General features: G+C 54.0%; 1 protein-coding gene across 12 annotated transcripts; it reads left to right on the top strand.

The window, feature by feature from the left end:
• The first annotated feature begins 9,227 nt into the window (after positions 1 to 9,227).
• On the top strand, positions 9,228 to 48,272 carry Tle3 (TLE family member 3, transcriptional corepressor). 12 transcript variants are annotated; one of them, XM_070042990.1, is made up of 20 exons: positions 9,228 to 10,275; positions 10,797 to 10,897; positions 11,098 to 11,161; positions 11,753 to 11,797; positions 27,161 to 27,223; positions 27,311 to 27,415; positions 34,141 to 34,345; positions 35,224 to 35,240; positions 38,646 to 38,765; positions 39,822 to 39,872; positions 40,262 to 40,414; positions 40,984 to 41,125; positions 41,476 to 41,672; positions 42,275 to 42,351; positions 43,151 to 43,400; positions 43,547 to 43,794; positions 44,091 to 44,238; positions 44,720 to 44,870; positions 45,530 to 45,606; positions 46,405 to 48,272. In XM_070042990.1, exons 1-20 carry the CDS (start codon positions 10,252 to 10,254, stop codon positions 46,510 to 46,512), a joined length of 2,346 nt encoding a protein of 781 aa, XP_069899091.1. In that variant the 5' UTR covers positions 9,228 to 10,251; the 3' UTR covers positions 46,513 to 48,272. The 12 variants fall into 12 exon arrangements, with proteins under 12 accessions (XP_069899091.1, XP_069899095.1, XP_069899094.1 ...); XM_070042994.1 differs by having other exon boundaries at positions 41,476 to 41,657; XM_070042993.1 differs by having other exon boundaries at positions 40,984 to 41,116.
• Positions 48,273 to 69,464: the final 21,192 nt, after the last annotated feature.

Consider the following 69,464-nt stretch of genomic DNA (forward strand, 5'->3'; position numbering starts at 1 on the left):
AGGTGGGGGTGGGTGGGGAGGGGCACGGAGGAGGGGAGGATCTGGAGATCAGGCAGGAGCTGCTCTAGCAGCAGCTGGAGACCAGTGAGCCAAGTCACTTGATCTGGAAGAATGGATGGGATTTCACCAGCACAAGTAGAGGAGAAGGGGGCATTCAGGTGCAGGCAAGCAGGTGTGTGAGGGGGGCTGGGCCGTGGCTACCTGAAGCTACTGAAAGGTTGGAGGGGATGTAAGGAAAGTGGGACCCCCAATTTGTTCTGGGGGGGGTGGTAACCTGGCCCAGGAGGCAGGAACAGCCAGGCTCAGCCACACAGAACCCTCTTAGGACAGTGGCAAGTGAGAGGAGGAGAGGCAAGATGGATGAGGGAGGCAGGCTGGGGGGGGGCGGCGGAGGCAGGCCAGGCTGGGCCAGCTGGCTGCCACCTCCCTCTCCTCCCCTCCCCCGTCCCCCAGGGGCCCCCTCTGCCCTGATGCCCCCAGCCCCTGGGAGCCCAGAGACCTGTTTGTTTTCCATGTAGAGAAGGGGCCATCCCCTTTGTGGGATTTCTGCTGGATAGGACGAGATGTCTACTTGTGCTTGCCGCCTGGATTTCCAGCTATTGACACAGACTCTGACAATGAAAGCAAAGGCCAGGAGAGGCCGAGTCTAGGAGGCTGATTAAAACGTTGGGGGGTGGGGAAGGGGGGGGAAATGTTCATGCCAGCCCCAGAGACTGGTTGGAAAACCCGGACTGGAGCCAGGTCCTCCAGGGCTCAGAGTTACTTAGGAAAGAGGCCTCTGATTAGCCTGAATGTCTAGTGTTCAAGCTTCTGAGTATTTATTGGGCTTTCTTTCATCCCAGTCCATTTATTGGCTGAAATGGAATCTTGCTAGTTTTTGTTTTTGTTACCCAGGCTGGCTTCAAACTGTGATCTTCCTGATCTCTGCCTCCTGAGTAGCTGGGATTACAGGCATCAGTCACAAGGCCAGGCCTGTATTTTCTTTATCTGTTTATGTCCTAACCAAGGGGGGAAGGGAGTGCTGCTTCCTCATGCTGCTGAATAATACTTCAGTAAACTGTGGCTGTGTGGGGCCAAGCTCTTCTGCGATTCTGCTTTCAGTTCCTTTGGGAAAAGGCAATTCTATTTTTACCACTTTTGAGGACCTACCCTGTTCTCTCACATCTCCACCAGCGGTTGGGGGTGGAGGGCCCTCCCCTCCATTTTCTCCACATCTTCACCAACTTTCCTTACTGTTTTTTTCCCATAGCCTTTCTCCCTGTGGGTAGAGGCAGAGCCTCTCTGCAGCTGTGACTGAGGGCAAACACCTTATTTACATGCTTTTATGGCCATTTTGGTATCTTCTTTGAGAAATCTTCCCAGCCCCCTCTGCCTATTCCTCCCCCTCCCCCCACCCCCCTCCCCCAAAATCATAGGGCTCCAACTCAGGGGCCCAGGAACTGTCCCTGAGCTTTTATGCTCAAGGCTAGTGCCCTACCACATTGAGCCACAGCTCTACTTCTGGTTTTCCGGTGGTTCATTGGACATAAGTCTCATGGACTTTCCTGTTCCATGCTGGCTTCAAAGCATGTTCCTCAGATCTCAGTCTCCTGAGTAGCTAGGATGACAGGCATGATCCACCAGTGCCCTGCTTCTTTGGCTATTTTTACACTGAGTTAAAAGTCTGACTGGTTTGTGCAGTCTGATGCTAGTGACTCACACCTATCATCCTAGCTACTCAGGAGGCTGAGAAACGAGCATCACAGTGTTCAAAGCCAGTCTGGGCAGAAAACTTAGTGGAGATTCTAATTTCCAATTTAACCACCAAAAGAATCTGAAGCGGAGATTTGCTTGCTCAAGTGGTAGAGTGCTGGCCTTGAGTGGAAAGCTAAGTGGAACATGAGGCCCTGAGTTCAAGCCCCACTTCTGGCCCCCAAGTAAACACACACACACACACACACACACACACACACACAGAGGGAAGACATGTTTAGTTGTTACACCCTGCTCCTGTCTCCATAGGTTTTATGGGTAGACCAGTTGTCAATAATAAACCTGGCCTCCATGTTTCCTATATGAATTTTTCCTTTTTTTTTTTTTTTTTGCAATCTTGCTCCAGTATCAAAATCTATCATCATCCATTAGTCCTATGTCCCACCTGCTTACAAAACAGAAGCCCTCAGACACCTTTTCTTCCTCCATTTCTTTGTCCCCTCATCCTTGGGGTTTACAGAAGCTAAACCTTCCAAGTCTACATCACTCTCTGGCTGGGCACCCTACATCCCTGCCCCAGTGCAGAGCCCCAGTCTCCTTCTAATCCGAATCAGGGCGACAAAAAAGAGCTGCCTACCAGGCCCCTCTCTCTTACCACTCCTCACTCAACTTTCTCCACAGTCACCTCCCACGTAACCTCAGAATGAGGCCTTCGTTGCTCCAGCCTCTCCCTTGGGTAACTCAGACCCTGGTGGGCCCAGACCTGTTGTCCCCACATGTAGGAATCCAAGGGGACCCAAGTTGTCTAGAAGCAGCCCTCTACACAGAGATTTTACTATGAAGTTGATGATTTAGAGTAAAATGGCTAGAACTCTGGGCATACAAGGATCCTAGGAGGGCCATTGAGAACAGAGGAAAGAATGAGCTTTGGGGGCCAAGGGTTCTGGGGCCAGTATCCTGCTCCTTCTCCACCTGTGATTGCTTTTTGTGTTTCAGTTGATTCATTGGTAATAGGACCTAGAGAATTACCCACCGGTATGTGGTGTAGAGTGTGCGTGTGCATGTGTATATGTGCAGGTGTGTGTGTGCGTGTGCATGCCAATACTGGGGCTTGAACTCAGGGCCTGGGTGCTGTCCCTTAGCATTGTCACTCAAGGCTAGTGCTCTACCACCATTTGAGCCACAGGCTCCACTTATGGCATTTTGGTAGGAGATAAGAATCACATGTGCTTTCCTGCCTGGGCTGGCTTTGAACTATGATTCTCAGATCTCAGCCTCCTGAGTAGCTAGGATATGCTGCCAGGCCCTGCACTCTGGAATTGTTAAGGTGAGATGAGGTGATACATGGTGTGGGCATTCCTCAGATTGTATTTGGGGGCAGATACATCTGTTGCAGGGCTCCTCTGGGCAATGCAGGACTGTTAGAGGTGCTTCTGACTATAACCCACTGCAGTACCTTATTTCTGAATTGTAACAACCAGAAACGTCTACAAATATTGCCCAATCCCGTGCCCCCGTGGGGGGGGGGGCAAAGTAAACCTCAGCTGACAAGCACTGATATGTTGAACACAACTGAAAAACAATCAAACTCTGGCTGTGTGAGTGTATGTATGTGTGTATGAGAGAGAGAGAGCCCCATCTATAAATTCATTTAATAGGAAGGTAGGAAGCTGAGAGCAGATTTGGTAGTGAGAAGCTTAGGCTACCCAGCAACTACCTTCCTCTTCTCATTTCTATCATGACAACACAGACTCACCATCAAATAACTAGGCAGACAAGGCCAGCCCTGCTCACCCCAATACCCTGGGCTCCAGGTTGACCACTCCCAGCTCAGCCCCCCACCCCACCAGCCTGGCCTGGCTAATTCTTTTGTGTAGTGAAGGTTTTCAGCCTCTTGAAGTTGGATGTATTAATACTAGCAAACTATTTCTTAATCTCCTAAGCCTCCGCTTTGAATCCTTACAAAAGAAAGAAAGAAGCAGGGGCAAATCTCTTAATTAGGAAGCCCAATCACTTCGATAAATATTTACCGGGTTCCAGCAGGAGGCGTGGAAACCCCCGGCCATTGTCAATACAGTTCAGCTAGGGGCACCTTGGAATCTGGCCTGTTATTCTGCCTGACTTTGGAGGGGCATCAAGAGAATACCTTCTATCTCCTGTGCCTGCTACTGGCAGGTAAACAAACACTTGGCACCCCCAAAGCAAGGGAGGGGGAACACCACCAGGGTATCCTTGTAAATCATCACAGGTATTCTGGCTGCCAGAGAGGGAGTGCTTTCCTCTACCTGTTGGGTCACCAGGCAAATAGAATGTCTCCGGGCCTCTGGGGTGTCCTAGCTGGATGGTGGGCTGGAAGCTCTCTTCTCTCCTCTCCTCCCAGCCACACCCAGGATGGGATGCTGCAGGCTGCTTCCCAGACTCTCCCTCCCCACCCCCAGGTCTCCTAAGGACCAGAGGAAGGAATGGGCACTACAGAGAAGGACAGAGAGAAGGCACCAATGACCCTGGAAGTCTCATTGAGGCTGGGTAACTCCATCTGGGCTTGGATAGAGATGCAGAGAGTAAGTTTGGGGTGATCACTTGGTTTATGGCTGCTAGAGCTGGAAAGAGGCCTTGTGTCTCTCCAGGCACTCAGACAACTTGGGAAGAGGCCATTCTTCAGCTGGCTCTATGACCACACCATCATCATCATCATCATCATCATCACCATCCATAACCACCATCATCACTGCCATCATCATCATCACTATCGCTGTGATAGCTGTTATTGATCACTTAAAGGGGCCACTTTATACTCAGCACATACACGCACTGTCTCTAGGGACCTCAGAACAATCCTCTGAGGTGGGCCAGTGGCTTTCTGGGCATCACAGATGAGACTGAGTAAGAAGATACCTCAAGTTCCTGTGGCTGGGGCCAGGCAGAGTGTTGGGAGGGGTTGGGAGACCTAGGAAGTCTTCCTACCTCCAAGAGCCTGGCCTCCTTCCCTGAAATGAAGTGGCCCCCAGTGTAGCTCCAGAAGAGTTCCCTTTGTGGCCCTTGAGGGCTTTTTAGATTCTGGAGGTTCATCCTGCATCCCTGTCCACATTACCAGGAAAGCCAAGTCCACTGAGACAGTGTGTGTGTGTGTGTGTGTGTGTGTGTGTGTGTGTGTGTGTGTGTGTGTGTGTGTGTGTGTGTGTGTGTGTGTGTGTGTGTGTGTGTGTGTGTGTGTGTACTCTGCAGCTCAATGGACTCTGTTTAATTCATCTCAAGCTGAACTGGCCTTGAGCAAGTCATCCGATCAATGTGAGTCCTCTTTGGTAAAATGGTCAGGACATTAATGGCGCCCACTTTGTTCTTTGGGAAAAGATGAAACGTGTTTGATTTGTGTCCACCAAGTGTTCTGAACACTAGGAAAGTTTGTTAAACAAATACAAATCCCCCTTGAGGGTGCTCCATACAATGAAGAATAGTAAAGGAAGGACTGGGATGAGGGGTGGATGGAGGATGGGGCAAAATCATTCCAGGGATGAAGACAAAAACCTCCAAATCAGAGAAACCTTGATAGAACCAACCAGAGGGAGGTGGGGAGTGAGGCTGGTGACGAAAATTTCTTCTTTCCTCTTCAGGGTTTGGGCAGTTCCAGCAAGAGGCTTTGGGTGGTGGGGGGAATCAAAGTCAAGGAAGAAGGAGGTTTAAGGTTTACACCCCACCCAAGACACTGCATTGGTCAGTTCCTCAAATAGCTAGCCACAGCCTGGTGGCTGACCAGAGGCTAGACCCTTTAATTCTCAAGAAAAGGGAGATAAACATACACTCACCTAAACCGCCTGCCATTTATTTATTTTTTTAAAAAAGAATACAGAGGGTTGGCTCTTGGCAGAAGCTGCTCCCTCATCATCCTGAACCCCCAAATGAGGGATTTGGGGGGGAACCTCCATTCTGGAAATCCAGTCCATACTTTCTGTCTCACCCTGGTGACTTTTTTTTTTAATGTGCCAGGAATTCCTCTCCCACGTGGGGTGGACTCCGAGGTACTCAATTAAGCAGCCAATGAAAAGTCAGCTCTCCGGTAGCAAATGACCCTGACACTTCTTGTAACATAAACAGTTGAAACGTTTCCAATTAGAACTGGAGACAGAGACGTTTGAACTCTTTCTCTCCTCTCCTCTCTCCTCTCTCCCCTCCTCCTTTTAAAATAATTGTCAAGCGCTTTGGACAGGGTGTTGTGGACCATGTTTTTCAAATTTTTCTTTTCCTCTTTCTGGAAGCATAAAAGAAATACTTTTTTTTTTCCTTCTTCTCCTCCTCCTTGTTTTTCTTAATTTGTGGGCTGGCATAGGGGTGGGGGTTGGCTCAGGCCCGCTTGGAGTTAAAGAGGTGCTGGCTTGGTTCCTCCCTTCGCCCCTCGGATAGGGGAGGGGGATTCCCCCCGCCCCAACAAGAGGGAGGGCTGGGGAAATGCATGAATGAATGAGTGAATGGGTGAATGCATGCTGGCTTGCGGGGCTGGGAATGAAGGACTGCTTTCGCAAACGTCCCCGCAGACAGCCCGCCCGGTGCGGGGCGCAAAGCTGCGTGTGAAGGTTGGCAGCGAAGGGTTGGCAGCAGAGCCGGTTGCTCTGGATTCCGGTTCTGACCTCACTGCCCAAGCTCAGAGCTCGCCCGGCCCGGCCTTTTCTACTGGGTTATAACACGGGCCACCATCCAGGCCTCCCCCCCTCCTACCCCCCCTCCCCGGGCGGGGAGGGCACCGAGCCTGGCCCAGGAGGTGGGGATGGTGGGGGGGGGCTCGGAGCTCCAGGGCTGAGTGAACTGGATATGGGGTCGTCGGGATCGTGGGGATCCCCGGTGCCCCGCAATCGGGGCCTCGAAGGAGGAGGGGAAGAGGGGCAGGACCCAAGGCATCCCCGAGGAGCCACGGAGCCGGGGAGGGAGGGGGGGAAAGGGGAGGGGAAGGAGGGAGGGAGGCCGGGGCCGCCCAGTCCCCAGCATCTTGAAGGCATTGTGTTTAATAAATCTGGACGAAACGCACACCCGCTCTCTCTCCCCTCGGCTCCCAAATCGAGACCTGCTGTGGGACCCCAGTTTAAGGGGTCTTCCCGTCCTCCCCCCCCTCACTTTGATTAGCAGCTTCAAAGAGATCCCGTCGGGGGCCCGTTCTCACCCCACTCCTCCCCTGCACTGCAGCCAGGCCCCACGAGGACCACAAAACACCGAAAGCGGGGCTCAAGCGGGCCGGGGGAGGGGGGGGGAGAGTCTTCAGACTCCCTCCAGAAAGTGATCCGGAGAATTTACCTATTTTCGGGCTTGCGAAGGAGTCGGGATGCGGTGGAGTTTGGGTTTTCTTTTCCTTTCTTTTCGTCTTCTCTTTTTCTTCTTCTTCTTCTTTTTTTTTTTTTTTTTAGTTTTTCATCTTTCTCTTTTTCTTCACTTTTTCTTTCTTTTAATTCCCCCCCCACACCCCGCTCGGGTTTGTGTGTGTTTTTACCTTTTATTATTTAAATTGATACGTTTCATTACTAGGGAGAAAAATAAAATATTCCTTTGATACACAAAATCAAATTGATATTTAGCCTCTGCTTACTTTTTTATGCACGGCTCCTTTCTACCACATGGTAGTGACAGATTGTTTGAGCTGGAAGGAAAAGCCATTCAAAGCTAATTAAGCAGCCATTCCAAGCACTATTTGCAAGCGGGAGGCTCTGAAGCCGCGGCATTTGTCAGCGCTCCCCCATCCCGCGTGGTTTTGACTGACAGCTCTGGCCCAGGACTGACAGCTCCCGGCCCCTTCGCCAATCAGTAGCGAGTAGCTCTTCTTCTTACCTGTGATTGGTCCTGTGGGCTTGCTGATGGGCGTGGCCCGCGTTTCCCACGTGGGGGCCATGGGGAGAAGGGGGCGGGGCGTCTGGGATGCGGGTGCGCCCGCCCGTGACGTCAGGGGAGGGCGGTGAAGGGGGCGGGGACAAGGAAGCTCCGGAGAGGAGCCATTTTGTGTCTAATGAATGCCGAGGCCAGATGCTCGCATCTGTCGAGCTGGGCTTTTCCCTAACCCTCCCCCCACCTTCCCTTTTACCGTGCGCGCCGCACACGATTTATGTTTTTATTTGGGGGGAGTAAACAAAAAGGGGAGCAGGGTCGGCGGCCGGAGCGGGGCCTCCCGCGCCGCTCCCCGCGCTCGGGCCTCCGAGCTCCGGCTCCTCATTAAGATGCAAACGCGAACCTCGGGCTCCTAATGGGGGCGTGGGGGGGGGAGAGAATGCAGATCGCCGGGCGCGCGGCCGCGTGCGCGCACTGGCCGCCGCCTAGGGGCGCGCGCGGGCCGGGGAGGGGACGGGGAGGGCCGGGGACCCCTGATCCCTGCCGTCGGTGTCCTGATCTGACCCGGGTCGCCCGGGAACCGCGCTGTCCGCTGTGGGCAAACGGGCCCCGGGGTCAGGGGGGGCCAGTGCGCCCGCGCAGGGGACCCACGGGGTGCACGCGGGGGCCTGAAGCATCCGCGGAGACGGGCGGCCCGCGTGGGGCTGCGGCAGCCTGGGGCCGGCCCAGTAAACCCTGTCGGAACTCTGAGCTCCCGGGTCGCGGTCGGCTAGGCCCTGACCCCGTTCTGCTCTCCAGTCCCTCGGGCCAGGAGCGCAGCCAGGAGCCCTTCCGGCCGGGCTGCGGCCGGGACGTCGCGGTCACCGACGGGGAAGGAGCCCCGAGTGAGGGCCGGCGGTGTTCGGAGCCTGGGCGGGCGGGCAGCCGGGCCTCCATCTGTGCTGCCCGCCCAGCCAGACCTCAGCTTCCCCTCTCAGGCAGCCGCTGTTTACTTGGCTTTCGGTGAAGAAAGGCGAATGAACAAAGGAGCAGAGCTGGGGGCTAGAAGAGGGGGGCAGGGAAGGGGCGAAGAAAGGGACCCCCCACCCCCAGTTCGGAGCAAGGTGGGAGGCAACTTTGAGGAACCACCATTTTATCGGTCCTAAATCTTCTGAAGTGAAAACAAAGTGACAAAGTGATTCTGTTTGTTTTATAGTACCTAATTGGGCCGCTTTGCAGACCTAATGAGATTAGAGGGAGAACGGTTCGCCTGCACGGCACAACAAACTGATACATTACTACCAGCCACAGGTTTTGAGGATTGTACAGCTTGTCTTTTTTTTTTTCTTCTTTTTCTTTTGTTGTTATTCCTCTGTCTTCTCTTTCTGCCTCCCGCCAAATAATTATTTGCTAGCAGATCGTGGGAAAAAAAGTAGAGGGGAGGAAACAAAAAAAAAACACAAACCTCTAGCAGTCCAGGCCTATAATATATATCTATTTATTATATGTCTTTCGGTTAATTCCTGATCTGAGGAGCGCTGTTTTTCACTCCCCTGCGAAAGTCACCAGCGGGTAGGGCCTGATTGCTACTTTTCATGCATAGTTTTAGACACAAGAGGGCATTGTGACGTCGCGCCCGGCAGCATCCAATCCCCGGCCGTCTCTCGCGGCCCCACGTGGGATCCTCGAGCTCCCATTGGCCGGCTCCAGGAGAAGCTGCCACATTATTTTGTTACTTTTTAGTCCCTATTTGGAACTGCTCTCGCGGCAGTTCGGACCTCGTGCTCGTCCCCCGCGCCTGTCTGTGTGTGGTATCCGCAAGTCCAGGCCACTTTCCCCCCCCCACCCCCCTCTCTGGTGTGTGTGCTGGGGGCTCGTCGGGCCGCGTTTAGAAGAGTGCCGGGCCGAAGGGAAGGAAGAAGGAAGGAAGAAGCCACAGAGCTCCGGGTCTCGGCTGCGTCTCTTTCCCCGCCCGCGGTCTCCAAGCCCTGCTCGCTCCGAGGCAGCCGCGGCGGTGGCTTCGGGCGTCCCTCGCCGGGGACGCGGCACTCGAGCCGGGAGCAGCGAAGATCCCCGTTGGCCGAGGCCTCCCGGGCCCGCTTGGAGTTAGGATGCCCGGGTGGTGGATTTGCACCCGCTGAGCCCAGAGTTGCTCCCCGGCCCTGGGAAGAAGGGCTGGCGGCGGCCGGAACCGCAGGCGCTCGTCTTCGAGGGAAGAGGGGTGTCGGGGCGTCCTCGCCGGGCTTTGGGCCTCACCCCCGCTCCCCTGCGGCTCCGCGCCGCCGCCGCCCCAGAGCCGGTCCGCTTCCTTCTCCGGCCACCCGGCCCCGGCCCCCGCCGCCTCTGGGGTCGGACCCGCGCGCCCCGGATGCCCGGGGTGGTCTTGGAGAGCTCCGCGCCCTGAGCGGCCTCGGACCCCGCACCGGACTCATCGGAGAGCCCACGATGTCCGCGCAGCCCAGGGCCCTGACGCCGTCCACGCAGCCGGGGAAGGGCGGCCGGCCGCAGCCCGCCGAGCCCTAGGAGCACAAAGCCCGCGCCTGCCGCGGGCCTCGGCGCCAGCCGGCGACTTTGCCGCCCGTTCCGCGGCTCTTTGTCTGCACTTGGGGCGGGCGCCCGGCTGTGGGATTTCCCAGTGAGAGCGGGCTGGGGGGGCCGGGGCCGAGCTCCCGGTTCCCCGGCCGGCCCCCGCTCGGGCTCGGCTCCCCGCTCCCCCGCGCCTCCCCGGCGCGGGCTCCCGGCGCCTCCCCGCCCTCGGAACCGCGACCCCTCCCTGCCATGTATCCGCAAGGCCGACATCCGGTAAGCACCGCACAGTGGGGTGAGCCCGGCCGGGCTGTGCGCCGCGGCCCCGCTCCTCCGGCTGCTCCGTGCCTGTACGGGCGCCGCGCGTTCGTGTGCGTGTAGTTGTTGGTGTGTGTGCTCGTGTGTGTACTTGGGTGCGTGGTTGTGTGCCTGGGCGCGCGCGCGTGTGTATACGTGTGCGTGTGTATACGTGTGCGCAGTGCGCGCGCACACACAAAGGGGCGGCTCGGGGGGCGCCGTGGAGAGCCGGGGTAGTTGCGCCCGAGGGGTTGGGGCGGCCTTTGCGGCGGGGTGTGGGAGGGGAGGTGCGCCCCCCTCTCCCGAGCCTCCCCGCCCCCTCCGGCTTGGGAACTGGAGCCCTGGCCGCGGCGGGGTCAGGGGGGTCGGGAGGACCCGTGGAGGGTAGGAGAAACTTGCCGGGAAGGGGTCGGGGCTGCGGGGTGGCATTTCCGGGGGGCTCGGGCCGAGGAGTGCGTCTAATACCCCGGCCCTCTCTTGTCTGCTCCCCCGGGCTCCAGGCTCCCCATCAACCCGGGCAGCCCGGATTTAAATTCACGGTGGCCGAGTCTTGTGACCGGATCAAAGACGAGTTCCAGTTCCTGCAAGCTCAGTATCACAGGTGAGGGGCGGGGGGTGTCCCCAGTCCCTGCCAAGCGCAGTATCCTAGGTGGAGAAGCCTCCTCATCTCCTGTAGCCCGGCCTGAGGGAAGTTGTTTAAAATCCCCCCTGGTCTTGGGATAACGAGGTCCCCCTGGGGAGGGGACGGGCCCCTTGCTGTGCGGGCATCAGGCCTGAGCGGGCCTCCTCTTGCCCTCACAGCCTCAAAGTGGAGTACGACAAGCTGGCCAACGAGAAGACGGAGATGCAGCGCCATTACGTGATGGTGAGGAGGCCCGGAGGGCAGGATGGGCAGGGTGCGGGTCCTTGGGACTTGGCCACAGGGCAGCTGGGCCAGTGGGGCACCCTCAGCCCGCTTCCCTTCTCCATCCCCGGCACCCGCATCCAGGCTGCCCAAGGCCTCTCCGCTCTACCTCGTGGGCCTGTCATTTGTGTTTTGCAGATTTGGGGGTAGGAGGTGGGGGTGGGGAAGCAGCCGGCTTTACTGTGGCTGGGGTGGTGGGCAGGACCTGTAGGCAGGGAATGATGAGCTCCTGGACCTCCTGGGACAATGTTGGGAAACTTTTCTCTGCCTGGGATCTAGCCAGCAGGGATGAGGCGTCCTCCTCCCCCCAGGGTGTCTGACCAGTCAGTACTAGGGCCTTCTGAAAGCCCTGAGCTTTTTCCTCTCCTCCCTAAGGGGTTGAGATTTCACTCAACCTTAAACCTCTCAGGGGTTGACCTGAAACTTCAATATCATAAAACTATAATTGGTCCAAAAACTTCTCCAGAAAGAAAGAAAAAAAAAACAGATTTTGAAAAACCGAGTGGATATCTGTGTGTGTTTATGGCTCTTTTTTTTTTTTTTTGCTTTTAGTATTATGAGATGTCCTACGGCTTGAATATTGAAATGCACAAACAGGTAAGTGCTTTTCTCTTTAAGGAATGCATTTCCCAGGGGATGCTCTATGTTTCCCTCCTTCCCCCCATCCTTCTGTTTCTCCTGCTGCTTGAGGGCCCAAATGGTTCCAGTCCTTGAAGCACGCAGGTGCTGAGGTTTTGCTGGTTGCTAGGACTGTGGAGGTTTTGAGCTTGTGGAGTTCAGTCCTGGTCTTGGATCTTGGTGGCAGATAAAAGATCAAAAGAGAAAGTTGTACCTCAGGATCTGCTTTACAAACTAGAATCTAGAGTGGCAGGCTGCTTTCATCTGTGCTAATGTAAAATTCTCAAGAGGAAATGCTGGAGGGGTCTCTCTCCCTGTCTTTGACTTGGTGTCTCTCTGTCTCTGCCTCTCAATCTCTCAGTGTTTCTGTCTCTGCCTGTCTTTCACTGCTTTTCTCTCTCTCTCTGCAAAAATATGATGTCCTGCCTTGATAAGATTAAACTCGGAGGAACTTAAAAGCCAGGCTGAGCTGTCGAAATGTAAGGGAATGAAGTCACTAACGGCTTAATAACATAAGAAGCCAGAGTGGAGGGTAGCTAGCCAGTGTCACTTTGTACATAGGAGACAGCTTTCTCATCTCTTCCTAATTGAAGGTCGTGGTGTCCCCATTTCACAGAAGGAAGCTGAAGCTCCCTGGCCTGGCCTGGCCTGGCCTGGCCTGGGGACAGCTTAGCCAAGGAAGCCTTGGAGGCTGAGCTGGCTGGGATTGAGCTCAGCTTTGAAATCCTGAAGTCAAACCAGTTTAGCTAGCTAGTGTGGTGCGCTCTGATGGATATGTAAACTCCCTCCCATTGTCACTCTTGTAATAACAGTCTACCTCAAACCGAGCAAATACAAACACCCTTTATCTGGGTGCCTATCAGTAACCAGTCCAGTGCCGGGCTAGGCTGTGGGAGAGGCCTGTTTGTGTATTTGTGTTCTGAGGAGAGGCTGCCTATAATTTGGCTTGGCCATGATTAGCGGTGACTTGGCACGGATAAATGGCACAGGCTGGCTGTTCTTTTTAACAATTGGTGTTCTTGAAATCTCAGAAGGCTGTTGACTCATTCTAGCCTTTGGTGACCGTGACTTGAATGGATTTTCTGCTCTAAATTAACAAGTCATTTACAAGGTTTAAGTTTTGCTTTTTAAAGTGGGGGGGGGGGAAGAAGGGGACCTGTGGCTGGTGAGGAGGGCAGGTGTCCGTCCCTGCCGCACCGCACCTTCCCCTCTGCCCAGGGAAGGAGAAACTGCTTGCTCCAGTGACTTTGGACAGAGCCTTTTTGAATCTGTAGTTTTTGTGTCCCTCTGGGATGCGGGGGGGGGGGGGGGGGAGGCGCCTTGGCCATTGGCTGTTGGGTGAAGGATAGCCAGAAAGGGGCCTGAGTTTATTGGGAAGCCAGCTTGTGACTTTCCGGCTGATTAGTTCTCTAGGAAGGCACAGGAGGGCGGCCATGGTTCTACTGTTCCTGTCCCCAGGAATAATAAATAGATATTGCTTTGGATGTAAAGTTTCTCCTGGGAGAATATTAGATGGAGGTAGTTTTGGCCTCATGCTGGACAGAACTGGCCAGGTTTGACTAGCCACAGGGAGAAATATCGGTGATGAAACCTGAGGGGGGGGGTGGGTGTCCCACGTGTTTTAGGAACCTTGGGGTGTTACGCAAGGTTGCCACTTCCTCCTCTCCCTGCCCCTGCTTAGTATCTTGGGTGTGTTTAGAGAGGATAATTGCACCCAGGTTTAAAATTTATAGCAGCAGTTATTCTAAGAGCTTTGTAATGAAGGTGTAATATGTCTTTGCATGTTGAGGTCTGTGTGGGCGGGGTCCTTCAAGTCTGGGGGTGTGGATCGCTCTTGGCCTCAGAAGGAAGCTACCTCAGCCGGCTGGCCTATGTTCCGCACTCTCAGATGGGTTAAACGTCCTAGCACGGTTGGCAGGGTGGTTTGTGTACCCAGAAACGGAGCAGCTGTGTGCGTCTGGGATTTGTGGCCATTCTCCAGAACATCCTCTTAGGAGGAGCATGCCTGGGTTTGGCCACTTTGGACTCCATCCTCTTCAGCCTCCAAGTGATTGGGGAGGGATTCCAGGTCTTCTTTTTACTGGCAGAGAAACTGAGGCACCAGGAAAGCTGAGCCTGGACTCAGATTCCAGCCCCGGCCTCCTGAAAGCAGCCTCACCTTTTTCTTCCAGTCCCTTCCTGGCCCACTTGAGTGTTCCGGGGCTGGGTGAGAAGAGCCTGTGGTAGGGAGAGGAGTGGGGGTGGAGGAAGCCTGACCTAATGCTTTGGCCACTCCCTAGGTGTGTGAGGTTCTGCCGGCAGAAAACCCCACCACTAATTGTAGTGTGGGCCCTGAGTGCATCTGGGGGGGGGGGGAGAGGGTGGTTAGGCCTGAGCAAACAAGTTTTATCAGCTGACCTGTTTAGCGGTTGACTTGGTGTTTTATCTGCAGGCACAATCAAGTGACTCGAGTGCTTGAATTATTCATGCAGTGTCCTGCCCTCTAGACTTGACTGTTCGTGTGGTGTGATTAGATCTGCCTGGAACAAACAGGCTGGATGCTTCATCTCTGAGCACAGGGTGGGGGCGGGGGACGGGACAGCCTGTACTAGGGAAGTGTGTGGTGGTCCTGAGCTCGGATTTATAGGAAATGACGATTAGCTGGGAGCCTCCATTCTACCAGACAAGCCCCCAAGTATTGACCAAGGTGCCTCAGGCCAGCTGTGCTGGAAGTTGACACTCAACTGTCTGTGTCTCTCTGTCTCCCTCTCTCCTTTTTTTTTTTCCCCCAAGTTGTTAAACCCCAGAGGAGTAATAAATGGTTTCTCCTTCTACTCTTCTGCCTCCCTCCTTAATTATGGCACAGCAGAGATTATAGAATCACAGGCCTGGCCTGGAACTTCCAGAGGTCACCGTCTCTTCCAGGCTAGGCCTTTCAGGCCAGGGTGATTCAGTACAGCCATGGGGTGGGGAGGTTGGGGAGGGCTGGGGTAGGCCGGAAAGAGCTGACCTGTTGCTGTCATTTTCTGCCCTGTTCCTACAGTAGCTCCCCAGACAACAAAACCAGCTTAAAAAAAAACCCAGCCATGGAGGTACCTGGGCAGTGCCTTGGTGCTGATGCTGCTAGAAGAGTCTGCCAGGCTGACCTTTACTCTCTGTTGGCAAGCACCAACGTGTGCAAAGCACGCTGAGGTGTGGGGATCGGGGGTGGGGGTGGGGGTGCCATGCACACTAGGTGCCCACATTTACCTGCTCACCATGCAGTCTCGCTTTCCTTCCCTGTCTGGAAGCTTGATCAGCCCTTTGGCTTCTCATCTGCACTTTTCAACTCACAAGTAGGGAAACTGAGGCATGAGAAGGGGGAAGAGAAGGCCTTCCAGCCCCAGAGCTCTTTTTAGCAAGATTCCAGAAGCCCGATCCCAACTTATATACGGAGGTTCGCGCTCCTCCTACCTGCCTGCCTACCTGATCGCTCCTCCTCTGATCTTTCGCTGGGTGCCAGCCTTCTCTAGCTCAGGACTGCTGAGCCCAGGACTGTTCCTTCCATCCATCCTGTCCTGTCCACCTGGGGAGATGCCACCACCTCTCAAGACCACCTGCCACCCCTTTTAGCCACCCCTGTGGGCTCCTTTTGTTCAGCTGATGGTGGACACCCACAGTGTGTGTTTCTTTGTTTCCTGGGCATTGACTTCTCTAGATGACCCAGGCTATGGGGCAGATGAACCCTTTCTACTTTACAGAGAGAGGGAACAGGCAGTACTAGGACTCAGAACCTTGCATTCTTGATTGCTTTTGTTGTTGTTGTGGTTGTTTTGTTTTTCCCACTCTAGGCTGCTGATCTACGATGTTGGCCACACTTCCACTCTTGGCTTTTTGCTGGTTCATTGGATATGAGTGTTTTGGATTTGCCTGCCCAGGCTGGAGGCTGGCTTTGAATTGTGATCCTCAGATCTCAGCCTCCTGATGAATAGCGAGGCATGAGTTGTGTTGTGTTGTGTGTGTGTGTGTGTGTGTGTGTGTGTGTGTGTGTGTGTGTTGAACCTAGAACCCTGTGCTCTTGTTTAGCTTTTTTGCTGTAGGCTGGCACTTTTCTTCCTGAGTCCTTTTTTGTTTTTGCCCAGCTTGGGAGTTGAACTCTAGGTCTGGGCCCTGTCCTTGAGCTTTTGCTAAAGGCTAGCACTCTACCACTTGAGCCACAGCTCCACTTTTGGCTTTTTGGTGGTTAATTGGAGATCAAAGTCTCTTGGACTGGCTTTGAATCTCAATCCTCAGATGTCAGCCTCCTGAGTAGCTGGGATTACAGGCATGAGCCAACGGTGTCTAAGGCTTTCTCCCCCCCCCCCCATTTTGTTGAAAGAAGGGAGGCATTCATGGAACAAATTCCTTTTTTAGTATGCAAGGATGTTTTTCTGTGTCTGTACGAAATAAATCCTGGGCCACTGGGAGCTGAAAGGTAACCGAGAACACTTTAACCTGCCTGGCCCCTGAGCGCCTCGGTCTCTGTACTCTCCTCTGGTTTGGGGGCAGGGGCAGAAGCTGGTGCTGTGTGTGACCAGGGGGCCTGGCCACAGCAAACACTGGGTTCCCCACTCAGAGATAGCAGGTGGCTGAGCCCCAGTTCTGAGGTAGGAAGTGGGATTTTCATCAGATGCGGCAGACGCTGGTCTGCACACTGTTTTCTGTCTCCAGTGTCCTCATCAGTGAAATGTTGGGGTGGGGGGCTTGGATTCGTTTCCCCAAATGGCTATTGGAGGGCCTTGGGGGGGAGTGGGTCACCCAGAGAAATAGGCAGAATAAGTTCCCTGGGATGGGGGAAGGGGGCTGTGGTAGAGAATGATGACCTTCAACCTGCCTGCTTCTCTCCAACTGGGAAAGGGGTGGGGGGTCGCAGTCCTGTTAAAGTGGGGGATCAGGCCCTCAAGCTGGGGAAGCCACCATGTGCTCTAAAGTGGCCTGAGGCAGGGAATGGAGTGAGGTGGTGACATTTTGAAGCCCCAGCTGTCTCTGAGGCCTCTGTCCACACTTCTACCTCTCACCACACCACCCTGTGGGGGGGCGGGGTAGGGGGGGGCTCCCGCTCTTTGTGGCGCTCCAGGGCTGGCCCAAGTCCATCTGCTGCAGGCTGGGGTGGGGGACACCCCAGGCCGGCATCTGTGGCTCCCCCCTCTCCCCCCCACCCCTGGTAATGTGCCGGCTTGAACTTCATCCTGGCGGAGTGGCCTCGTCTCTCCGTCTCATCCTGGTAATTCCCTAATGACTGGGTCTGGCCGGCCCTTCCCCCAGGTTTAATTCCCATCCGCCCGGGCTCTCCACTTCACTATTAATGATAGCAGCCAGCAAAATAGCTTTCAACACGCCATTGACAGCCGGGCTTAAGAGCTCACTTGAAGCGGTGCTAGACGGCTAGAAGCACCCATAATTGTGTGCAGAGCAGGGCCTGCTCAAGGGCCTTGTTTTTATATGCTTAAAGGCACAATATGGTGTTTTCAACAAATGCTCTCCCAGACACTTCCAAGGGGCTTTCTTCCTTTCTCCCTTTCCTCTTCCCGCTTGGCTTTTTTGTCTCTTTCTCTTGTCTTCCGAAGGCAGTGTTCCCCTGGGGTTGGATCTTGGGGACCGCCCTGCCTCCACCTGTCTGATTGGCTGGTTGCTCTGATTTGTTGTGCGCGTGTGTGTGTTCATGTGCCAGTCCTGGAGCTTGAACTCGGCGCCTGGGTGCTGATCCTGAGATTTTTTTATTTTTATTTTTGGCTTCAGGTTGGTGCTCTCGCATTTGAATTACTTCCAGCGTTTTTGGTGCCCCAACTTCACTGCCTGGGCTGAGATCCCGAGATCTCAGCCTCCTGAGTAGCTGGGATTACAGGTGTGGGCCACCAGTGGCAGGTTTTGAGGCACACCCCCTGTGCAGTAATGGAGAAGGTTCTGTTCTCACCAACCCTAATTTTAAGCTCTTTGTCCACTGAAGATACTACTTAGTGAGCCAAGAGGGCTGGGGTCTGGGTTGTGGGAGATGGGGCTGTAGGGGCTGCCTGGTGATGGGACATGGGGGCGGGGGTGAAGGGGGTCAGGTCTGTGTGTTAGATTCCCATGGGCACCAGGCCCTATCCTGGTCAGCGTCCAAGAAGAAGAGTTTGTTCTGCAGACACTGAGCCTCCTGCCTGGAAACCATGAGGGTAGGTGGGGCAGGGTTTGTGTCAGTCAGTGGGGTCCTGCCAGGCTTGGAGATGTTGAGGGCTGTATCCTGGAACTGGGGGCTCCTTTCTCTTTTCCCAAGCTGGGCATCATTATGGGGTCCCTTTGGCCAGTGGAAGCAGAATCAACCTGTGAGAAGGGTGGAGTGAGGCCAGAGAACCTTGGAAGCCAGCTGCTCCGGCAGGGGGTTGGAACCTGGGTCGGCCTGGTATCCCCCCTGGCCCCCTATGTGAGTGATGGACCCATGTGATGTGTGAGTGATGGACTTCACCTTCTTGTAATCCCATGGGAGCTTTTACCCAGAAGGAAGTGGCTGGAAAATGTGACCTTGCAAACACACTGCACCGTAAAAATATCCGTCACATGCAATCCTTGAGACACACCCCCCTCTCCTGAATCCTGGGAGTGGAGTTCCTGGGTACCCAGCCCGTGGAGCACTGGCTTCTCAATTTGGGTGTGGGAGAGGGGTAGAAAGGGTCAGGCTGACCCCTGCAGGCCACTGGGGGCCCTGGTGCTGCTGTGTTCATTGGGCCCTTGAGGATGGGGGTGGGGTGGGGTGTAACGGGGCAGTTTCTGGCCCTTCCTGACTGCAGGTAGCATTTGTGTACTCTTCTGTAGAAGGCTGCAGAAGTTGTGATTGTGGGAAGGGCAGCTGATGCGTCTGTGCCTTTGTTTGGAAAGTGCCTTTCATGTATCAGAGCGTTTGTTTTTCCTTTTTTGTCCCACATGGTTGTAGACAGTTTCAAGTGCCAAGGGGACTGGGATAAGATGGCGGGGGAGGAGCCAGGACTGAGGAGGAGAAGGTGAGCTGGGCCTGGTTTAGGATTGGTGGGGGGGGGGTAAGGAAGGGGAGGAGCAGGAAGCTCCGCCCCCTGGGCTATGTGACCGAGGCTCACATCTCACATACCGCTGGTTCTCCCCATTGGGCTGGGACCACTGGGGCTGTCCTGCACTTTGGGCAGGGACCTCCCCATGCCCATCAGTCCATACAGGTGTGTGACTATAGGGCTAGATAGGAGCTCATCCACCCATTCCTGCCCCAGAGAGAGTCCTTACTCCTCTGCTGACCGAGGGGGAAGAGGAGAAGATCAGCACACCACAGTACCTCCACCATCCTGGCCTCTGTCCAGGAATGGGGCAGTCACAGACTTCAGAGCACCTGCAGGTGGCAGTGTGTTCTGAAAAGGGAGGGGGGCATTCCTCCTATTTGCCCTAGGGGAGGCCCATCCGTGCCTGCTGAGCCCCATTCATCAGTCCTAGGCATGTCAGAGGACCTAGGTGACAGTACTGCCTCAGAGGAACTAAGGTGACAGTACCCTGTCTCTGAGGAACTGAGGTGACAGTACCCTGCCCTCATTGGGTTTTCTCAGGGTGCACCATGTTGCCTGAAGCCAGACTCCTGATGTTCACCCCGACTGTGGGTCACCCAGTACCTATGTGTGTCTCCCTGGAGGAACCCTAAGGGGCTGTGTAGACCCCTCTCCTTCCTACATGGGCCTGCTCCTCGCCATGTGGGCCCATCAGGGGACCTTGGCGTGACCTCATTTGTCATGTCCGTTAAAGGCACAGAGGCCCCTTCCAGGTCTGTGATGGGAAGGGGCAGGGGGTAACGGCTCTGGTAAGCACAGGCCCTCGTTCAAGTTCATCCCCAACAAGCAGTTCAGAGTCCTGGGTTCTGAAGTGCCAGGTTTTAGAGTCGCACAGACAAGGTTTTGTGTCCTAGATCTGCCCTGGGGTGACCTGAGCTTTGTAACGGCATAGTAATAATGGTTGTCACAGGAGTAGTAATAACCGTTGTTACAGGGATTGGGTAGTACTAGTCATGAGCCCTCAGTACTGGCAGGCTGTGGTCTCAGGAGATGCAAGCTGGGACAGACACTGAATGCTCAGACCCCCCAAGCCACTCGGCATAGCCTCCACCCATGACTTGAAACCGCCGGGGGCCAGGCTATCTTACAGTCAGGAAAGTTCCTGCTATATAGCATTCATGCTGCCCGCCAAAACTCAGAGCTTTGTTGATGCCCTCTATCTCAAATACTGCCCATGTCTGGTTCATTTTTCCCGCAGCACCTCCCAACTCCTAGCTAAAGATGCATTGCCTTCCCATAAATCTCAGACTTCCACTTCGGCTGCGTGACCCAGGGCAGCTTCTGGCCCTCTCTGGGCCTTGTATTCCATCTGTAAGAGGAGAGGTTGAATTGAAGGTGTTGGTCCTTTGAGCTGAGGTGGGCTGGAAGGGAGGGGAGAAGATGGCAGAAGACAGATTTCTAAATAATGGAGCTTGATTTCCATAGTTTCTGGAATGCCCCAACTTCTTCAGTTCCTATTTAGGGGAAGTGCATCCTCTGATCTGTGTGTGCGTGTGCGTGTGTGCGTGTGCGTGTGCATGTGCGTGTGCGTGTGCGTGTGTGTGTGTGTGTGTGTGTGTGTGTGTGTGTGTGTATACTGGGGCTTGAACTCAGGGCCCGGGCATTGTTTCTGCCAAGGCTGGTGCTCTACTACTTGAACCACAACTCCACTCCCAGCTTTTTTGTGGTTGATTGGAGAAAGGAGTCGCAGGGCTTGCGTCAAACTCGTTCCCATCCTGAGCAGCTGGGACTTACCAGCATGAGCGACTGGGGCCTGGCAAGCTCCCTTTTTTAAACTGAAGGAGAGATGTGTTCTGTGGTTGTGATTGAGGGTGGCTGGACCCGTCAGTGTGTTCTCTGCTGGACTTCACCTAGTGTTCTCAAAGCGCCTTGTCCTCAGATGTCCTGTTCCTCCTTTCATTTGTAGCCCCGACCTGACCCCCAGAATTTAACGAGCAACCCCTGCGACTGTAATGTGACTCTCACAGCCTGTGGAGGGCCAGGGAGATTTGCATAATGCTCTGAGGGGGATTAGGGGAGGGGGGAGTTGCCATGGCAACCCCTCAGGGATGAATTGAGGATTTTTCTTCCTGGCAGGAGTTGGCCAGTAGAGTCTGGGAAGGTGGGGGAAAGAGGGAGGGGGTTTCTCAGAGGGGGGTTGGGTGGGAAGGTTGGGCAGGGGGGGGGCACCTGGGATGAATGGCCAGTAGAAGGGGAAGGTATCCTCTGAACAGCTTGCCCTGTTCCCTCCCTACAAGCAAGCTCTGTGAGAGTCACCCCCCTCCCCGCATGGGGGGCGGGAGCCAAGCTGAGTTTAATGTGTTTGGGAACCGAGAAATTAAAGTGAACAAATATTTAAAGATTATTGGATCTTGTTAACAGGGAGCCTGGTGGATGGAGACTGAGAATGTGAGAAATGAAAGTCTTAAGAGTCTCAGAGCAGCGGCGGGGGCCATGTGTGGGAAGGGGAGGGAATGTGGGCACCAGCCAGGCCTGGTCCCCCACCCCTTCCTGGGGAATGGGGTGTGCCTCCGCCATTCTGTAGGTGCCCCCAGGGCAGAGCACTCGGTGCCCACACTCCCTGTCTCCTCTCTGGGTCTGCCTCTCCCCATGTACCCATGCCAAAGCAGGCTCTAGCAAAAGGCACGGGGGTTGGCACACAGGGTGCCCATCCAGGCCAGCCCGAATCCCAGGAGACAGATGGCCAGGGTCAGCCTGAGGGCTGAGGCATGAAGAATTCAGCAGGCTTCCTCTGCAGGCATGCATCTTTAATGATGACGTCGTAGTCGTCTGTAATCTGACCAATATGTCAGTGCTGGAGACAGACCCATCAGCCAGCCCTGAAACTCAGCCTCTCCCCATCTGGGGCCTAGTCTCTAGGACTGCTAGCGGGTTATAGCGGCCAGTAGATGGGGCCTGGGAACCCCACCCTGGCTTTTTGTTGGCTGTCTCCCCCTTGTCTCCCCTGGATTTTCTTTTCTGGGTTGATAAATAATTACTGGCCGGGTCCAGGGAGAAGCTGGCAAAGAATATCATCTTAGTTGATCATTGACAAGCTATTGATTTAGAATCGCCTAGGAAATAACACTGGAATATTTTTTTTAAGTTAAAATTGCCCAAACAACATTGTTCTGGAATCTTCCAATATTTGGTGCCTGGAAACAGGAGAGGGAGCTTCTTACAAAGCCCCGAAACCTCAATCCTTCCTGCACCTCTGATTTTAGTTCAAAATGAAGTAGATTCTCTAGGTGCCAGTGACTCATGTGTAATTCTAGCTACTAAGATCTGGAAGATCGCAGTTCAAAGCTAGCCACAGGCAGAAAAAAAAAACATCCTTGTGACTCTACCTCTGTAATAACCAGCAAAAAGCAGAGCTGGAGGCTTGGCTCAGGTGGTAGAGTGTGAACAGAGCAGGCCCCAAGTTTAAAGCCCGGTACTCTCCCCACCCAGTACTCCCTTCCCAGTGCTCCACTCACCCCCCGCCCCCCATCCAGAATGAAGCAGATGTACTTCCACACTGGAGTTGTCAGGGGATCAGGTAAAAATCCAGTTTCAGATCTGAGGGTCCCTTGTCTGCCACAAGATTCTCCATCTTGAGGCACAGAGCCCAGGGCCTATTTTCCAAGGCTCTTGGCATGTTAGACAGAACTGGGATGGGAACCCTGTCTGCCCTGTGGCTACAAAGAGTCAAGGGTCATCTCATGCTTTTCCCTTCTCCCTCATCCATCCTCATTTAGAACTGGAGCCTCTTAGCAAGGGGCATAGGGTGCCCCTTGCCCCCAGCCTGACACGGAAGTGCTTCCAGGTAAGAGAAGCTTGGTGAACGCAGGGCCCCCATCTCCGTGTGCCTCGCTGAGTCTGCCCATGTTACATGCAGCTTTGCTGTTGGACAGATTAGAATAGTCCATGCCCTGAATCCAGACTCTTGGGCCTGGCTCAAGGCTGGTGCTTTACTGCTCAAGCTATACCTCTACTTCTGGCTTTTTGCTGAGTCTTTGGACTTACATGAAAATGTCATGGACTTTTCTGCCCAGACTGGCTTTGAACTGGGATCTTCTTCAGATCTCAGCTCCTGAGTAGCTGGGATTACAGGCATGAGTCACCAGTGCCCATCCCTGTGGTTCTTTTAAATTCCCATCATGGCCTGTTTTATGGAGCTGGATGGAGGGAGCTGGTGGTAGTTTCTCAGAGCAAGTCAACAAGCAATCCATGAAATGGGGGAGGAAGGGGATGTTCTGGAGCTGGGATTTAGACTGAATACATTACTGGCCTGGTCCCTTTTGCATGCATTAGAAGCCCACAGGAGAGAAGTGATTTGCTTGTGGTCTCCATTGCCACACATCCATGTAGAAGCTGAGCTGGTAACAAAAGCCAGGTCTTGTGTGTGGCTTTGGACTGTAAGACGCACTTTACCACTATGAGCCACAGCTCCACTTCCGGTTTTCTGGTGGTTCATTGGAGATAAGAGTCTCACGGACTTTCCTGCTTGGGCTGGTTTTGAACCTCAATCCTCAGATCTCAGCCTCCTGAGTAGCTAGGATTACAGGTGTGAGCCACTATCAACCAGTTGTAGGATGCTCTTTACAGTGACAGGATTTCCTCTCGCCTGGTTTAGGTTTGGCTGAGATTAAAAGGAATGTGTGCTCAGAGTCCTCAGGTGCTGGGTGAATTAGGTCATACAGGTGCAGCACCCCAGGTATTGGTCAAAGTGGCTGTAAACTGTGTTATGTTGCAGGAAGAAGTAGGTAAAAACTGGGGGTGTGGGGTGGGCTGTGACTCAGCCTGTAATCCTACCTATCAGGAGGCTGAAACCTGAGGATCAAAGATGAAGGAAGGGCCAGCAGCAAGCAGTATCTGGGGATGAGGACCAGGGACAGGCTGTCCACATGACTCCAGGATGGCCAGAAGTCAGCCACAGCGCAGGTGGATCCTCACCATATGGGATGCGTCTGCATTCAGAAAGTTCCAGTAACCCAGGCTGAGGATGTGATGGTCAGAGGGTAGTAGAATGAGGTGATCCACAGACAGGTCACACTTCCTTCGGGGAGATTATGCCTTGCCCCCACATCTAGGTCTCAAGTGCTATCATTTTCCCCCACCATCTCTATGGCAACACAGGGCAGGTAACACTCTCTGCCCATCTCCTCAGAACTGCTTCCTCCCAGCCCTGCGTATGAGTTACTCCTGACAACGGCGCTGCCTTTGAACCATGCTTCAAAAGCATCTCTGAAAGGCCTCAGCAGGAGGCCAGACTCTCCTCCTGTCACCCTTGGGGGCTTCAGAAGTCCTGCCTTGTAGCCTGGGTGGAGGGGGGTGTGGAGGAGGGTCCCCTGCACCTCCATGTCCAGGCTGATTAACCAATTTCTGCCCCGTGGACAAGAGTTTTCCCCGCATGCCTTCATCCAGTTCCAGTTTGTGATGTGTGACCTGCCTCCCTGTGCAAATCACTTTGCCTTGATTCTTTTTTTATTTTTTCCTGCTCTTCCTTCTTGTTTGGAGCTGATGCTTTGAGGCTGTTTGAGTTGGACTCAACACTGTTTGGGCAGCTGGTCTAATCAGAAGTGCTTGTCGATCATTAACCTCGACGGTCATTTGTCTTTCAAAAAGATATTTTTCTCTGAGCTCTCTCAAAACACCCCAAATTGGCTGGGAGTCATTGAATGGAGTTGCCTAATGAGTTGTTGAGCCTCAGTTTCCCCCACTTAAGACATAGAGATTGTAATGGGTGTGTGTTTTCAGGAGTTTTCTGTTACTTGTCTTGATGATTGTTCTTCATTTTGTGGGGGGGGGCTGGTCCTGGTGCTTGAACTTAGGGCCTGCACACCGTCCTTCATTTTTCTTGCTTAAGGCTGGTGCTCTACCACTTGAGCCACAACACCACTTTTGGCTTTTTGGTGGGACTTTCTGGCTATCCTCTTATCCAATCTCCTGAGTAGCTGGGATTACAGGGATTACAGATACCATTCTTGTTAAGCAGTAATTCTCTCTGGCCACCTTCTATGACCAGTTTTCCTCTCTGTCTGCCACCACCCTCAAAAAAAAAAAAGTCATTCATTCTTTGGCTTTCAGAGTAAGCAGAGCCCCACCTCAGGGGCTTAGTTCTTGTGTTTTGGGGGAGACCAAGAAAGGATTATTCACAACACCACATGAAGACAGACTTATAACCGGCCAGATGGGGTTTGCATGCGTTTGCTGTATCCCCCTCCATGCTCAAGACCTAAGGACAGGAAAGTTCCCGTTATTATAAAGATGACATGTAACCCTGGTTCCCCACCTGCCAGTCGCAGCTCCTGCGACCTTGAGCATCAGGTACCCATCTGTGTCTCACTTGGGCACAAGAGAGGAGGTACTCAGGCCACCTTCCCTATCGTCTGGTTGTTCCTGTTTCTTGTGGCATTGTCCCATGGGCCATTGGCAGTGTCTGAGTCAGGCCGTCCACAGGGCTTCTGAGCAATTCAGCCATAGTCACTTTGTGGCCTGGGTATCCAGCCTTGGATCACCAGGCCAGACCGTGTGTGTGTGTGTGTGTGTGTGTGTGTGTGTGTGTGTGTGTGTGTGTGTGTGTGTGTGTGTGTGTGTGTGTGTGTGTGTGTGTGTGTGTGTGTGTGTGTGTGTGTGTGTGTGTGCAGCCTTGGATCACCAGGCCAGACCGTGTGTGTGTGTGTGTGTGTGTGTGTGTGTGTGTGCAGCCTTGGATCACCAGGCCAGACCGTGTGTGTGTGTGTGTGTGTGTGTGTGTGTGTGTGTGTGTGTGTGTGTGTGTGTGTGTGTTGGGAGGAGGGGGGGTCAGCTCCCTTTTGTTTGCTTCTAAGGTTGAGACCCTGACCTATGACCCGTTGCCTAGAGGAAATAGATACCCTGACCTCTGACCTATCACCTAGAGGAAGTAGACCAGAATCCAGCAGGCCAGGATCCCTTGCTTACCTCCAGCGTTGGAGGTAGAGGGTTCAGGCCCTCCCCTCAGGGCCACAGCCACAGGACGCAGGGCGATGAGCAAAGTCTTTCAGGTTCCTCAGTTCAAGGCCTGCTTCCTCACTGTCTCTCTGTTTCTCTCTTAGTGCTGGTCCTGGGGCTTGAACTCAGCCAGGGCCTAGATACTGTCCCTGAGCTGCAGTTGCTCAAAGGTAGCCCTCTACCACTTGAACCATAGCACCATTTACAGCTTTTTTTTTGAGTAGTTTATTGGAGATAAGAGTCTCTCTGATTTTCCTGCACGAGCTACCTTTGAGCCAAGATCCTCAGCTCTCAGCCTCCTGAGTGGGTAGGATTACAATTGTGAGCCACCAGTGCCCAGCCTGCTCTCATCTTCCCTCCTTCCTTCCCTCTCCCCCCCACCCCTCCGCTTCCCTCCATACTTCTTCCTTCCCTCCCTCCTCCTCTCCCTCTAATTCAGAAGCATCATCTTTCCTGGCCAGGGTGGAGGGGAGTTGGCCCTGAGAACTTTCCCTGAGGCCCAGACCAATTAGATGACACTATCTTATTATAAGTGCACCCGACTGGAGTTCCCATCCAGGATGACTGGGTGCACACTCAGCGCAGATTGCTGCAAGGCCTTTGGCCTGTTGTCATGGTTTTGTCTAGCAAAGATCGCCCTGCGTGCTGAGGGCGGCTTTGATGCCCATTCTGACACGCAGCCCGGCCTTTCCCATGGTGCTAGGCCCTTTTCTCTGCACTCAATGAACCATACTCGAGACCTGAGAGCTGGGTTTGCAGAGAGCTCTGGTTTTCTCCAGAGTGGCCTAGGAAGGCAGGGTTAGTTAGGGAGCTTTAAGACCGATGTTGCTCTTGCAGGATGGGTAGCATGTGTATGGGAGGGACCGGCAACATGGAGGCAGAGAGGGGGCATTGAAAAGGAGGAAGCCTCCTGCCACGGGAAGGCCCTGGAAGCCACGAATCACTTTCCATGTGTGAGGCTTGCTCAAGGCTCCCCTTCCGTGTGCTGTGCAAGGTGTTCTTCTCCCTCACCCACTCTGGTCAGGTGGAGCCCCATGCCTTGCTACCAGACTGCCTTTTCCTTGTGCCAAAAGGGCTTTTCTGGAATATGGGGTGGGTTTGTTTTGCTTTGTCTGGATTTAATGGCGGGGGAGATGGGGTCCCCCCATCCATGGATAATCTGAATCAAAAGGGGAAGACCCCTGAAAGGTGGTAAGCGTGGTGGCTGGGGAGTTGGCCGAGCTCACTCAAGCCGTGGCTTTGGTAGGACTGGAGAGGGGAGGGGTCATGCAGTCCCTCAGCTCACGCTTGAACTTGCGACTTAGATGTGTTACCTATAACCTACGCCAACCTCACGGGGACTTTTTTTTTTTAATTTCCCCTTCTGCAGACAGAGATCGCGAAGAGACTGAACACCATTTTAGCCCAGATCATGCCTTTCCTGTCACAAGAGGTGAGGAGTCTTCTCTCACAGTCTACCCCCTCCCATGGCAGTTCCCCCCCATGGATGTGTCTAACACCGCCCCCCCCATTTCCCCAGCACCAGCAGCAGGTGGCTCAGGCGGTGGAACGCGCCAAGCAGGTTACCATGACGGAGCTGAACGCCATCATCGGGGTACGTGGACTCCCCAGTCTTCCATTCACCGTGTGTATAGCCCTTTAATTCCTCTCATGTACTGAAGCAGAGATAGACCCTGACTTTGGCTGGCCTCAAAGAATGGCATTCTCCTCCTCCCCCCACCCCACAACTTCCTAAACATCCTGGGAGATTGTATCTATTTGGGAGGTCTCCACAGTAGCACCCCCAATTGCTTCCTAGTCCCCAGTGTAAGTGTGGCATCCATTAGCTTTGTCCTGCCATTGAGGAGTGGGGGTGCTGGGATCACCCCAGCCCAGGCCAGCCTCCCACCTTCTCCAGGCCTCCTGCTCCCTCCCACCAGTGGTCTGCCCTTCTTTGGCTGCCGAGATCAGAGCTGTCTCTGTTCACTGTGTGCACTGTGCTGCGGAGTTGTGGGTTTGGGTCTTGCTGTCCCACGCGCCAGCCTGCATGGCTTTCTCACCTACCTTTGTGAATTCCAGCGGGGGCCCCTAGACATCACCCCAGCCTTCCAGAAGTCCCGTTCCAGCCAGACACAGGACAGACTGTGCTTTTCAAGGTCCATGGCCACCTCATCAACTCATCAGCAGAGACTGGGCCCCATTGTTGCCCCTCTGTGTGTGTTTTTGCTTTGCTTTGTTGAGACAGGGTCTCACTTGCGGAGCCCAGGCTGTGATCCCCAGCCTCCCCAGTGCTGGGATTGTAGAAGTGCGCCATCATACCTGGTAAACTTGGGTATTTAGACAGGCCCATTGTTGTGCTGTGAAGCAAAGAATATTATTTATATTTTCTTTGTGACTTTGGGGCTGTAGCTGGCTACCTTTTGTTCCTAAAATGAGACCGGTAGGAAGGATCCATTACAGCTACCTGAAGGAACCCATGAATACTCAGCTCTTTTCCATAGGCCAGGTGGTGGGGCTCCGGGTCTGCTCCATAGGCCAGGAGGCGGGGCTCAGGGTCTGCTCCATAGGCCAGGAGGCGGGGCTCAGGGTCTGCTCCATAGGCCAGGAGGCGGGGCTCAGTTTTCCAGGTTGGCTGAGGCCCTACCCACACCCATACATGTGGTGATGCTGGTGTCTTCGTATCCTTTGGTTCTCTTTGGAAGGAGCAACTGAAGTCTGTCTCCTGCTCACAAACCAGGACTCAGACCCCTGTCATAGCTGTGGGACTTTACAGGGGGTCCCTTTATCCCCAGACCCCACTCTGTAGCTGTGAAAGGAGACTGGGGACCAGAGTCACAGGACACTGGTGGATTCCTCCCTCTGACCCACTGTGGGAACCCAGGATGGTCACAGGTGTTCCTGCCTGGGAAAGCTTCTAGGGCTGCTGTGAGGGGAGGAAACAAGTCACACGGGCCTTGGTGGAGTGAGGATGGGGGACCTTGCCTACCCTGTGGGCTGGGAGCAGGAGAAAGTTGGTGTGTGTGTGTGTGTGTGTGTGTGTGTGTGTGTGTGTGTGTGTGTGTGTGTGTGTGTGTGTGTGTGTGTGTGTGTGTGTGTGTATGCACGCACTGCTTCTAGGGCTTGAACTCAGGGCCTGATTCTCTCCCTGAGCTTTTTGGCTCAAGGCTGGTGCTCTACCACCCCTTGAGCCGCAGCTCTACTTGTTATTTTTGATGGTTAACAAGCATCTATGGCTTTCCTGCCTGGCTAACAGTGATCCTAGATCTCAACTTCCTGTGTAGCTGAGATTATAGGCCTGAGCCGCTGGTGCTGGGCTACAAAGAAGGGTCTGGTGCTAGAGAGTCCATTCTACTGTCATGCTGAGTATCCCCAGCCTGCATCTAGCCAGGGTTCTTCACCTGTTTCACTGGAGACTTGGGTCCAGACAGCTCTTTGCTACCTTATGTGCTGAAGGATATAGTAGCATTCCTTGCCTGACCCCACTGGCTGTCAGCACCCCCATGCACACACATGACACCCCACAGAAGCTGATTTGAGTTTGGATCTAGCCCAGGGCCCTTGGTTTGCAGATGTGTTCATTTACCAAACCGACCAGATTCCCAAGGCTATCCCGCCTGCTCCTTACCTTCCAGGGTGTGGCTTGTGTCCCAGCACTCGGTGGCATTGTGGTGGTGGACTCAGGTATAAGTGGGCACACGTGCCACTGAGTTCTCTTCCAAAATCCTTTCTCCGCGACCCCTTGCCTGCATCCCTCCAGGCCCCCCTTAATATCACTGGGATGAATTCTTCACCCCTGTGGTGGCTACAGGTGGGGTCCCTGCCCCCTCTCCCTGCCCAGCCTTCCCTTTTGTAATTAAAAATCCTCTCATGGAAATCATTTTCATCTCAGTGGTCAGAAGGGAGTAAAATTGGGGCGGAAGGGCCACCTTTCCTCTGGGGATTATTTAGGGAAGTTACATGTGCGGCCAGGGCAGCCTCTCAGCGACGCAGTGCTGGAATTCAATTAAAGCTGGCCAGTGTGGTCTGCCACCCTCATTGTCAAGATAATTGCTTCTTGACTCCAAGGGAAGGTGGCCGTCACCTTTGCCCCGCTGGGCTCTGCTGGGCTGCTTGAGGGAGAGGCGGCCGCCCTAGCCAACAGCCTTGCTTATCTCCCATAAAAGGTAGAGAGGAGCAGGGCAGGCCTTGGTTTCCCCATTTGTGAAGGATCGGGGAGGACCAGCCAGGTTTTGTTCAGCATGGGCTGCCCCAGTTCATTTGTTTTTGGAGAGCAGTGGAAGAGAGAGTCTCTTAGAACACACACTGCTGGAACCTAGTCAGTCAGCCATGCCTACTGAATGGAAGGAGATTTCCATGGGGAAGGCAGACCCGAAGTCTCTTCCTGGGGGCGACGAGCCCTCAGCTGCTGGGAACCACATTATTGGAGGGGCCTTACTGAGAATTCCAAGCTTCCTGAGTCCCAAAAGGGGCCATCCAGCTTGCAGGAGGCATTAATGAAGACCCTGGGAGCTGGCCACTGGCCGGCGGTGGTCAGGAGTGGGGGATGGGGTGGACGGAGAGTGGAGATCTGCTTCCCTCGTCCACTGATGATCAGGTCTGCATTCCCTGAGAACTGCTGGCAGATAAGATGGTGTAAGGCCATTGGTTTGATCTTTTTCTCTGGGGTGGGAGGGAGAAGAAGAGAGAGAGTGATGACATCACAAACTAAAGGTCCATGGCAGCTGTTAAGTCTGGCGTTCACTCCAGGGGTGGATGAGCTGTCTGATCGCAGTGGTTGGATTTCCCATGATGATGGTACAGAGGCAGCCGCCACCAGGCAGCGGTGGTGCAGAGGTGGTGTTGGAGTCTGGTCCTGGCTCTGGCAGCCACTGGATTCTTCCAGCCCTTAGAACCTGTTCTCTATCTCTGAGTGGAGGTAACAAGGGTGGCAGTGAGCAGTACAAGCTATTATTAAGCCCGGAAAAAGCTTAGATCTGTGTAGAGCCCTGGGGACCACTGAACTGTGTGAAAAGAAATAATTGGAGCCCTGGGCTGGCTCCATCCCCGAGGGAGGATGTGTTTGTCATGAATTGTGTGGGGACCCTTGTCTTTGCTTGCTGCTTATGGGAGCTCAGGGCCAGGAGTTCGAGGTTAACCCAAATACATCATCGGGAGCCTTGGAAACGAAGCATTCTTTCTGCTGCCTCTTGTGAGTGGACGCATTATCTCCGGGGCTCCGGGGCTGAGGATGCATGTGCCCCAGAGGACCTATCGGCGATGTGTTTGTGTTCTGACATGAAGAGCTCAGGAAGAAGAAGCAAAAGAATATGAAGGGCTTAAGTTCCAGACTCCCTACACACACACACACACACACACACACACACACTCACGCACACACACACACACACACACACGCACACACACACACACACGCACGCATGCACTCACCCCAGCCTCCACTTTTGGAGGTTAAGGGAAGCCTGCTGGACTTCCTTTAAGATCATGGATGGAGAAAGACCTGCCCCGGGAGAAATCCAGGAAGGTGGAGACAGCTGGTTTCAGATTGTTTGTAGGTGGCCATTCCTGCTCCTCAGAGAAAACCCCCAGTCAGGGGAAGAAAACAAACCTGTCATCCTCCCACTGGGACCTGGGCTGAGTTGGAGTCCCTCATGCCCTAAAGACAGGATGTGTGGCAGGGGAGAGAGAAACAGCTTGAAGGTAACTGTGACAGGCGTCTCCCTCCTAGGGCTGGAACATGGATGGATTCACAGTCACTGCAGGCTGACCCTAGCCAGTAGGGCCAGTGTTGTCAGAGCCTGGCTGTACGTACACAGAGGCAGAAGAAAGAATTGTCTGCATGGAAGATCTACCTGTCTTCAATACTAAGGCAGAGGATTATCCTGCCAGTCTTGGAAGCCATTGTTTGCTGAGCAGCTACTGCGGCTGCTTCTGCCCCAGGATTCTGATGCTGGCTCGTGTCCTGGGGGTGCTGAGCTGGCTCCTTCCTTTGCTGATGCGTCCTATTCCCAGGAACCCATCTAGCCGCCTCTCTGCTCGGGCCTCAGAGATCAGCGATCATCAGTTACCTTTGTGCAGGGCTCTCTGTGGATTTATTTTCCCTGCTTGCCATTTATACACTTCTCCAGCATTTTGTGTGTTCATCCAGAAAATGGGTACAGGAAACATGCCAGGACTAAGAGGTGCTGGCACCATCAAGCAAGACAGGGGCTCCGTCTTTCTGGAACTCACAAGTTGTCAAGCCTGCATGAATGGCTTTAAGGAGCATCCATTTCTCGCAGTGTGACCCTGGGATGGCCGGATGATAGTCAGTAGCTCCAGTCTCCTGGAGAGGTCAGCTGACCTGCCGGGGGACTCATGGTGGATACAGGCTAGAGCAGGAAGCCTCACCTCAAACTCTCTTGCTCCTCCAGAGTCTAAGCTGTTAGAACTATTAGAAATGACAGACCCCACGTTCTGACCCGGAAGTGGACAGCATCCCCAGGAAGTGGCGTTGGAGGTCTCCCTTGAGTACCAGCAGTCCATGAGCTCTGGGTTGAGACCCAGAATCATTCATGAGAAGAGCTCGCCTCGTCTGCCTCCAGCAGAGCTGAGTCTTGGGAGCCATCTTGCCCTTCCTCCTTCCGTGTCTTCCTTGAGGTCTTTTTTGGCTCTGCGTTGTGAAACTGGACTTTGTGCTTTCGTCTTCGCTGTCTGGGGATTTTACTGGATCGTTGCCAGCAACAGAATCCAGGAGCTTCCTAGCAATGGGCTTAGAAGTAGAGTGGGACCCACGAGAGACTTGACTGCACCCGGAATCTGGGTGAGGTCACGCAGTCCAACCACAACAGGAAATGCGAAGTGGCTCCTCAGGAAGACAAGTTGATTTCTTCAGAACATTTCTTTTAAGCAGGTGCTTGTGGTTCACCCCTGTCATCCTATCTACTCAGGTTGCTGAGATTGGAGGATTGTGGTTCAAAGCCAGTCCTGGCACTAAAGTCCATGAGAATTTGTATCGCTAATAAACCAGCAAAGCCAGAAATGAAGTTATAGTTCAAGTAGTCGAGTGCTAGCCTTGAATGAAAAAGCCAAGAGATAGTGCCTAGGCCCTGAGTTCAAGCCTTAATACTTGCGTGCGTGCACGCACGCACACATACCCACTTTTTAATGGTGAGCATGTATTTGTGCAAGAAGACATTTCTTAATTAGGCTTTCTTTAAAAGAGGAGAAATGCAATTAAGCCCCTAGTGAGCAGAGTCTGGGCTCCTTGGCCCAAAAGGTGCAGGGTACCTAGGGCTCTGGTAATGCCAGCTCCTGAAGCTACCATGGCTCAGCTTGGCCTTTTTTGGCAGATGAAGTCCATACCCACCACCAGCCTCAGTGAGGTGCCTAGCAGTGGGTACCAGGGGCTCCCTGCTGGTCTTGAGTGCTCATCTCAGAGTGGAGAGATGGAGCCCTTTGGGACTGGGAGCCCCAAAGGGCTAACTTGGTGCGGGATGGCGAAGGGCAGTCCCTCAGTCAGGATGGGGTCTTTGCTGTCTGTCACCCCATCAACTCCTCTTGCCTGGATTGCTTCTTAGGAACACCTACTTCAGGTGGGAATTGTCACATTTGAATCCGGATCTCACTTCTTTGGCTGAGTAATCCATCTCTCCGGAAAGCAGGCAGGCATCCATTGAGTCTTGGATACCTTCTCTTGGTGCTGGTTAGGAAGAAGGTTGTGTGCAGAAGTAGGGACCAGCATGTCCCATGATGCCACGCTTCCAGGCACAGGCTAGGCCATCACTGGGGCATTCTGAGACATTCTGATCCTAGAGGCTTAGGGGCCCTGAAGCCTGTGGAGAGAAGGGATGTCAGATTGTTAGAACAGCTGAGAACCCTTGGTAACCTCCAAAGATTCTAGCCACCATCCTGAGAGTGAGTGCTCCTTTGTCAGATTCCTCTGCTGTCAGTGTTTAAGGCTCAGGAGGCTGATTTGTACCAGCCCAAGGCCACCTGGCCAATAAGGACCAGAGCTGGGGCTCAGCCCCTGTTCTTTCCGGTCCCAAAGGGTCTGCTCTTCCCGATGCCCCATTTTCCACTCTGACTGGCCCTGGGCTCATCTTGCTTCTGACATTTTCCTGCTAATGGCTTGCCCTGCCCCAACTCTTCAAGCCAACCCTGGGGTTGGGGACATCTGTTCTGGCTGGAGGGCAGGTGGGTGGGGTGCTTGAAGACACAAATCCTGTGTCTGAATTGCACTCTGCCCTTGGACTTCTTTGAGCAAGCCGTGCCTGTGGGCTGAGCTGGGGGCATGGTCTGGGGGTGCATTTCCCCCTGCTTCTGCCCTGCTCCCTGATGGAGGGGGAGGAGAGGGAGGGGTCACCTTTGTCCTCACCACCACCTTCACCACAGCAGCAGCAGCTCCAGGCCCAGCACCTGTCCCACGCCACGCACGGCCCCCCGGTCCAGCTGCCACCCCACCCGTCAGGCCTCCAGCCTCCTGGGATACCCCCGGTGACCGGGGGCAGTGCCGGGCTGCTGGCCCTCGGCGCCCTGGGCAGCCAGGCCCATCTTGCCGTGAAGGATGAGAAGAGCCATCATGAACTGGACCACAGAGGTGAGGCTCAAGGGTGGGGCAGGGCTGGGAGGGGGTTTGGGAGGCCAGGGTAGGCAGTGCACTGTCACCTGTGCACCAGGGGAACAAAGTACGTGCTGCTGCCAGAAGTTAGCTAGAGACTGGGAGCCATTTACTGATCTGAGGATCGCGGTTCAAAGCCAGCCCAGGCAAGGAAGTCTGGAGTGCTCCAGTTCAGCCTTGTGCATGCTGGCATGCTTGTGACAGCGATGAGCTAGCCCTCCCATGGGGCCCAGGACACCATAGGAGTTCAGATTGGGGTGGGGGGCTGCTGCATGTAGAAGACAGAGGACCTGGCTCACTGCAAGTCTGCACAGGCTGACACTGTGGAGCCCTGGGCAAGAGGCTTGGGGCGGAGCCCGCCTGCCCTGAGCAGGAGCTGGTGGGCAAGCTTTGTGTCCCATGGTGTCCCTGGGCCACGGGTGAGGTGTGGGCTCATGTGTAGTTGAGCAGATAATCAGAGATTCCAGCTTCTGGGGGCTTCTTGGCAAAGAAACAAAATGGTGGTAATTCAGAAAAGGGAAAAAAATCCACCCCCAAATTCTGTCCCTTTTGGGGGGGGGGCAGGTAGGAGCAAGAATGTTCTTAACTCCTAGTTCTCACACTGGAATGGAGGCTATGCTGGAATCTAGGGGTGTGCTAGAACCAAGGTTCACTACAACTGGGGTGGTTAAGATCCATAGAGAGCCATTGTCACCTGGTAGTGCCAGAGACATTGCCTTCTGCCCCATTGACATGTTAGCCAATCACAAAACCAGGTGTGCTAAAACTGACCTCCGACCTCTGCCTGTTCTTCCTCTTTTTCCCCTGGGGATCGGACCTGGACCCTCCTGCTGCTCTCTTCGCTTCTTTCCCCAAAGAGAGAGACTCGAGCGCGGTGAGTGTGTGGTTCTGGGCCCTGTGGGGTGGGCTTGGGCGCAGGTTGAGATCTGGCTCTCAGCTGTGGGCTGGTCTCAGCCTGTGGGTCCACAGCCAGCCTCAGGGTCAATAGGGTGGAGACTGGTCCTCTGTTCTGCTCTGTGGATCGAAGCTGAACTCTGTGATGTTGGTTTATGTCTTCTCAGAACTACCTCGCTTCTCTGTTGGCCGTGGTGGGAGGGGGCTGGTTATGGTCACCTGTTGAGCATGGTCCTGTATTATGGAAGTGCTCTAGGCATTTGTCACAGGAAGAGTTTGGCTAAGTGATCCCAGATTCCGTGTCCTAGGAAATGACCAGCTGACCAGCCCTGCCTCTTCCAAAGGACTTTGTGGAACCACTGGGGCTGAGCCAGAGTTAAGGACCCCAGGTTCCCCCTACCCCTGGCTGCGGCTCTTCCCTACCCTGCATGGTGGATGCCTGACTACCTTCTGATCCTGAATCCTTTTCCTTCAAAGGCCCCAGGTTTCTTTCTCCCTGCTCTGAGCTTTTACTTGGCTTAAGAAAGTGCTCACCAGTTGGCATTAAAGCCAGGCCACCCATGTGTCTGCCAAGCTCTGAGATTTGTTGTAAATCTTTCTGATCGCATGGTGGCTCCAAGGTGGTTATGTACCAGCGCGGTGGAGTCTGGATAAGAAAATCCTCCAGCTATTAGCAGAGCTGTTCTTCCTCGTTGCCGTCCTTGTATCTGGGGCCATCTAATCTGCTAGGACGGCTTTGCTTATTACCTCTGTGTTATGTGGGACTTGGAAGGTCAGTTAGCTAACCATCCAGACAGCAGCCTTCATCCTATTTGCCCTCCCTTCCCCGGCCTCCCTCCTCCTGGGCTAAGGTTTTAAATCTCCCCATTAGCAGCAAGGCTGCTGTAACTCTTCACCACGCCTATGGGATCAGAAATCCAGGTCTCTTGTTTGGACCCAGGAAGGGCTAGGTATTGAAGAACTGAGTAGGAAGCTGAGAAATCAATCATAAACTGGCTTTTTTTTTTGGAGGCGTTAGAGAGGAAGTTTGTCCAGATAGCAGTGAGTCTGATTTGGACTTTTAGCGTAGCTCTGGCCCCAACTTTGCGAGACAGGTCGCTCTCTTGGCCTCTCTGTTTCTGTATGTGAACTGTGGGAATTAACCCTGCCCAGCTGGCTTTGTTCAGATAGGGTCCCACCATATCCCCCAAACAGGACTCAGTCCCACAGGTGAGTGGGCATTTGAACCCCAGAAGCCTCTGTGTCTTTCATAGCATCCTCATTTCAGTTTGTTTTTGGCTTTGAGCCCTCGCTGATGAAGGCTAGAAGCCCCTGGGGACCCCTAAGAGCTAAGTCACCAACATTCATGAAGGGCACAGTCCAGAGCAGAGGGGGACAGCAGGAGAAGAGCTACTGGAGGATGAATAGGGATGAATCCGACCAACCTGAGGCCAGGGCTGGCAGGAAGGCTGGGCTGGGCCTTCAGGGCTGGAGCTGGAGATTCTGTGGGGGTGGGAGCGGGAAGGGGGAGGTGATGGCGATGGTGGTGTTGGCTGGTGTAGACTGGAATAATCAGCCTTTGGAAGTCAGGTTGTCAACAGATGAGCTGAGAGCAGGAAGGACAGAGCAGGAGGGAGACGGGTGGATGGGCTGGAAGCCATCCCAGAGGGGTGAGTCTGGAGTCCAATTAGAGGTGGCTTCATTCATATTTCCTTGCGTAGCCCAAGCAATAAAAAATACTTAGTTTTTTGGCTGCCTGCCAGCCAGAGGCGGGCTGGATCGATGCCGCTAAATGCCTGACACGGCTCTCCGGTAGCAGGGAGGGTTTTCAGCCTGACTGCATGAGAAGAAAGAGCTTACTGTGCCGCTGCTGCACACCCCTCCCCCTTTTCCCTGCCTTCCCCTCCCCTCCCCTCCCGTCTCCCCACCCCCCTCTGCCTGCGAGGGGCAGGCAGCCTGGGGGCTGGAAGCATTTCTGCTAAGCACGAGGTGGCCGCCCCCCGTTGGAGGAAATGAAATGAAATGACGGTGATTTTTCTGCGGGTGCTTGCAACAGCTAATTGAATTGCGGCTATGTGCCATCCTCTCTCTCTCTCTCTCTCTCTCTCTCTCTCATGCACAGCTTTGGGCAAGGTTGAGCTGTAGTCCCATTACCTCCATCTTTTCTTCAAGGCTTGATAACTCTGCCATTTTAATTTGCTGCGGGCAGAAACTTGGCAGAGAAGGGCTGCCCAGAAACGGGCTTAAGAAAGGAAATTAAGTTCTGTGGCTGGCTCCTGCCCCAGTCCCGTCCCCTCCCCTCCCCTCCCTCCCTCTCCCCCACACACCGCCCACTGGCTTGTCTAGCATGCTCCTTCCCTGAGCCACCTGCGTGGTAAAATGGGGGAAGGTGGGGGGGTGGAGGCAGTGACTTTGCCCTCAGCACTGTTCTCTTCTGAACCGTTATTTCACCGTGCATCTCTGCTCTAGGCCCAGGGACCCACTGGCCTTTTCCATCCCTGTAGATTCAAAGCTCATGGAGGGTAGGGACCAGGTCTTGCTCATTCCATTCCCCCTGGCATACAGAATCCGGCCCAACCCAAGGCAGATGCTCTGGGAATGGAGGGCGCTAAGGAATTGATGGTCTCCTAGAGAGGAGACTCGAGTTGCCACCTAAATGGCACTGTTGGTCAAGCTCACAGCCCTCTGCTCAGGGACAGTTGATGCCCAGTTCTCCTGGCCATAACGCTGGCCTCTGCCATTGGTCCATTGTCTCCTGTCCATCTCCCTCCCTCCCTTGCCCTGCCCCTCACTCCAGGCCTGACCCACTGAATCCTTTGGGCCTTTGACCCTGGTTTACATCAGCTGACTTCCCTTCCTCAGGCTTTCCTGTCTGAGTGGGAAAGGCTCTGACGGCACGGTGGGGAAGCGGGGTGGGCATTGAAGGTCTCGTTGGCAGCAGCTGGTGCCCACTGTCCTGACTCTGAATTCCTGCACCGCTTGAGACCTGGGGCTCCAACCCATCTTTTATTTAAGATACTTGAACTCCCGCATCCCTGCTTTGAGCATAGAAGTGTGACAGAGTACACACAGGCGATGCCCACTTGCATCCATGCTGTGCCGCACGGGGGGCTGTGAAGCAGCCAGCAACGTGGGGTTATTCCATGGCAGCCTTCTTGCTAGAGAAGGCGGAGGGGGGGGGTGTGCTCTCTGGAAACTCCCCTCCCCCAGGGCCCAGGCTACAAAGCTAGGGCAGGGCTCCCCAGTGAGGCCATAAATGATGGGCCAGGCCTAAGTCCCAGGAGAGAGACCCCCCCCCCCACCACCTCTTGGTTCCTCTGCGTTTTCGTGCCACTTGCATCAGGTTGCTTTGTCATGTGACCCCTCCGTGGGAGGTTTTGACCCCATATCCTCTGTTCGCTTTCAGAATAACTCGGTGTCGCCCTCAGAAAGTCTCCGGGCCAGCGAGAAGCACCGGGGCTCTGCTGACTACAGCATGGAAGCCAAGAAAAGGAAAGCCGAGGAGAAGGACAGCTTGAGCCGATACGTATGTCTGGCCTGGGCCACCTGGGCTGGGTAGGGTGACGTAGGGGCCCAAAGTGTGGCTGAGCTGTGGCCCTAGCTCTGAGGGTGGGGGGGAAGAGTATGGGGTGGGCAGAGACTAAAGTTCGTATGGGCTGGGTCCCAGGGAGTTCACACTCACTGAGGAGAGGAGGTAGATGGGGTGTCCTGACCTCTGTCAGGTCTGGGGATCTTCCTTGGGATCTCCCAGAATCCCAGCCAGCTCCAAGAGAGCCCCAGGCACTCCATAGGTTACCCCAGACATCAGCCACTCAGCCCTGGGCTTTTATATTTTTGGTGCTGATCCTGGGGCTTGAACGTAGGACCAGAGTGCTATTCCTGAGGGTGGGTTTGTTTGTTCGTTTCTGCCCGTGGCTAGGGCGCTACCACTTAAACCACAGCTCCTCTGCCCCATTTTGGGTGGTTTATTGGAGATAAGGAGTCCCACTGACTTTCCTGCCCTGAGTGGCTTGAAATCTCTATCAGATCTTAGCCTCCCTAGTAACTAGGATTATAGGCACGAGCCACCAGTGCTTGACTGAATGTGCATGAGATGCATGTTAAATACTTAGGTGTGTGTGCTGATGTGTACTGGGGCTTGAACTCAGGAAGGGCCTGGGCACTGCCCCTTAGCTTTCTCACTCATAGCTGGCATTTGACCACATGAGCCCCAGCTCCACCCAGCCACGGCCATGGTAATGTGATGTTCTAGCATGGGGGCCCTAGCAAGTCACGGCCTACCTGAATTAGGGGGACAGCTGTGCACTCAGGAGCCTGGCCCCAAGTCCCAGGGGCCACTTGACTGCCCCATGGCCCTGGGCTTGGATGGAGTGGTGAGATTGCTTCGTGGTGGGCAATAGAGACACAAAGGGGTGAGATGTGGGAGTACAGTGATAAGGTAGGTGTCTGTAAGACTGTCCAGTGAGCATGGGGGCAGGGAAAGTTCTGGATCTCCAGAAGTTGGGCTTAGAAGCAGCTTGAGAGCATGGGGGAGGCGTTGGTGGGAGCCTCACTGGCCCGCTGGCCGCTCTTTTGGTTGCAGGACAGTGATGGGGACAAGAGTGATGATCTGGTGGTGGATGTCTCGAATGAGGTAAGATGTCCCTGGTGCTGGCTGCTGGTTGGGGTAGCCTGTGGTGGTTCCTTTTGGTACTGAGCAGGGCTTTGCCCCTGTGGTTGGTGAGTGTAGGTACTAGGAAAAGCTTGGGAGAGGTATCTCCTGTTCTGAAGAGTCCACTGCCCTCCTGTGCCCAGCAGGGCGGAGGTCTCCTATAGGAAGCCCAGCCCCTCCCAGCCTGTTAGTCTTACTTTGTGTTTGAGCTTGGATGGGTCACTGACCCCATCCTAGGCTCTTGGTCCCCTCTCATCTGTCAGTCAAGCTTTTTCCCATCATCCATCCCTTCTCCATTCCTGTTCCTGGGGCAGAGGGGACTCGAGCATGCCCTGGGCTTTCCGAACTTCCCTGCGTGGCTGTGTTTACAGGACCCTGCCACACCCCGGGTCAGCCCCGCACACTCTCCTCCCGAGAACGGCCTGGACAAGGCCCGGGGCCTAAAGAAGGACGCCCCTGCCAGCCCTGCCTCGGTGGCCTCCTCCAGCAGCACACCGTCCTCCAAGACCAAAGAACTTGGTCATGTAGGTGGGGAGGGAAAGGAAGGGGAGGCATGGGGGGGAGGTGGGGGAGAGGGGAGGGAAGGAAGGAAGAACAAGGCTGCAGGTACAGGCTGGGTGTAACTCCGGATCTGGGTGGATTCCACACTAGTTAGTGAACATTTCTTTTTTTCTTTTTTGGGGGGGTCAGTCATGGGCCTGGGCGCTGTCCCTCAGCTCTTCTGCTCAAGGCTAGCTAGCTCTCTACCACTTGAGCTATAACACCACTTTGGGTTTTCTGAGTGGTTTCTTGGAGATAAGAGTCTCACAGACTTTCCTACCCGGGCTGGCTTTGAACCATGATCCTCAGATCTCAGCCTCCCGAGTAGCTAGGATTACAGGCGTGAACCACGGGCGCTGGCTTAGTTAATGAATATTTCTGAGCCTCAGTGGCTACGTCTAAAACTAGGAGTCTCTGCCAAACAGGAGCCACAAAAGGTCCTGAAGTGGGGCCAGCTCAGGCTGCCCGGAAGTCCAGGTTTCCTAGGGGACCAGGTGGGATGGTATGCACCCCAGCCCTTGGAAGAAATGGTCCCTGTTGCTCCCTTCCTCAGAATGACAAGTCCTCCACTCCCGGGCTCAAGTCCAGTACGCCAACGCCAAGAAACGATGCCCCCACGCCAGGCACCAGCACGACCCCGGGGCTCCGGGCCATGCCCGGTAAACCTCCAGGCATGGACCCCATAGGTATAATGGGTAGGCACCGCACGGCCGGGCTGACTTGGGTGGAGCGGGAAGGGAGAAGCCCAGTGCAGGCTAGAGCCGTAGGATTGGCCCAGGGCACGGGGGAGGGCAGCCGAGCTGGGGCCCTGGCAGATGGAGAGGAGAGACATCATCAGAAGCCTCAGACAGGCCAGGCACCCCAGGCCATGGCTGTGAATAATCCACCTCTAGACATCCCCACCCTGCTTTGCAGCCTGGGCTCCACGGGCTGCACCCGGTGGGGAGGGGTGGGAGTCATTGCCTGAGAGAAGTAGCAGCCTTAGGGTACAGTTATGGGCCCCTTCCTCGCCCTCCCACTGACTTCTCCCTTCCCCCCTCCCCAGCCTCTGCCCTGCGCGCCCCCATCTCCATCACCGGCTCCTACGCCGCCCCCTTTGCCATGATGAGCCACCACGAGATGAACGGCTCCCTCACCAGCCCCAGTGCCTACGCCAGCCTCCACAACATCCCACCCCAGATGAGTGCGGCCGCCGCTGCCGCCGCTGCCTATGGCCGGTCACCAATGGTGAGCTTTGGAGCTGTACGTAGACCTTTTGGCTCCTTTTTTGGAGGGGGGAGAGGGGATTGGACGGAGAGTTCCAAGCTTGGTGGGGTTAGACGGGGGGGGGGGTCTGTGGTGGGGTCAGATGGTCCACGCATGTTGACAGGGTCCTTGGGAAGGTGGGCCAGATTGATATCCTTCTGGGAGGAGTTTTATCTGAGTCCAGACTTGGCCAAAAGGGCAGACAAGAGGGGATGGCTGCCCTGCATCCTCCTGCCGGTTTCTGGAGGTCCATGTGCAAGGCCACCTCCCAGTGCCCCTCCTGCTTGGCCCTGCTTGGCAGATGCATCAGTAACTGGATAAACATTAGAGTTGGGGCTGGTGGGAGGCCCCTTCCCAGGACAGTTTTCCTCAAGCTTTCTATATCAAGGGGAGTCCCCACTCCTCACAGCAGACTCCAGGGTTGCTGGGCAGATACAAAGTCAGAGCTGGGGGTCTGGATTGCCCCCCCCCCAGTCCCTGCCACCATTTAGAGCAGGGGGCTTGGAGTATTCCAACCAGTGCTGTGCCACAGGCCCAGAGGGTGGGGACGGGATGGGCTACGTGGGGGCTTACTGAGGGCCCCTTGACTTTCCTTGCAGGTTGGTTTCGACCCTCACCCCCCCATGCGGGCCACGGGCCTGCCTTCCAGCCTCGCCACTATTCCCGGAGGGAAACCGTAAGCCTGGCTTTCTTGTCTGTGGGGCAGCAGAGAGGACCTTCCCTCCCCCCCCATTCCCCTCACCATGGGCTTCATCCCTTGGGACAGTGCCTGGCCCTGGAGGGGTGCAGTCATAATCAGCTCAGGGAGCCCCGAGTCCCTGCTCATTGGCTGCGGGAAAAAGGGGGGCCCAAAGTTGCTGCCTGTGGACAGACTCTGGACAGACTCATGGCTGTACAAGTCATAGCCCTTCCCTGTCCCCAGGGCCCAGGGCTCCCTGCAGAGGGAAAAGGTTGAACATACAGGTGGTACTCAGATAGGCGTGGAGAATCTTGACTTCATGTGGAAACCCCACTGTATCCTGCCCACACACACACACACACACACACACACACACACACACACACACACACACACACACTATGCTGTCCCCCACCCTGACAGCTGTCGGTGGGCTGGGCAGGCTGCCCTCCCTCACTCATTGGCTCCCAGGCAAGGAAGGGCTGGCACTTAGCTGGAGACTTGTCCAGGGCTAGCACGTGTATGTGTTTAGTATATGTAACGTCTATCTATACGTTTATTATATATTATATAATTACATAAACATATATGTATTTGTATATAACATGCATATTATTTCTATACATATAAATGGAGTGAAATTCAAGGCTGGGATGTGAAGCCATCCTTGGATGGGCTTCTAGGATTTACAGGAGTTCCACAGTGAGGACTGGGGGAGGGGGGGGGTGGGCAGGGCAGCCTTTCAGGGCTGTGTACTGGCGCTGGGTGCCAGGGGTGACCGCCTTCCCCTTTTCAGAGCGTACTCATTCCACGTGAGCGCTGATGGGCAGATCCAGCCGGTGCCCTTCCCCCACGATGCCCTGGCAGGCCCCGGCATCCCCAGGCACGCACGGCAGATCAACACCCTGAGTCACGGGGAGGTGGTGTGCGCCGTGACCATCAGCAATCCCACCCGGCACGTCTACACGGGGGGCAAGGGCTGTGTGAAGATCTGGGACATCAGCCAGCCGGGCAGCAAGAGCCCCATCTCCCAGCTCGATTGCCTGGTGAGCGCCCCCACCCACAGCTGCAGACAGAGCAGCGTGGGCAGCCTGGACCCCGTGAACTGGGACCACAGCTCTGCGTGAGCTGGGTAGTGTTGGCCACCAGTGGCCAGAGTGGGCTGCGTTTAACTCCGCGCGTCTCCCTCCAGAACAGGGACAACTACATCCGCTCATGCAAGCTGCTGCCGGACGGGCGCACACTCATCGTGGGCGGTGAAGCCAGCACGCTCACCATCTGGGACCTGGCCTCGCCCACGCCCCGCATCAAGGCCGAGCTGACCTCCTCCGCGCCCGCCTGCTATGCCCTGGCCATCAGCCCTGACGCCAAAGTCTGCTTCTCCTGCTGCAGCGACGGCAACATTGCTGTCTGGGACCTGCACAACCAGACGCTGGTCAGGTGAGGTGCGCCAGGAGGAGGTCCCCCGCCTTGTCCTGGCGGCCTGGCCCTTCTCCAGAACCATGGCTCTGCTCGAGGAGGCCCTGGGCTCAGATTGGCTTGAGTGAGGGGATCCTATGAGAGAAAAGATGGCTTTGGTTCGAGGAGTTGTGGAGGCAGAGATTGGAGGTTGTCTCCAGGAGGCTGGGGGGAGAAGGCCAGAGCAAGAGAGGTGTGGGGCCTCCTCCAGAGCACAGATGCTGGCTTGGCAGTGGGGGTTCCCTGGGACTTACTCTTCCTCCCTCGTGGGCCTGTAGGCAGTTCCAGGGCCACACGGACGGGGCCAGCTGTATAGACATCTCCCACGATGGCACAAAGCTGTGGACAGGAGGCCTAGACAACACTGTGCGCTCCTGGGACTTGCGAGAGGGTCGACAGCTGCAGCAGCACGACTTCACCTCACAGGTGTGCACCCCAGGAGATCCATGCGCTCCCCGCCACACCGGGCCCTCACGGGGGTCCTCCACACCGGGCCCTCGTGGGGTCATCCCCTGGGCCAGTCTAGGAAGGCCTCCTGGAAGGGGCCGCAGTGCTGTGGAGGAAGCGAGGCCTGGAGTTGGGCACTTGGCCTGTTGGGGGGGCGGGGAGGGACTTGACAACTGCTTTCCTTATGGTGGGATGGAGACATTGAGGGTTTCTGCCCAGCTCTGGAGTGAGCACATTCTGCCAGCCTTGGCCCGGCCTGGACTTCAGTGAAGGCCAGGCGTCACCATTTGTTATTTTCATTTCTCACCTTTGTTTTAAGGAGGGGGGTCACAGAGGCAGATGTGGTCTGGGGTCCTCTGACCCACCAGGGTGCCTGGATGATGGATGGGGAGGGCCTGAGCCGGGCACCTGAGCATCAGGCCCCACTGCTGAGGACACTGAGCTATGTATGCGCCCACAGATCTTCTCTCTGGGGTACTGCCCCACCGGGGAGTGGCTGGCTGTGGGCATGGAGAGCAGCAATGTGGAAGTGCTGCACCACACCAAGCCAGACAAGTACCAGCTGCACCTGCACGAGAGCTGCGTGCTCTCCCTCAAGTTTGCCTGCTGTGGTGAGCCAGCGGGACCTGGTATGGGGAGTGGGCCGGGACCCCCTGGTAGCAGTGTAGTGAGGAATCAGGAGTGATTGGCCCCATGGATCTTGTGCATGTGTGTACACACACACACCTATCACCCCAGAGGCACTGGGCTCTCAGGACACTGACTAGAGCCCATCCTGGGTAACTGGGAGCAGGGGGGCGGGCAGGGGGCTGGAGGGCTCAGGGCCGCAGGTCTTGCCATCTGGCAGCCCGCTCCCCTTCTACCACCTGTAAAGGCACAAACGTGGCTCTCCCTCCCTGAATCCCAGTAGGTTTTTTCTCTGTGGCTGGGAAGAGCACCGACTGGGTGCTCCTTCACGTGGTTTGGGAGAGGGAGGTGCTGGCCTGGTAACCCAGGGCCCTGCCACACACCCACACCTGGAGGAAAGGTGTCTGCCCATTACCGTCCCCAGCTGGGACGGTCTTTTCCCATCCCGGCCCTTCTGCACCTCCCCTGTATGGGAGACAAAAGCATTCTCTTGAGTGTCCACCTGTCTCACTGGTAAAAAGCAAGTGGAGCACTACAGTAAGCCCCACAGCCAGCCTCAGGTATTTGTGGCAGCCGAGTCTAGGGCCTGTACTGCTGTAGAGGGCCAGGGCCGAGGCCTAAGCGGGCTCTGCTCTGTCTGCAGGCAAATGGTTCGTGAGCACTGGGAAAGACAACCTCCTCAACGCCTGGCGGACACCGTACGGGGCCAGCATCTTCCAGGTGCGCCGGCACCCCGTCCACCTGCCACCCTGCTCCCCACCCACCTGTCATCCCGCACCCCACTTCCTGCTCTTTAGGATGTAGTCCCTGGGGCTAGGGGTGGAGAGCAGACCTGCCTAGACCCCTTCTCTGCTTACATGATGGAGACCAAGAATGGGTCATCCAGAGAGGGCTTTGGGCGGGGGGCTGTAGCATGACATGCTGTATTTTGCTGATGGCCTCTGACCCCTAAGAGCCTCACCTGGGACCAGGAAAGTAAAGGCAAGATCACACAAGGGCTCTCTGGGCCCTGTGGAAGGTAGACCTGGCACTAAGTGTCCAGAGAGGCTTCACTGCCAGGCCGCCTGTTCTGATTGGTTCAGGGTGAGGAGGAACAGGAGGGGGCGTGGCTACTGACATGATTGGCGGGGGTGGGGAGCATATACCACTGCTTCCTCTCATATGCATACACTGACACACTTGTACACGCATGCTCATACAGGAGCTCCTTAGCACTGACATGTCTGGTGTCCTGTATGTCACACATGTCCCTTTCTGAGCCCGGGTATCCATCCTGACTTACAAGGCTGACATGGAGCCCTGATGCTGCTATAGCTCAGACTGTACCTTCTTGCTTATAAACAGGGCCTGGCGAGGAACTATTTTCTGTTGAAATCAGAGGAGCTTGAACTACAATCCCCCCTTCCCCTCTTGTCCCTAGTTGGTTTGGTGGGGGCTGGGCCCCCGGACTGAGCTGCTGCTGGGCCGTGGAGGACATGGAGAATGAATTTCTCCTCTCTCTCTGTCTCCCTCCAACAGTCGAAAGAATCCTCCTCCGTGTTGAGCTGTGACATTTCGGCAGATGACAAATACATTGTAACAGGCTCTGGTGACAAGAAGGCCACAGTTTATGAGGTCATCTACTGAACAAGGACTCTGACTCTGGGAGACACAAGCGTGGCTCTGGCAGGGACTGAAGATGCCGTGAGCGGCAAGTTTGGGGTGCGCCGGCAGGCAGAGAGGCAGCACCCCACGTGGGCCTGGGCGCCTGGCTGCAGGATTTTCTCCTCTTCCCCTTAACAGTGCTGGCAGATGCTACAAATAGATTTATTTTGGAGGCCTTGGCTCCAGTTCCCCACAGACACCCTCATGCGTCTCTGTCTCTTCCTCCCCCTGTCTACTGACCCTGGGGTCCAGGACACTGGAGCTGACCACAGTGCTGTGGGGGGAGGGAGGAAGGGGAGGATCTTGTTCCCCATTGTACAGAGCACAGGCTTGTGAAAATGTAAATAACAGACACAGACTCCTAGTGCCGCGTGGTCGGGGGAAGGGGGGCCTCGCCAGAAGCTCGTGCCTCCGTTGCCTGCTGTATTTGTAGCCCACTCTCATGGTGGCTTTTCTTCTCTCTCTCTCTCTCCCTCTCTCTCTCTCTCTCTTCTTTCTCTTTTAAAAACAGAAGTTCCCATCTCAGAAAGGTAGTTGGGGCCAGAGAGCAACAGGCAGAGGGAGGCGAGTAGGGAGAAAAGTCCTGAGTTTGGGGGGCAGCCTACCTTGATATGACTCATGGCATCCACGCATGTCCGGATGAGTGATTGACAGACAGTGCTGAGATGGGCGGGCCTGGCCATAGCTGGGCTTCTCCTTAACATCTGTGTGCTGTCCCCCTCGAGCCTCTCGGGCCTGTCTTTGTCTCTCTGTCTCCTCCCTCCCCCCGCCCTTACTCTCTTCCTCTTTGTCTCCCCCCCCCCCCCCCACCTCTCTGTCCTGGGTCCATATTTCTCTTTGGTGCATATCCAGTCATTGTGGTAAGAGAGATGGTTCTAACAGGGCAGCCTGAAAAAGGACCACAGGAGAGAGAGAAACTTCTAGTAACTCAGCTCAGGGAGCTGCCAGAGGAAACTGCAACTGGTGCGGGTGCTTTCTTGTTTCGTTGTTGTTTTTTTTTTTTTCTTTTACTTTTTGAATAAAAAAAAAAAAGAATTAGAAGTGACGTCCTTTTACAAAATGCCTTCTCCCCTTGCCTGCCTTTCCTATCCCTTGAGGAGGAGAAACCCCTGGATTGTGGGTCTTCAAGATGACCGCGCCCCCTCTCCCCCTCTCCCTGCCCATCACCTCTTAGGGTGAGTCATGGGCTGCAATTTGGGGGACACAGCCTGGACCCTTGCAGCTTTCATCTCTCTCATGGTCCCAGGCAGGTGACACCAGATGCCAGTACCGCTTGGTAACACCGAATGTGAAGTGTTGGGATTTTGTTGGTTTGTATTTGGGTCTGATTTTGTTTTGTTTTCTTAAGAGAAGCTAAAGGGTATGTTTGTCCCGATGGCGGGTCTCCACGGATGTAGCATATGGAAGAGAATTTTTATACCGCATTTTTATGGATTGTTTTATAGTGGGGGTTTGGTCTGGCGAGAAGGAAGAAAGGGCATCTGGGAACCTGCTCTGCCCACCTGTGGTGCTCAGGGCTGAGCCGCTGTGCCCAGCAGGCAGCACCGAGACTCAGTGGGGACTGGAGCCAGCCTGGATGAGGAGGGCGTGGGGCATCCGGACTCTGCCATGCTGTCACCCTGGATCCCTTGTGAAGGCTCTAGAAGGAAGGGCGAGGGTAGGAGAACATTATTCCTGAAAAGAAAAAAAAAGTCGTTGTAATGAGCTGTTTTTATATTTTTAAAAGTTGCTATTTAAAAGGTTGGCTTGGTTGTTGTGTTTTAATTGCCTTTCTCTCCCTCCCCCCCCCCTGCCCCTTTCCCAGCCTGGTATCCGGGAGCCCCAAAGCCTCCCTCTCTCACCACAGCCATGAGACAAGTTCTTCCCTGCCAAGCCTCATGGTGCAGGGCTGAGGAGAGGAGGGCAGGGCTTCCCAGGCCTGAGCTAGCCCACAGTACCTGTCCAGTCCAAGCACCGTGCAGCAGGGGGGTGGGGGGAGGGGGAGGTCAGGCCTCAGGGAGGGCGGGGAGGTTTGGAGGTCGCAGAAACTTGGGGCTGGCTCCCCTGCTCTGGCACTTTGCCCCTGGTAATGCCTCTCACCCCCAAGCAGGTGTCTTAACAGGAAACAATGAGAATTGAGGCACAGCCTTCATGCTGGTCTTGGAGCAGCTGTTGGCTCAGAGAGTCCTTTAAGGTGGCAAGGGGACCAGCCTTGGGTGCCATGGGAGGACACCCACCTGAGGCCACAGTCTTTGGCCTCCCCGTTCTCCAGCCAGGGCTATAGGCCAGTGTGCCAGGGCTGGGGCTGCCCATTAGGGCAGTGGCTTGTTGAAGTTGGAGCTCCTGGGTTCCCAGTGGGTGGGGAAGGGCTGAACGCACCCCTGCGGTTGTGTCCTGCATGTTCACAAGGTCGAGGTGGGGGGGGGGGTGAGGACTCTTGCAGGTGCGTCTGAGTTCACAAGGCTGCAGTCTCTTCCCATGTCTGCGGCAGCACCTCAGAAGCTGGAGAGCAAGAACATCGCAGGGGGCACAGGTCCTATTGTCCTCACCCAAGCTCACCAGGCCTCTGGCACAGGCGCCTCACAGTGCCTTCCCCCTGATCTCCCTGCTCCAACCACTGCCAGCCATGGTCCCCCTCCTCCCTGCCCTCAGCATCCTCTGATGAGGAAGTCAGGAGCTTGAAAATGCTGATTGCCCAATGTCAGTCCTGAGGCTTTAACTCAGCTTGATCACTGTCTCTAGGCTCCTTTTGCTCAAGGCTAGCACTCCACCACTTAAGCAACAGCCCCATGTCCGGCTCTTTCTGTGATTAATTGGAAGTAAGAGTCTTTTGGATTTTCCTGCCCCAGCTGGCTTTGAACCATGATCCTCAGATCCTCAGCCTCCTAAGTAGCTAGGTGCCACCAGCACCCAGCTTCTTTTCTGGGCCAGTCTTGGAACTTGAACTCGAGGCCTAGGCACTGTCCCTGAGCTTTTTAATTCAAGCCTAGAGTTCTACCACTTGAACCACAGCTCCACTTCGGGCTTTTTTTTGGTGGGGGGGGGATAGTTTATTAAAGATAAAAGCCTCATGGACTTTTCCTGCCCAGGCTGGCTTTGAACTGTGATCCTCAGATCTCAGCCTCCAGAATAGCTAGGCTGACAGGCGTGTGAGCCACTAGCACCGGCCTGGGAAATCTTCATAAAGATTTTGAGAAGGAAAAGAAAGGCAAGCCAGCACGATTAAGACTCAATCAGGAGTCCCTCTACTGGGATTCTTCGAGACAAAAGTGGGTAGGAGGTGACACGCCCAATGGCAAAGAACAAGACTCACCAACCACGGCATTACCTGAGCCATGGCACCACCTGGGCCATGCATGCCACAGGACCTCCCCAAATCCAGTCCTGGCTCTTCCCACCCCTACAAATAGGATGCAGTTGCTCAGGAAATGAGAGCCAATGGCAAATGGGATTGTATCGTATCAAACAGCTTCTATGCATCCAAGAAAAGACACAGCCCAAAGAATAAGAGAAAACCTTTGCCAGCCATTCATCAAACAGAAGATTAATATGTAAAGTATACAAAGAGCTTACACACAAAAAAAAGAACCAAGAACCAATGAATAAGTGGGCAAATGGAACAACTAGTTCTTTGAAGAACTACAAATGGCAGATAACTATAGGAGAAAATGTTCCTCCATCCTTAGGCTTAAAGGAAGTGCAGACCAGAACTCTGGAATGGCCATCAACAAGAGAACAACAGCAGATCTGGCAGGACAGGTGGGGAAGGCCCTCATGCTGTTGGTGGGAATGTGAATGACTCATTCACAGTGGACACTGGTGTAGGGCTGGGCAGTGTCGTGCTTGGGCCCATATCCAAAATGGATATTGTGAATGGGAGTTGTGCACAATAGAGACACTTGCACACCCATGCAGCACAAAACACAGCCCAACTGGAATCAGCCTAGGTGCCCCAAACTAATGACTGGATAAAACAAACAAACAATGCAGTGCATTTGCACAATAGAATATTCTTTAGAAGTAAAGGATGAGTGTCATTAGTAAGAAAATGAACAGAACTAAAGATCGTTATATTGAGTGACATTGACAAGTGTGTTTGCTAAAATGTAGAACCTCGTCCAAAAAAGAAATGATAGCGTGACATGAGCCAAACTGATGGTTCATTCTGTAATCCCAGCTTCTCAGGGGCCTGAGATCTGAAGATTCTGGTTCAAAGTGAGTCCAGGCAGGAAAGTCTGTGAGACTCTTTAATTAACCACCAAAAAAGCTGGTAAGGTAGCTGTGTCACAAGAGAGTGCTGGCCTTGAGCTTTAAAAAAGCTTAGGAATGGTGTCCAGACCCTGAGTTCACAAAGAAAGGGAGAGAGGGAAAGAGAGAGGAAAGGAAGGAAGGAAGGATGGAAGGAAGGATAGTAGGAAGGGAAGGAGAGAGGGTGGGAGGGAGGGAGGGAGGGAGGGAAAGCTGGAAGTAGAACTGTATGTAATTCAACCCACAGGGGCTCAATCTAAAAAGTCTGCTCAAATTCATTTTTGTTTCTTTTTGTCATGGGGCTTGACCTCAGGGCTGGCCTAGGTGCTATCCCTGAGCTCATTTGCTCAAGGCTAGTGCTCTACCACCTTGAACCATAGTGCCAATTCCAGTTTTCTGGTAGTTGATTAGAGAGAAGAATCTCATGGACTTTCCTGCCTGGGTTGAACCATGATCCTCAGCCACCTGAGTAGCTAGGATTATAGGCATGAGCCATCAGTACCCAACTGCTTGTTTTTTGTTTTTTGTTTGTGTGTGTGTGTGTTTTTGGAGGGGAGGGGTTTGCCTCACAACTGGTGGACTATCCTTGAGCAAAAGAAACTGAGGGCCCAGGATCTCAGTTCAAGCTCTAGGACCAGCATAATAAAGCAAGGGAGGGAGGGAGGTTGAATTTGGTCAAAGTACATATATACATGTATAGAAAATGGCAGCAAAATTCTGGTACATTTAATTGTCCCTAATAAAGACCAAAAGAGAAGGTGGAAAGCTGAGCCTTCCCAGGTGTTTTGAGGCTGAGGTTGGACTGCAGGGGGCTGAGACCCCACACAGAGACATCATGGTTAGATGTGTTTAGCTTTTCATTGTGAAAAATGCTAAACAGATCCAAAGCAGACAGATCAGGGTGATGAATTTCCCTTGTGCCTGGCAGCTGCCTTCACCACTTGTCAGTCCAGAGGTGGGGAGTCTTGTATTACCTCCTCTTGCCCGGCTCCATAGATTCTAGATGTTTCATTACGGGGTTAGTCAATACTTTACTATGACCAAAAAGTAAACTCTATCTTGAAAATACAACCCTAACACCATGAAACCACTGAACACCAATTTCTAATATCCTCATGTATCCAATCTATAGTCTTAAGTTTTCTAACTTTCCCTCTTGTCCCATTAAAAAAAAGAAAGTTTATTTGAATTAGAAGCCAAGTAAGGTCTATTCAGAGCAATGAAGCTGATATGCTCTCATAGCGTCTCTTTCTCTTTTCCTCTACTTTTGTCTCTCCCTCCCTTTCTCTCTCTTTCTCTCCCTCCCTTCCACTCTCCCTCCCTCACCCTCCCTCTCCCTCCCTCTCTCATCCACACACACACCACATTTATTTATTGAAGAAACCAAATTATACATCCTTAGAGTTCCACATAACCTGAATTCAGCTGATTGCTAAATTGTAGTTAGATCCTGGAGCTTGATTAGATCCAGGCTTGATTTGGGGGGCTGGCAAGAATACACCCTCGATTCATTAGGAAGCACACAGTATTAAATGTTTCTCCTTTTGTCTGTTAGAGGTCACTGATCATCATTATGCAGATTCCTTCAACCATTCCTTCAACTCAGGGGCTGCTAGGGTCCCCAGCAAATAGATCTGGCCAATTGCTCCCAAAATAAAGCGGAAAAAGTAATGGTGGAAAGGCAGAAAAGGATTTTTTTTGGCAGTACTGGGGTTTGAACTCAGGGCCTCATGCTTGCTGAGCTAGGCCTCCAGCCCTGATATCTTGCTGGTTGTTTTTAGCATAAGGTCTCACCTCCCACCCAGGCATGCTCCTGAGCCTATTTTAGACCTCCTATGCCATTGCTGGGGTTACAGGAGTACATCACCACACCCATCTTCCCTGGGATAATGTGGTTTCATGAACTTTTCTATCTATGCAGGACACATACAAGCCTCAGAAGGCAGGAGGGGGAGTTTTAATTGTTTAATCATTGTCATTGTTGGAAAGATGGGGACCAGGCATCTCGGCCCATTTCCCTGATTTTTGACACAAAAATTCCTAATGCAAGATAAGAGACCAATGCAGCAAACCATTCAGGGCCACTTTCCTTGTAGGCTATACTGAATTGTAATATCATATTATCTTTTCCCTAGCTATGGTTAGATCTGTCATTTAGAACCCTCACCACAGGGTTTCCTAATACAATTACAAACTGCATCTCCCGTTGTTAGAAGCATTCCAATGGACCTTTCCCAGACACCCTGGCTTTTACCATACCTTGCATGTCTTACTATTGGTGCCATAGTCCCTGCAAAATTTCAAAATTCCCCCATCTAAAGCAAATGGGATAAGCCCAGAAGAGCCCAGAAGATTTCAAACAGCCAAGAAATAAGAATGAGGTCTAATGCACCTTATTGGAGACAAACCCACAGGGGTTCAATCTACAAAGTCTGTACATTCAAATTTCTCTCTCTCTCTCTCTCTCTCTCTCTCTCTCTCTCTCTCTCTCTCTCTCTCTCTCTCTCTCTCTCTCTCTCTCTCTCCTTCTCCCCCCCCCACCCACCCCCCCCCGTGTCATGCAGCTTGACCTCAGGACTGGCCTGGGTACTATTCCTGAGCTCTTTTGCTAAAGGCTAGTGCTCTACCACCTTGAGTCACAGCGCCACTTCTGGTTTTCTGGTAGTTGATTGGAGAGAAGAGTCTCAGACTTTCCTGCTGGCTTCGAACTGTGATCCTCAGATCTCAGCTTCCTAAATAGCTAGGATTATAGGCATGAGCCACCAGTGCCCATCTGCCTTTTTTTTTAATTGCCTCATTAGTGGTAAATAGTAGCCAATAATGGCCCAGATCTGAGAGCTAAGAAAACGCTCCTGGAATGAGTCATTCCACATTGTTCAGTCTTTCTTCTAGGGTCTAACTTGCTGTAAGTGCCTGACATTCACAAAGTGTGCTTTCTCCTAGCTGTTTTCCCAGTGTTTATTACCACGAGGCAAAGCCCCAGGTCCCAGGGGCCTTGGGGGATGGGACAAGGCCATCCAGTCCAGTATGCCAATCAAAGATGGGTCAGGGACAAACAAGGGAGCCTGAGCTGCTTCAGTCATCTTGGTGAAAAGCAGAGCTTCAGGAGCCCCAGGTTTGTGGTTTGTAAGAGTTTGTATGAAGGGGAAACAGTGGTTGGGGTTGGAGGTTTGCCTGGCTGACACAGCGGGTCAGATGACCAGGCCAGGGGTCACATTGGTCATGGTCTCCAGGGGAGCAGTCTGCTTCCCAAGATGCACTCTGGTCCCCAGGAGGGATTTGTTCTGTCATAAAGATGTTTATCGGTCACTCTTGCCATTTCTGGAATCCAGGGTAACTGCAGAAGAGTGTGACTCAGGAGGGAATAAAGATCAAAAAGGCAAATGAGAGCCAGAGACAGACAACGCTGGAGTTCGGCCAGTGGCTGAACTCATTGGGATGACAAAACAAGAAGCTGATGTCTGTGCTATTTCTTTTCCATCGACTTTCTGTGGAGATTCTGTTCCCCTCTGCCCTGGTGGCCTTGAAGATGCCTGGGTGGGAAGGACACAATATATGCTTGAATTATTTATTATTTGCTGTATTCGCCAGAGTTAAAGCCAATAAGTGAGTTCCTTACTACCTTCAGGAGTGGACCAGCAAGACTTTCCTTAAGACATAATTTTGAACATGCAGATTTACATGGATCCCATAAGGGTCAGTTGAGTGTCTTTCTCAACTTACTGGGGAGCCTTGATATGACCCTCAAATCTTTTGAAATGCCTCCTTGTCACCTTGGCTAACATCATTGCTTTCTGTTGAAAGATCACCGCAGGTCTTTTGTAAGGACCTTGGTCAGCCATTTTGCCTCTGCATCCTAGATCCTTTTAATCTGGGAAAGGAGTTAGAGACCCTAATCTGGGTACTAGGAGTGCTTAATGCTAATGGAATTGTCCTTGCTTCCTGCAAGCTAGCAGCAAAGCTAAGGTGTGTATGAGGGGTGTGTGTGTGTGTGCATGCACGCGCTTGTGTATCCGCACATGGGTTGCATTTATATTAATAACCTAAGAACTGCTGATACTTCAAATTTGGAATGCAGGTTTTGACCATTTAATCTCACTGATCTAATCTGCATCAAAGCAGATTTCATTGTGAGTGCTTTCTGGCTAGATGAAGGTGAACTTCAAGTCCTTCTCTAGTTGCTGTCTGTTTGCTGCCTGTCTGCCCTCAGCTGGAACCTTTCTGAGGACAGAGACCCGGCTTGACTCATGGCCACCTCTGTCACGGTTTCCTGACCAAACACCTGCCACACCACACACACACTGGCTAGGCAGTGACCGGGTCTCAAAGATGATGCTTTCAATGAACTTTCCGTTCCTTAAATAGCAACATGGAATGACTAGAATCTGAAAAACAGCTCGGAACCTTAAGCCAAGCTTATCCACCTGTCAGGAAAACTCTTTTCTATCCTAGTGTGTTGCTTAAAACTTCCTGCTTTGGTCTGGTGACTTGGCTCTTGTTAAGGGAAAGAGCTGCTTTGGGATCAGGAAGGATTTTTGAAATGTAAGGCTGTGTCTTAAACTGGTTTGAAGACCCTATTCAAACTAGCCAGTCACAAGCAGATTGTAAACTTGACCTCAGCCAATCCAAGCAGAGGGGTGGGGCCTGCTGCATTAGGGATAACCTATGTTAATTCATTCTACCTTATTCAAACTAGCCAATCATGTACAGATTATGAATGTGAGTTCAGCCAATCTGAGCAGAGGTCGGGGCGGGGAGACTGTTGCAATAAGGATAAATGGGGGAGCAGACTGCCTGTTCTGTGCACTGGCTTGCCAGAATTTTGGCCTATGATGCAACTTTTTGCAGAAGTGAATTTTGCCTTGCCGAGTTTCTTTTGAGCTGGTGTCCTAATTCCCCACATGACACTCCAATATCCAGAGCTATTTCCAACAACCCATTCACTCATGCATTAATTCAGTAATACTGACAGAGCAGTTGGGGGATGGGGCAGGAGATAAATGCTTTGAAACCCCCTAGGATGCATTTGCTTCAATAACCACAGAACAGTGCTGTTCGCAATTAGTGGAGGGGAAGCGGGTGACCCCCCAGAACGGGGAGAAGGAGAAGCACCAGGAAGGCTGTGCCGGGACCGCATTCGAGCTGGGTGTTGGAATGACTAGGAGTTTGGCACTGAGAAATAAGCATTTCCAGACACCCTCTTCCTGGAGTCCATGGCCCCTGCAGCCCTGAGCTAGTTTCTTCACAGACAGGCCCAAACCTTTGAAGTTCCTCAGTACTGAACTGCTTGGGCTGCCCAGGTATGTGTGGATCAACAGACAGACAGGGGAGAGGGAAGGAGAGAGCCGGTTCAGGCCTGCTACTGCTCACCCTGCACAGAGAGGCTGGTGTCCCTCTTGCTGAGGGCCTTTGTTCACCTGCTTCTGCTTCCTCCTGGGGCACGGGTGTTTGGGCCTTGGGGTCCCGTCCTCTCAACACGAGCACAGCCACCCAGCTGCTTGGCACAGAATCACAGTCACTTGCAAATCAACCTCGAATGGCATCTGCTCTGGTCTAGAACCCACCATCCATCAATGGTTTTACTTAATGGCTTTTTTTTTTCTTTAAATAACTTTCCTGTAGACAGAAAATATAAATATTTAAAAGGAAATGTTCTATCTGTTCCTAAATGAAAAGCAGGTAGCACTTAGCTTAACCGAGATGCCCTCTGGAAGCAGTTGCCGCCAGCTGAGCCTGGAGTTCTTCTTTCGCTGACCGAGAGAGATAAGCCAGCGTGAGAGTGGTGGTGGTGGTGGTGGTGGTGGTGGTGGGGACTCCAGGGGTGATGAGAGCCACAGAGAACACTATTCCCACTCTGTGGACCCCTGGGGTTCCAAACATTCATTCCCCGGTGCCACACTGGGGACACCCAGAGTGAATCCAGGAGGAGAAACTGAGGCACACTGATTTGGAAGAAAAGCTCCATGGATGGTTATAGGCAGGAATCCGACAGCCTGAAATTGATCCCCTGTGTTCCCAGTACTTAGCACACTGAAAGGAATACCCAGCACCCAGCACCCAGCCTAGAGTCAAACCTGACACTAAACCCAGGGCTTTGAGCTACTGGTGGGTTTTACATTCAGCCCTCCACACCCACGTGGCCTCATCCCTGCTTGGCGTTGCTCCTGCATCTAGCCTCTTCTCTGTATTTGGTCTCACCCTCGGAAGGCCTCACCCTGCACAGCTTCCACTTTCAGTTCTTCATGGGGGATTCCAGGCTCTGTGGCTGGGGCAGGGTGGGCTGCTCTAGCCTGCGACTGCTGATTTCTGCCACGTCTCCCTGGGTCCCCAGCTGGTGCATTCCATGCCCAGGTGGGCTGAGCTATGAAGTGGAGACGAGAAGGTCATACCTCCCTCCTCTGACCTCGGTTAATGCTCTCTCCTCCTCCCGGTACCTCTCAGCCTCAGCTACTCTGGGGCCCAGCCTGGACCATCAGGAGCCAGAGCCGATGGGTGCACACCACAGGATGTGACCGCATCCTCCGAGGTGTCACAGTGGCTGTGGGAGGGCCGCCTGTCCCCCCTTCTGCCCACCCCCACCCTCACAGGCACCCTTCTGCCCCCACCTGTCCACCCTTGCTTTTGCAACTCTGCAATCCACGGGGACATTTCCTAAGACTCGCTCCACTCAGGCCCCAGACCAGTTTCCTCATCTGTGCCTCAGTTTCCACATCTGGGGAAACCCAAGTCTCAGAATCCCATGGTGGGCGAAGCCCAGACAGACCAGTCTCCCCTCAGCCCCATTCCAGATGTGGGGCATCCCAGCCCCCAGCTCCATCAGAACCATCCGGGCACTCTCCTTTCTTCCTCCAAACATGGGGGGGGGGTTCACCATGCGACGGGGCCCTAGGGCAGCCGCGGGAGCAGATGGCAGGGGAGGCGGCGCCTGTCAGCTGTTATCTCCCGCTGGTGACACGGAGTATAAATTTTTTGGCAACATCCCCTTCAGCCTCTGCATGCCACCAGCTTTAATCACTGTAATTGAGTTATAATGAATGATTGTGTGTTCGCTTTGTCTGAGCACTGCACAGCCGGAGCAAGCCAGCCTGCCGGGCTGCCCAGCCGGTTCCTTGCAGCGTAGGGAGGGGGCGGGAGGGAGGACCCCATCCCTCATTTCCTCCCCCCCATACCGCAGGCTCTGATCCTCAGCTCTCTGCCCGCCCTCTCCCTTCCTCAGCGAGGAAGACAGCCCTCACCCCCACTGTGGGCAATGACCTTGTTTTTTTTCCCACTAAATTACCATCTTCAAATGACACAATGAATTCAAGAACACGTGGAATATTGCAGGAATTCAGATAAGCAGGGAGAAAAGGGAGGAGAGCGACTGAAATCCTGCCCTGTGCATCTACTACCTTGGGAGAAAATTCAGACTGTGTGTGCATGTGCGCGCGCGTGTGCACATGCGCGTATGTACTGGTCCTGGGGCTTGAACTCAGGGCCTGGATGCTGAGCTATTTTGCTCAAGGTTAGTGCTCCACCACTTGAGTCACAGATCCCCTGCAGGCTTTTTACCAGTTAATTGGAGATACGTGTCTCAGGGACTTTCTGCCCAGGCTGGCTTTGAACCACAATCCTCAGATCTCAGCCTCCTCAGTAGCTGGGATGACAGGTGTGAGTCACTGAATCCTGGCCTCCTTTCTCCTCTTTTGTGACTCTTGTGTCCCAAGTATTTGTAAAGCAATGCACAGCTCCCGAGTTAAAAGCTGCTCTCTGCAGCCGGGGCCCATCCAGCCCTGTGCCTCTCCCTCTGTGTGTCTGAATGAGCAGAGGTCTGAGTCCCCTGTCTGGGAGACAGGCCTTAGGAGCTGGTGCCACAGGCTGCTCCTTCAGGAGTGGAGCCTTTCTCCGCGAGCTGCCTCGAGTGCTCTCAGATCCGCTTGTCGGGAAAACAATGATTACTTTCTGGAGTGTTCTCAGACAGCCCCCCAGATGCAAGCTCTCCAGTGCCTTCAGCCTTCGCTTTGGATGAGGGTTTCATTTCCTTTTCTGGATGGCTGGGGAAGCATGGGGGAACATACACCAACCTTTTCCCAGCTCACAAATCCTTGGATCCCCCACTCTGCATCCCCCAGACCGGCTGCTTCACAGGAGAGAAATCTGATGTCAGTGCTGTTGTGGGGTTTGTCCCAAAGGCTGAACCCAACCCTGTCTGTGCCCATTCTTGCCTTCAGTTCTAGGCCTCCTGATGTCTGGCCACCAGAAGAAAGCTCAAGAGCATTCTGCTGCTGCTGCTGCTGCTGCTGTGTGTGTGTGTGTGTGTGTGTGTGTGTGTGTGTGTGTGTGTGTGTGTGTGTGTGTGTGTGTGTGTGTGTGTGTGTGTGTAGGGGGAGGTGTTTGGGGGAGGGAGGTACTGGTTCTGGGGCTTGATCTCTTGCTTGGCTTTTTCACTCAAGGCTGGTGCTCTACCCTTGAGCCATGCCATTAGTTCTGGACTTGTCTGCCCAGGCGATCCTCAGATATCCTCCTGAGCAGCTTGGATTACAGGTGTGCACCACAGCACCCAGATTTCTTTCACACGTTTCAAAAGCCAAACACACAGGTTGCCTGCTGTGGTTACCTGTCGGAAGGGTGCACGGCCCCAGGATATATTCCTGGGAGCCCCCCCCCCAGAAGCCGGAGCTGGTCTCCCCTCCTTCGGGGTACATTCCAGGGAGAGGAGCACTGGGGAAGGAAGAGTCGTCCTGGAGACGGCTGGCGGGTGGCCAACTCGCCTTGTAAAAGGTCCCCAGTGCCTCTGGAGCTGAGATGAAATAATTCTTTGGAATTAACCGAGCTAATTTTGACGAGCAAACATTTTGCTACAATGAAAGTTTTTATTGTAGCACATAAAAGTCAAAACAACACCCAGTCCCTGTTGGGGGGGTGGGGGACGGGCAGATGGGAAGACTCGAGATCGCACTGTGGGGCCCTAAATTACCAAGGAAATCAAAAGTGCCGAATTAAACAGGACTGAAGATGCCAGCGGCGGTGGCTGGGGGTGAGCAGGGGGGGAGGGGGGGCGCGGAGGGCAGTGGGGGGCGGAGGGCGGAGGGGGGAGCCCACATCCCAAACCCTTTAACCACAGGCCATTATGTCCTAGGGAAGATGAAGGCCAAAGGGAAGGATATGGCCAGTTTCTAGAACATTCTTGCTCTCCCTCCAGCGTTTCTAACAAACCCTGGACTCTGATTGCCCCAGGGAGGTGGCACCACCGTTATGTTGTACACAGAGCCAGACTCTGGGCTCTCCCTTACCAGGCACCGCTGTCGGTGGTGGTTGAGTTCAGTCTGAAAGTTGTCCCAGTGGGGGACCAGCCTGGGAGTCAGAAGACCAGCGCTGTGGCCCAGCTCTGACCTTGACCAGCACAGCCACGTCACCAGAGTGGCCCAGACCTCTTGCCCTTGGGCTGTGGGTCTACCAGCTAGTCAAGTGTTTAAAAGGCCCCGCCCAGACTTCAGTGACGTGGTGGGGACAGGCAGAGAAATGGGGAGGAGATGGGGCCTTTTGTTGTTGGTGGTTGTAAGACTTGGAACTCAGGGCCTAGGAAGTGTCTCTGAACTTTTGGGCTCCAGGCCAGCACTCTACCCCTTGATCCACAGCTCCACTTCTGGTTTTCTGGTCTGTCATTGGAGATAAGAGGCTCATGGGGACTTTTCTACCCAGGTTGGCTTCGAACCGCGATCCTTAGATGTCAGCCTCCTGAGATGACAGGCGTGAGCCCTGAGTGCCTGGCAGAATCAAGTGAGGACTTTATTCTAAGTGACTCCCCAGCTGTTTTGAATGTATTGTTGCATCTGGATGTCACAAGACGGAAAGGGGGAAGTGGAGGTCATGTGAGTCCTCTTCTTACCCCTGGGGAGCGGTGGGGGAGAGGCTGGGCTGGGAATTGCCCCCACGGCCTCCGGCCTCCGCCCCACACATCCCATGGAGAGTCATGAACAGTGTCTTGCTTGGCTGGCAGAGACAGCGGGAGCCCCTGGCTCTCCCTGGAGCTCAGGCCTCTGATCTCTGGGGCAACAGCCAGGCTCCGGGCCAGGCTCCCCCAGCCTGGGGAGTGTAGCACATCTGAAGTCAGTAAGCTTCTAACAACACAGGTTCAAAGAAAGATAAAGATCAAAGGCACAGAGGTCAGAGGAACTGAGTCAGGCCACCCCCAGATTAAAGCAGAGCCCAGCGCCCCAGGCTCAGCCCCCAGGAGTTCTGTCTGGCTTCACTGAAGCCCTCCAGCCTGGCATTGAAACCTCTGTCAGCTGCTGCTGGGACCTGGAGGGGGGTCACCAAGAGACAAGGTCACACACACAGCAGCCTCCACCCCACAGGGAGAGAGGGAGAGTGACAATGAGAGAGAGAGAGGGGAAGAGGAAGAGAGAGGGACAGAGAGAGAGTTAGAGACCCTGGAGTGCAAGCTGGCCATGATAAGACAGTGTGACCCGTGCCCAGGATCTGTCCGCCCTCCCTTTCCCTCCACACAGAGGCCAGGGCAAAACCTGTTAACTTGACTTCCTGGGGGCCCACCCCCCCAACTCCCCGCAGGTCTGGATCAACTCTATGGGCTCAGGTCTGAGTTTGTGCCCCTCCCACAAGCTCTGCATCTCTGTCTCTCTCTGTCTCAATCTCTGTCTCCCTTTCCCTCCCTCCCTCCCTTCCTCTCTTTCACTCTCCCTCTTGTCTACCTGCCCATCTCAGTCTCTTCTTCCTTCTCCAAGAAGCCTACAGGACCACAGGTGCAGGGAACTTTCTAGATCTCTCCTGCATGGTGATACAGTGCTTCGGTCCCAAGGTTACCATTCCCTCTGTCCATCCCATATCTCCTCCCCCTCCCCCCCATCCCGCAACAAGGGAGGGGCTGTCAGTGGGCTCAGGGAGCCCCTACATTCATGGTGCAGTCCCCTCCAATGTCTCCAGGACTGGTTCCCCTCAAGCCAGCCCAAAGCTGGGGTGGGTGGTGGAGGCTGGACTCTACCAGCTCCCTCTGTGTTGCCTGCATCTCTGGAGTTGTGGTGACCACACCAGTGATGGTGACAGGAAATCAGCACAGCCCTGAGCAGAGCTGAGTCACGCTGACTCTCGCGAGCCCTACAGGCAAGGCTCAGGGTTCTGTCCAGGTTCACACAGCCCAGGCAGGGTGTGAGCTGGGGCTGTGCTTGCTCTCAGGGCCTGAGCTCTGCTAGACAGAGCGGACCTGTGAGCTGCAACTCAAGGATGCTGGCTCTTCCCTAGGTGTCCATGAGGACTTGAACCCTGTTCCCTCCCCAGCCCCCGCTTTATGTGCTGGTCCTGGGGACTGGACTAAGGGCCTGAGTACTATCCTGAGCTTCTTTTTTGCTCAAGGCTGGTGCTCTACTGCTTGAGTCACAGTTCCACTTCTGGCTTTTTTGCTGATGAAACAAGAGTCTCATGAACTTTCCTTCCAGGGCTGGCCTTGAAGCATGATCCTCAGATCTCAGCCACCTGAGTAGCTGGGATTATAGGCGTGAGCCACTAGTCTGGTCATCTCAGTTTTCTTTGTTCATTTATCCTAACTCTAGAGAAAGGACCTTCTTCCCATCCTGAGGAGAATCAGGCTGCAGCTGGAGGCAGGGCTCCGTCTGAGGGGGTGGGAAGCCTCCACTGGTGGGGCTCAGCTGGGGGAGGTGGGCCCTGGGGCAGGGTTTGGTGTAGGCAGCTGGAAGGGACCTGTGGGAGGAACATCTGGCTGGGTGGTGACTGAGGGGGGTCCCCAGTGGGCTGGGAGCTCACGGTGGGTTTGGCGCCCCTGCGAAGGCTGGCCAGCAAGAGTGGTGAAAGCAAGGACTTTCTAGCAATTTCCCTTTCTCAGCGTCTGTCTTAATTTATGAAGGGATAGATTTTAAATCATCTTCCCTTCCTCTCCTACTCAGATTTCCCCAGACCATAAATTTTGTTTTTAATGACAGTTTAGAAAATGAGCAAATCTTTAGTGACACCTTTATCACCTTCCGAATACTTTTAATAAGAGGTTTCAGGAGATTGCATTCTGCAAGAGGGGAGGGAGAAGCAAAGCAGGGGTTGAGCTCTGGCCCCCAAGGAGAGACCCAGTGCCTTGATGTGCTCCCCTCCCCAAACCCTCCTTCATGCCAGCCCAGCCTGAAGACCTACTCATCAGCAGGCAGCCTTGGGCTAGCCCTCCCCACCCCCCCCTTCTATCTCTCATCTGTAAAACCTTGCCTCTGTGCAAGAGATAATTAGTGCAGGCCTATTAATAATGGTTAGAAGTAATTAGCTGCTGACATTCAGTGCCACACCTAGTTACTCAGACTGGAAAATCAGGCCCTGGAACATTTCTCAGGCTGAGAACCGAGCCAGCCCTGCTGGACCCGACAGCACAGGCCAGGACAACTTTGAGCGCCCCAGGGTAGAAGCCCAGCACGGAGTGTGTCACGGCCGCCCTCTGCTCCTCCTGTTTCCTCCCGCAGATGATGGCACACCTGGAGCGCTGTTCAGGGCCTACAGCAAGGTTCTCAGTGGAGTTGGGGAGCCCCAAGAGACAGCCCCCCAGTGAAGTCATGCAGGAAGACGCCCTCAGAGGGTGGGAATGGGATGCTGTGGGCTGAAGGGCCGGGATGATTGTTTGTATGGAGGGAAGATTGATTCCTAGGAAGATTTATTGTGAGGACTGGTGGAGAAGGGGAGGGGAGTGGCGTCACCTTGCAAGGATGAGGAGAGACAGGAAGTGAGGGGTGCATGAGAGGAAAACCCAGGAATGGAGGGGGAAAATCTGGTGTGTGGGGGGGAGTGGGGGAGCACCACCCCAGGAGATGTGTGAGTCAACCATTGGGCAATCTGTCCAGTTGAAAAGATGCAAAAGGAAAAGCGAGTTTTATTTTCTTTAGGAGACATATTGGCATTGTTGAAAGCATTCAATTTGCTTCTAATGAAATTGTGGATTAAAAAAACAAACACAAAAACAAAAAGCCAACCAGCCTGGCACGGTGGCCCAAGCCTGTAATCCTAGCTACTACTTAGGAGGCAGAGATTAAAGGATCACACTTCCGGCTAGCCTGGGCATAAAGGCTCAGAAGACTCCCTCCCTCTCAAATCAGTGGCTGGGCACAGTGGCACACCCCTGTCTTCCCAGTGACAGAAAGAAACACAAACAGGAAGACTGCTGTCCAGGTTGGCCCCAGCATAAAGTAAGGCCCTACCTACCCTAACAATAACCAATGTAAGAAGGGACTGGCTGAAGTGGTAGAGCTCTTGCTCAGAAAGTACCAGGCTCTTAATTCAATCAAGAGAGACAGACAGATAGACAGACAGGCAGGCAGGCAGGCAGAGACAGACTGGAAGTTAACGGATGGTAGTTTGGAAACTTGGGTGTTCAGGATCCAGGCATTTACGGAGCACTTGCTGTAGGCAATCCTGAAGTACCCCACGCTGGGTACTTAAGCACTGAAGCATTTCCAAGAAACCAGCTGCACCCAGGCCTGTCCCCACAGGGGCTCTCCCTCCTCTTGTCTGTATTACTGGTGCTCACCTTCTGTGTTCATTTGCTTAGCCCACAAGAAACCCTACAGGATAAGTGCTATTATTACCAGCCTCATTTTACAGATGGTGACAGAGGTATAGGGACTCTGAGGAAGCTTCCCAAGGTCACACAGCCCGTGCCACATAGGGTTTGAACCATGATTGCTTGACTCCAACCCCTGCATAAATTCAGCTAGTCTTCAGGGGGGTGGAGCCACGAGGGGGTGGAGCTTCGAGGGGTGGAGCCTCTAGAGAGGGGCCTTTACAGGTGGGCCCTCGAGGGGGCGGGGTCTTGGGAGGGTGGAGCATCGAGTGGGTGGGGCCTCTCGAGAGGGCAGGGCTTTGAGGGGCGGGCCCGCTGGTGGGCGTGGTCTCGAGGGGGCGGGGCCTTGCAGGGTGGAGTTTCTTGTTTCTCTGCAGGGAAAGCAGGATTCCAGCGCAGGGAAGATTCGATCTCACTCATGTAGGAGACAGAGAGAGAGGTTGAGCTCACCGGGACGCCTCCATTCCTTTTGCTCTGTGACTGTGCAAAGGCCTGGACTACAGGGGTCCTGGGGAGTGTGGGCCACATGGTCCCTGTGGGCCACAGGAAGACCCCACGACCTCCTGGCTTCCAAAGGGCGCCCAGAACGCAGGCAGCGGCCTCCGCACCGTGCCCTCGCCCGGATTCCGCCTTCCCATCCCGTAACCGGTAGCGATTATTATTATGGTGGCCATAACGATAGATCATTAATTTACCGTTTGAAACTGCCTCACCTATTTCATTTTGCCCTGCTATTTTATTAGGGAATTAAATTTTTATGGGAAACTGTCCTAATTGGCTGCATTCAATGTCATCCTGGCTCTCTCCCTGTGCACAGCCCAGAGGTAACAACCGACTCTGCACCCACCAGGCCACCGAGCAGACTGTTGGGCACTGCCCTGGGTGCCGAGGGCACAATCTCTTATGTTCTGTCGACCACCCTGCCCACATTTCACCCATCACAGCGGCAATTAGGAAGTGGAGGCCCAGAGAGGTCAGATGGCTAGCCTAAGGCCACACAGCTTGGAAAAGACCTGGAGTCCAGTGCCAGGCAGGGCCACAGGAGCCTGTGCCATGGTACTTGGTAGGGTCTGTGCAATATTTCAGGCAAGCTTGGAAATACTAAGAGCTTACTTACTTCCTCAGGGGCTGGGGCCAGGCCTTAGCAGGTGGAGGGGAGAGATGGTAAGTGTCTTCATTATCATGCTTCCTGGGAACAGAGGACATGGGTCTGCAGCCAGTCCCAGAGGGCTCATCCCTGCCCAAGTCTCCAGATCCTCGGTGCTGGTCTGTGTGTTCAATGCTGGTGAGAGACGGGAACCACTCATCAGCTTCCAGGGCAGAAGAGATTTCTTTCTTCTTCTTCTTTTTATGGCAAGCATTGGAAACTGCCGTAATATTTTTCTTAATGGATTCTTCTAATTGCAAATCGATAGCAGCTAATTTGCACCATGCTTGGATTGTCCCGCCGTAAGGTATCCAGGGGCTCTTCAGGACTGGCTCTGTGTGAGGAGAAATCAAGCCACCACCTGGGCAGCCAGGTAGCTGGTTCCGTTCCCTTCTCCACCTCCACTCCCCACTTGCACAATTCTGGGGAGTAGGGACAAAACAAAAGCAAAGGAAAAAAAAATAAAACTTGCTACTGCTGGGAAGGGCGGCTGCTGGCCGTCCTGAGGGCGGCCTGGATGAAGGGCTCTGCCACCTGTCTGTTCTTCTCCAACTGGCAGGGGCCAGGTCTTCCAGAAATTCAGTCAACAATCAGAGCAATATGGGGCCCTGGGTAGGCAGGGAGAGGGAGGAGAGAGCTGGTGTTGGAGTGGAGGGGGCTAGCTCTTTGAAGCCTGGGCTGGATCAGGATACAGTCACCAGAGCACTGTTTATCAGCGTCTACCTAGCAATCGAGGGCAGATATGTGACAGCAGGGGCATTTAATAAGGTGTCTAGGGACCATGTGTCCAAACCAGAAGGATTAGTGGGCTCTTCTTCCCAATGGAACACAATGGAGCAGAGATTTGGGGGTGACAAGGATCTGTCCTGGGAGGAAGACTGTCTTCTCCCACCCCTATCTTACAGATCTCTGGGAAAAGCTCTGACTGGCCCAGGTGGAGGTACAAAGCAGATGTGGCCCAGGTTGGAAGCTATGCTCTGTAATCTCAGCAGTGGGTGTGTGAGAATGCTTTATCCACTGGGGAGCACTGGGTAGACACTATCAAAATTACCCCACAGGGGAAGGGGGCTTCCTGAAGTTGATGGCACTCAAACTGAGTCTCGGAAGGAAGAGCAGAAGTTCACCACGATCCTGAGTTTCAGAATAAAGTGTGGAATCTACAGATACTTTTTTTTTCAAGATGTCCTATAGTCAAAGAGTGGATCAAGAAAGAATATGTGGCCAGCTGGGTGCTGGTGGGCTCCCACCTGTAATCCTAGCTCCTCAGGAGGTTGAGATCTGAGGATCATAGTTCAAAGCTAGCCCGGGCAGGAAAGTCCATGAGACTCATCTCCAATGAACCAGCCAAAAACTGAAAGTGGTGCTGTGGCTCAATATGTCTGCTGCCCCCACAGAGGCTGCCCAGCATAGACTGAGAGGAAGGCCAGCCCCAGACTGTTCCTGGGATGTTGTCGGTGCTGGACGTAAGATGTTCTCTGCTGTGTGAGACCCACTGCCCTGGGCCTGCCTGTCTCTGATCCAGGTGAGGGCCACAGGACCCATGGGCTTCCAGAGCCGGGTTGGCAGGGGGCTGTACCAGCCCCTGGGTACCTCCCCGGGCCCTCCCAGCCCTCCTCAGCCCTGCACAGCTGGCCCGATGGCGGCTGGGCCTGGGCGGCCACTGTAGTCCTCAAATGTTTAGGAATCAGCCATTTAATGAGAACAAAAGGAATTAATTGGTGTTTTAGGCCTAATGAGACCGCTGTGCAAATTAACAGTCCTCATCAGCAGAAACAAACAGAGCCCTTAAATGAATTGCCGAAGAGCATTAAACCGAATAAGCTTGTGCCGGGATGATAAATAGCAGGTCAGGGGAGACCATCTGGCCCCTTACCCAGCTCTCTTCCAAGAGAAGCAGGAGGGAGGGGGGAGAAGGGAAGGGGGAGAGAGAGGAGAGGAAAGGAGGGAGGTGGAGAACAGAAGGGAGGGAGGGAGAGAGGAGGGGAAAGGAGGAGAAAGGAGGGAGGGGAAGAGAACGGAGGGAAATGGGGGGAGAGAGAAAGAGAAGGAAGGGGAGGGAGGGAGAAAGGAAGGGGAGGGACGGAAGAGGCCTAGCTGGAGCCAGAGCACAGCTTACACTGCGTACTGGCTCTGTTACATACACCACACACAGCTCACCTCACCCACACATCCACACACACATTCTCTACATGTACTCACAGTTGGCCACCACACACATCTATGCACATTCCCCGCTCCACCAATCCTTGAGAGATCTGGGTGTGCAGCTCTATCTCTTCTGCTCATCCCCACAGACCCTGAACCAGGGGCACAACGGTCCAGGTGTGGGATGTGCCCTGGACCTCATCTCTACAGATTGGGCTGTGCTCAGTGGGAGGAAAACATGTCCCAGACCCCATATAACAATCAGGAGTCTCCAGCAGCCCCCACCTCCCACCCTGCCTGTGGAGGGGACTCTGCATGGCCTCCCTACGACAGGAGCAGAGTCCCTTTCCCCTGTGTACAGAAGCACTATGATATAAGGCTCTTCCCTTTTGTAGGTGTGTGTGTGGAGGGGGGACTAGGGCTGGAACTCAGGGCACTGTCCCTGAGCATTTGTACTCAAGGCTGGCACTCTATCACTTGAGCCACACCTCCACTTCCAGCTTTTCTGGTAATCTATTAGAGATAAGAGTCACTGACTTTTCCACCTAAAGTTGGCTTTGAACCATGGCCCTTAGCCTCCTGAGTAGCTAGGATTACAGATGTGAGTCACAGCACCCAGCGTAAACCTACATCATAGAGACCCTCTGTGCGGCGTTTGCAGGTCAGGCTCTTCTTTCCTGTGTGCTCTGAGATGTCTCCCCACAAAAGGAGGGAGGCTGACCCGGTCCTTCAGCGTGGAGCCTGCCTACCACTAGTTTCTTGTCACTTTTCGCACATTAGAGTTCCTTGAGCAGAAACTTGGCCCATGTAAATTGTTAGTGTGCCACACAGCACCCAATACAGGCACACGCTGTCTGGAGTACTTCTTCAGTAAACCAGTGCATACATCTTTTGTTTGGTTAGTTGTGGGGCTTGAACTCTGGGCCTGGGTGCTGTCCCTCAGCTCTTCAGCTCAAGGCTAGCACTCTACCACTTGAGACATAGTGCCACTTCCTGTTTTCTGGTGTGTTCATTATAGATGAGAGTCTCACAGACTTTCCTGCTTGAGATGGCTTTGAACCTCAGATCTCAGCCTCCTGAATAGCTAGGATTACAGGTATGAGCCACCAGTGCCCTGCCATACGTCTTAGTATTAGCAAAATCACGTTTTACCAGGAGAGGCACTGAGCGGCCAGGTGGAGGGGGCCTGCAAGGCACCCCTGGAAGGCCCAGCCAGGGTCCCCACTCCAAGGCTGCACCCTAGTGGTAGAGCCTCACAAACATGGGCTGTCTGTGCCCAGAACACAACACAACCACCAAACTCTGGGCCTGTCTGGTTACTGTGCACCTATTTGAAAGAGTTTGGTTTTGTTCATTCAACCAACAAAAACGTGAAGCTGCCACAGGCTGACAGATCAAATGCTGAAGGATGAACAAAATCGGTCGCTGTTGGCAGAAGACAGGCAGCTAGGATGCTCTATAAATAAGCCAGATGCCAATGGCTCACGCCTGTAATTCTGACTATTCAAGAGGCTGAGATCTGAGGATCATGGTTCAAAGCCAGCTGGGGCAGGAAAGTCCATGAGACTCTTATCTCCAATGAACCACCTAAAAGCCAGAAGTGGAAGTGTGGTTCGAGTAATAGCGCATCAGCCTTGACTTACAAACACTCAGAGATAGTGCCCAGGTCCCGAGTCCAAGCCCCAGGACTGGCAAAAATTAAAATAAAATACAAAAGTACAATGCAGATTTATGGGACACCTGCCGCGTGTGGGGCTAGGCCCCAGGCTGAGGGACACGTGGTCCCTGTCCACACATCTGGCGGCAGCTATGAGGACAAGAACAACTTCTCTACACTTGGCATCTGCTGAGCTTGGCCTGGATCCAGCCCAG

Source organism: Dipodomys merriami, unplaced genomic scaffold (genome assembly GCF_024711535.1).
Source record: "Dipodomys merriami isolate MVZ:Mamm:240054 unplaced genomic scaffold, mDipMer1.0.p SCAF_33, whole genome shotgun sequence".
Classification (NCBI taxonomy): domain Eukaryota; kingdom Metazoa; phylum Chordata; class Mammalia; order Rodentia; family Heteromyidae; genus Dipodomys; species Dipodomys merriami.

Excerpts from the sequence above, each read along its gene's own strand:
- Tle3 (XM_070042990.1), top strand. The coding sequence starts at position 10,252 with ATGTATCCGCAAGGCCGACATCCG. Across the intron at positions 44,239-44,719 it reads AGCACGACTTCACCTCACAG|ATCTTCTCTCTGGGGTACTG; the intron begins GTGTGCACCCCA and ends ATGCGCCCACAG. Across the intron at positions 45,607-46,404 it reads ACGGGGCCAGCATCTTCCAG|TCGAAAGAATCCTCCTCCGT; the intron begins GTGCGCCGGCAC and ends TCCCTCCAACAG.